Here is a 72,089-nt window from a genome sequence, read left to right on the forward strand (position 1 = left end):
TTCATACTATTGTATTAATAATGGATAGGTGTCATAATTGACGCCTCTCCATTATTAATCTGGCTTAATGTCACCTTACAATAGCAAGGTGACATTAACCCTTCATTACCCCATATCCCACCACTACACGGGAGTGGGAAGAGAGTGGCCAAGTGCCAGAATAGGCGCATCTTCCAGATGTGCCTTTTCTGGGGTGGCTGGGGGCAGATGTTTGTAATGTGCCTTTTCTGGGGTGGCTGGGGGCAGATGTTTGTAGCCAGGGGGGGGGGGGCAATAACCACGGACCCTCTCTAGGCTATTAATATCTTCCCTCAGTCACTGGCTTTACCACTCTGGCGGAGAAAATTGAGCGGGAGCCCACGCCAATTTTTTCCGCCATTTAACCCTTTATTTTACCAGCTACAGTGTCCAAATTTTGCACATACACACTACTAACATTAGTAGTGTGGAATATGCAAAAAAAAAAAAAGGGATATGAGGTGGTTTACTGTACGTAAACCATGTCTCATTTCCTGTCGGGTTTGTGAAGGAGAAGAGAGAGAGAGAGAGAGAGAGAGAGAGAGAGAGAGAGAGAGGGAGAGGGAGAGGGAGAGGGAGAGGGAGAGGGAGAGGGAGAGAGGGAGAGAGGGAGAGGGAGAGGGAGAGGAAAAAAAAAAAAAAAACCAACCAGCACCCCTAATGTGAACATGTGCAAAGCTGCAAGCTGCATCATATAGACAAAAAAACACAGCAGCACATGTACATGAATCTAGGCCATGTGAAAACACAGACAAATATTCAATATGAATTATACTTCAAAAATTTTTTTTCAAAAATTTTTTTTTCATAAAACTTACAGTAATGAAGATTCTTAGCGCATAAATTGGCCAATTCATGTGTGCCCATCAACCACGGCAAGGTGATCTCCCTCTGATGGGTCCTACTCTACCGTACATGCCACTCTTGGGCCACCAGCCTACAACCATGGACAAAACATGTCACTCTGGGCTAAACCTTCAATTTATGGGCAGGTAGAGCTGATTACCGCCACCTGCAAGGTCAATGGGAGGAGTGCAAGATCAGTATGGATGCAGCCACCGCAGGTGGCGGTAATCAGCTCTACCTGCCCATAAATTGTAGGTTTAGCCCAGAGTAACATGTTTTGTCCATAGTTGTAGGCTGGTGGCCCAAGAGTGGCATGTACGGTAGAGTAGGACCCATCAGAGGGAGATCACCTTGCCGTGGTTGATGGGCACATATGAATTGGCCAATTTATGTGCTAAGAATCTTCATTACTGTAAGTTTTATGAAAAAAAAATTTTTTGAAAAAAAATTTGTAAAAAAATATTCATATTGAATATTTGTCTGTGTTTTCACATGGCCTAGATTCATGTACATGTGCTGCTGTGTTTTTTTGTCTATATGATGCAGCTTGCAGCTTTGCACATGTTCACATTAGGGGTGCTGGTTGGTTTTTTTTCTCTATTTAGTTATTGGATGTGGCTGCATCCATACTGATCTTGCACTCCTCCCATTGACCTTGCAGGTGGCGGTAATCAGCTCTACCTGCCCATAAATTGTAGGTTTAGCCCAGAGTGACATGTTTTGTCCATAGTTGTAGGCTGGTGGCCCAAGAGTGGCATGTACGGTAGAGTAGGACCCATCAGAGGGAGATCACCTTGCCGTGGTTGATGGGCACACCTGAATTGGCCAATTTATGAGCTAAGAATCTTCATTACTGTAAGTTTTATGAAAGAAAATTTTTGAAAAAAAATGTGTAAAAAAATATTTTTGAAGTATAATTCATATTGAATATTTGTCTGTGTTTTCACATGGCCTAGATTAATGTACATGTGCTGCTGTGTTTTTTTGTCTATATATATATATATATATATATATATATATATATATATATGTGTGTGTATATATATATATATATATATATATATATATATATATATATATATATATATATATATATATATATATACTGTATATATGTTTTAACGAACATTTGAGCACATAAATCCATTAGATGTCGGTTTTGCAAGCCTGCGAGAAAATCTCGCAGTACGGATGCCATACGGATTACATACGGAGGATGCCATGCGCAAAATACGCTGACACACCCTGCCTACGGATGACATACGGATCACTATTTTTGGAACATTTCTGCGTATTACGGCCGTAAAAGACGGACCGTATTTTCATACGCTGAGTGTGACACCGGCGTAACAAATACCCAGAGGTCTTCCGAGCATGCTCGGGAAAACCCGAGCAACGAGTATATTCGCTCATCACTAATCATAAACTAAAAAGTAACATTTGGCCACATAATTTTTTTTTTTTTTTCACCCCCCAACATTCAGCTAACTGAAGGGGCTTTGGCAATTAGAGTCCCCTTCATTGTATACCAGGCACAGCTCTGTACATCTTATAGCACCTGTACCATGTAGTGCTGGTCAATTCTATATACAGCTGTGGCCAAAAGTATTGACACCCCTACAATTCTGTCAGATAATACTCAGTTTCTTCCTGAAAATGATTGCAAACACAAATTCTTTGTTATTATTATCTTCATTTAATTTGTCTTAAAGGGAACCTATCACCCCGTTTTTTAAAGATTAGATAAAAATAGTGTGAAATAGGGGCAGAGCTGGGCTTTACATTACTGCCTTTTTGGTGCCTTTACACCCCCGTTAGGCTGCCGAAATACCTTTGTGAAGTGGCCGTTTTCTGCTGTCACTCAAGTTGGTCAGGTCGGATGGGCGTGGTCACAGCGCTGTTTCTCCCCCAGATCAGGCTCATCATTACGTTGGTGGCGTAGTGGTGTGCGCATGTCCAAAGAGAAGATCCACTGCCCAGGAGATTCAAAACAGCGCGGTCTTCGCTATTCGCCGTTTACCGGTGGGCGCGGCCATCTTTCCTGTGGCCGCGCGTGCGCAGATGGAGCGCTCTGCTGCCCGGGGCTTCAGGAAAATGGCCGCTGCGACTTCCATCTGCGCACGCGCGGAATCCCGCGGCCATTTTCCTGAAGCCCCGGGCAGCAGAGCGCTCCATCTGCGCACGCGCGGCCACAGGAAAGATGGCCGCGCCCACCGGTAAACGGCGAATAGCGAAGACCGCGCTGTTTTGAATCTCCTGGGCAGTGGATCTTCTCTTTGGACATGCGCACACCACTACGCCACCAACGTAATGATGAGCCTGATCTGGGGGAGAAACAGCGCTGTGACCACACCCATCCGACCTGACCAACTTGAGTGACAGGACAAAACGGCCACTTCACAAAGGTATTTCGGCAGCCTAACGGGGGTGTAAAGGCACCAAAAAGGCAGTAATGTAAAGCCCAGCTCTGCCCCTATTTCACACTATTTTTATCTAATTTTTAAAAAACGGGGTGATAGGTTCCCTTTAAATGAAAACACACAAAGAATTGTCCTAAAGCCAAATTGGATATAATTCCACACCAAACATAAAGGGGTGGACAAAAGTATTGGCACCGTTCGAAAAATCATGTGATGCTTCTCTAATTTGTGTAATTAACAGCACCTGTAACTTACCTGTGGCACCTAACAGGTGTTGGCAATAACTAAATCACACTTGCAGCCAGTTGACATGGATTAAAGTTGACTCAACCTCTGTCCTGTGTCATTGTGTGTACCACATTGAGCATGGAGGAAAGAAAGAAGACCAAAGAACTGTCTGAGGACTTGAGAAACCAAATTGTGAGGAAGCATGAGCAATCTTAAGGCTACAAGTCCATCTCCAAAGACCTGAATGTTCCTGCGTCTACCATGCGCAGTGTCATCAAGAAGTTTAAAGCCCATGGCACTGTGGCTAACCTCCCTAGATGTGGACGGAAAATAAAAATTGACAAGAGATTTCAATGCAAGATTGTGCGGATGCTGGATAAAGAACCTCGACTAACATCCAAACATGTTCAAGCTGCCCTGCAGTCCGAGGGTACAACAGTGTCAACCCTTACTATCCGTCAGCGTCTGAATGAAAAGGGACTGTATGGTAGGAGACCCAGGAAGACCCTACTTCTTACCCCGAGACATAAAAAAAGCCAGGCTGGAGTTTGCCAAAACTTACCTGAAAAAGCTTAAAACGTTTTGGAAGAATATTCTCTGGTCAGATGAGACAAAAGTAGAGCTTTTTGGGCAAAGGCATCAACATAGAGTTTACAGGAGAAACAAAGAGACATTCAAAGAAAAGAACACGGTCCCTACAGTCAAACATGGCGGAGGTTCCCTGATGTTTTGGGGTTGCTTTGCTGCCTCTGGCACTGGACTGCTTGACCGTGTGCATGGCATTATGAAGTCTGAAGACTACCAACAAATTTTGCAGCATAATGTAGGGCCCAGTGTGAGAAAGCTGGGTCTCCCTCAGAGGTCATGGGTCTTCCAGCAGGACAATGACCCAAAACACACTTCAAAAAGCACTAGAAAATGGTTTGAGAGAAAGCACTGGAGACTTCTAAGGTGGCCAGCAATGAGTCCAGACCTGAATCCCATAGAACACCTGTGGAGAGATCTAAAAATGGCAGTTTGGAGAAGGCACCCTTCAAATATCAGGGACCTGGAGCAGTTTGCCAAAGAAGAATGGTCTAAAATTCCAGCAGAGCATTGTAAGAAACTCATTGATGGTTACCGGAAGTGGTTGGTCACATTTATTTTGGCTAAAGGTTGGGCAACCAAGTATTAGGCTGAGGGTGCCAATACTTTTGTCTGGCCCGAATTTTGGAGTTTTGTGTGAAATGATCAATGTTTTGCTTTTTGCTTCATTCTCTTTTGTGTTTTTTTCATTTAAGACAAATTAAATGAAGATAATAATACCAAAGAAGAAAATGAGTATTATCTGACAGAATTGCAGGGGTGTCAATACTTTTGGCCACAACTGTATGTGAATGGGACTGAGCTGTAATTCCAGGCACCGCCACTACACAATGTATGGTGCTGTGCTGGGTAAATAATGAATGCTGATGTGGCACTCAGGAGTAGCATTGCTGGTACCTGTCTGTGGCTGCTGGGAGTAGGATAGGACAAACAAAAAAATTCCATTCATTTCACTAAAAAAGAAAAAAAACAAATAGAGAACTTGATTCACCCTATGTATGGTAATGTTGGGAGGTCATCAAACAGGATTCTAAAGTGCTTCATTCATTTCTACTCTTTCCACAAGTGAAGGATGTATGAGAAAGTTTGTTGAGCAAAGTCCAATTCAGCCCAAAAAAAACAAGCAGCTTCCATACAGATTGTTCAAAAGAAATATTTTCCAATTCGGCATTTACAACTGAAATATAAAGTTGTGAAGGGGGCACCCGGATTTGAACCAGGGACCTCTCGATCTGCAGTCGAATGCTCTACCACTGAGCTATACCCCCTTGATGACCTAGCCACCTTTTTCCCTCATGAATTTTTTCAGGACATTGAAAAACTAAACTGTGTAGAACATTCCAGGGCACTCAGGCCGATCAGAGAGCAGAGGGGGCTCCCTTCCTTTGCTTTTCTGCTAAATAATGCGATCTAGATATATCACAGTATTTAGGGGGTAAAGTACAGGGAGCAGTGCAGTGCTGAGTGTCAACGACAGAATCAGCGGACACCTGATGCCTATTGCACGTGCAGTCTGACAAAATGGCAAAATCGCCATGACGTATCCATAAGTCATAAGTCGGTAAGTACTAGCCGACCATGACGTATGGATACGTCCAGTGTCAGGAAGGGGTTAAAGCACCACTCCAGTGTGTTTTTTTATTGCAGCTAGTGATGAGCGAATATACTCCTTGCTCAGGTTTCCCCCCAGCACCAGCACGCTGGGGTGATCTCCGAGTATTTATGACTGCTCAGAGATTTAGTTTTTGTTGATTCAGCTGCTTGATTTACAGCTAATAGCCAGCCTAAGTACATGTGGGGGTTGCCTGGTTGCTAAGGAATCCCCACATGTAATCAAGCTGTCTAGTAGTCGCAAATCATCTAGCTGTGGCAAGGAAAACTAAATCTCCGGACACTAACAAATACTCGGAGACCACCCGAGCATGCTCAGGAAAACATGAGCAACGAGTATACTCGCTCATCACTAATTGCAGCGCTTTAGAGGAGTTTCTAATCTAAGTTACCTGCCCCTACTTTCATACTGACCAGCCATGGTCTTCACCTTCTATCACCACCACTCCTGTCAGTCTCCAGCAGTTTGTGACCTGCCGGATCGCTGCAGTGTTTGCTGGGTGAGCCGCAAGTGACTTTTCAATGCTTGTAACTGTTACTTCCGGCTAGAAGTTGTGATCACTAGATAGATGGTCCCAATAAAAGGTGAAAATGCCAGCGGTTAAGTATACAACTATAGGCTGGTACCTTAGATTAAAAACACCATTCCAGCCCTGGAAAAAAAGTGCTGGAATGGTGCACACAGATTTAAGCAGAATAGAAAAAATACCCCTAGGAGACAAGGTATAAAGGCTTGACAACTTATGCAACATATCTCCTTGTGAATAACACATTTTCTTTTGTTGTTTTTCATACACACTTTTATAAATGTAATATTGAAGAAAAACAGGTGCTTCAAGGGGGCACCCGGATTTGAACCAGGGCAGTTGAGGACATTGAGAAACTAAAATGTGTAGAACGTTCCAGGTTACTCACTGCTGTGGGGGAATCTCTGGAAGACACAATCTTGGGGCCCACTGCAGCAGATACTACTGTTATAACTGTTGTAGTAAGGCTGATAATATTGTGGGGGCATCTGTATGTTGTGGGGGCATACGCAGCTAACAGTGCTGTGGTTAGGAATATCATTTTTATTTAGGGGGGCATCTGAAGCAGACACTGTTGTGGCAAAGCAGATAATATTGTGGGGGGCGTCTGTGCGCACACTGCTATGGTGGAACTGATAATACTGTGGGGGCATATGTGCACACACTGTTGTGGTGAGGTAGGTAGGATTGTTGGGGCGTATGTGCGCACACTGTTGTGGTGAGGCAGGTAGGATTGTTGGGGCGTATGTGCGCACTGTTGTGGTGAGGCAGGTAGGATTGTTGGGGCGTATGTGCGCACTGTTGTGGTGAGGCAGGTAGGATTGTTGGGGCGTATGTGCATACACTGTTGTGGTGAGGTAGGTAGGATTGTTGGGGAGTATGTGCGCACTGTTGTGGTGAGGCAGGTAGGATTGTTGGGGCGTATGTGCACACTGTTGTGGTGAGGCAGGTAGGATTGTTGGGGCGTATGTGCGCACTGTTGTGGTGAGGCAGGTAGGATTGTTGGGGCGTATGTGCACACTGTTGTGGTGAGGCAGGTAGGATTGTTGGGGAGTATGTGCGCACTGTTGTGGTGAGGCAGGTAGGATTGTTGGGGCGTATGTGCGCACTGTTGTGATGAGGCAGGTAGGATTGTTGGGGCGTATGTGCACACACTGTTGTGGTGAGGCAGGTAGGATTGTTGGGGAGTATGTGCGCACTGTTGTGGTGAGGCAGGTAGGATTGTTGGGGCGTATGTGCATACACTCTTGTTGTGAGGCAGGTAGGATTGTTGGGGTGTAGGTGCGCGCACTGTTGTGGTGAGGCAGGTAGGATTGTTGGGGCGTATGTGCGCACACTCTTGTTGTGAGGCAGGTAGGATTGTTGGGGCGTATGTGCGCACACTGCTGTAGTGAGGCAGGTAGGATTGTTGGGGTGTAGGTGCGCGCACTGTTGTAGTGAGGCAGGTAGGATTGTTGGGGCGTATGTGCATACACTCTTGTTGTGAGGCAGGTAGGATTGTTGGGGCGTATGTGCGCACATTGTTGTGGTGAGGCAGGTAGGATTGTTGGAGCGTATGTGCGCACACTGTTGTGGTGAGGCATGTAGGATTGTTGGGGCGTATGTGTGCACACTGTTGTGATGAGGCAGGTAGGATTGTTGGGGTGTATGTGTACACACTGTTGTGATGAAGCAAATAGGATTATTGGGGCGTATGTGCGCACACTGTTGTGGTGAGGCAGGTAGGGTTGTTGGGGCGTATGTGCGCACACTGTTGTGGGGAGACAGGTAGGATTGTGGTGGATGTCTGAGGCAGACTGTTAGGCCGGGTTCACACTTGCCAGTGCAATGTGAGAAACTTGCATCAATTCCTGGCACTGCCGCTGGGGGTTCGGACCGGAGCATTTAGCTGCATAGAAATACATGCAGCCACACACACTCCGGTGCTGAGTGCCGCGGCAGTGCTGGGTATTAAAGCAAGTTTCACGCATTACACTCGCAAGTGTGAACCCGGCCTTATTATGAGTCAAATAATGTGTTCTATGCATCTGCAGCAGTCACTGTTGAGGTGGGGCAGATAAGATTTTGGGGTGCATGTTAACTGCATATTTTAAAATACTGCATTACCTAATTAGCAAAAAAAGTAAAAGAATGCAGCAAAGATACTACAAAATGTGATCACTAGTGATGAGCGAGTATACTCGTTGCTCGGGTTTTCCCGAGCACGCGCTCAGGTGGTCTCCGAGTATTTATGACTGCTCGGAGATTTAGTTTTCATTGCAACAGCTGAATGATTTACAGCTACTAGCCTGCTTGATTACATGTGGGGATTCCCTAGCAACCAGGCAACCCCCACATGTACTCAGCCTGGCTACTAGCTGTAAATCATTCAGCTGAGATGAAAACTATATCTCCGAACAGTCATAAATACTCGGAGGTCACCCAAGCAACGAGTACACTCGCTCATCACTAGTGATCACCAGCAAGAAAAATAGTCCCAAAACAAAACAGTTACTCACCCTCCTCGGGTCCAGCGCTGTCTCTCTGTTTCTGCTCCTGTGTCCACCACCCAACCTTAGGCCAGTCTCACACGTCCAGATAATTCTGGTACCGGAAAAATCGGTACCAGAGTTATCCGTGTCCGTGTGCTCACGTGGCACATCAGTGTGGCACACGTGCGGCAGCCGTGTGCCGACTGAGGACCACACGGACCGTGCAGGAGACAGCGCTAGAGTTAAGCGCTGTCCCCTGCTTTTGATGCTGAAGCCGGCATTCATTCCTTCTCCCCAGCAGCGTTCGCTGGAGAGAAGGAATGAAAAATCAAGGTTTTTTTTTGTGTGTGTGTTTAAAATAAAGTTTGTGGTCACCTCCCGCCTCCTGTGCGCCCGCTTGCATTAAAATACTCACCCAGCTCCCGCGATGCCTCCTCTCAGAGCCGGCAGCTAGTCCTGTGTGAGCGGTCACGTGGTACCGCTCATTACAGTGATGAATATGCGGCTCCACCCCTATGGGAGGTGGAGCCGCATATTAATCACTGTAATGAGCGGTACCACGTGACCGCTCACACAGGACAAGCTGCCGGCGCTGAGAGGAGGCATCGCGGGAGCTGGGTGAGTATTTTAATGCAAGCGGGCGGGCGGGCGCACAGGGGGTGGGAGGCGGGAGGTGACCACGAACTTTATTTTAAACACAAAAAAAACCCCAAAAAAACCTTGAATTTTCATTCCTTCTCTCCAGCGAACGCTGCTGGGGAGAAGGAATGAATGCCGGCTTCAGCACCAAAAGCAGGGGACAGCGCTTAACTCTAGCGCTGTTTCTCCAGCGGCGGTACGTGCACACGGAGGAGAGTGCACACTGTTCTCCGGCGGACCGTGCTGCCGGAGAAACGTAGACATGTCTCCGTGTTTTGCACATGGACACACGGTCTGCAAAAAATCACTGACATGTGCAGAGACACATTGATTTTAATGTGTCTACGTGTGTCAGTGTCTCCGGTACGTGAGGAAACTGACACCACACGTACCGGAGCCACTGACGTGTGAAACAGGCCTTATGGGGCATGACTACGTACAAATTTCTTGTAAAGGAGGTTGTCTCAACGACCGTTAAAATATTCACTAAAATTTCTAAGTGAGTAAAAGTGTATTATTGTATCAAACATTACAATTATTCCAGGGAATAAACAAGTCACTACTGCAAGTGAACAAACTCTATTCAGAGATAACATTCAGCGTGGACACTCCTTTAATTAATCATACCACAATAGCAGTAACCAACCTAATGAAAAGAGAAAGGGCTGATTTCACCAAAACAAGATGATTTGCTGCGGAGTGTAGGAGTATTCCTCCGATATCCAAATCGTCCATTGTAACCAACTGGAGGGCGGACACTAGAAAGAGAGCTGCTGTGACCGCTGATCAATGACCGGCAGTGTCCTGACAGTACAAATGGAGATCAGAAAGAGAAGTGAAGAAACAGGTAATCACAAGTTCGTCGTGTAATTTACAGATGTTCATATAAAGGGTGAGAAAAAAAATGAACTAAACAACATTGTATATTGCCATATATGAAACAGACCAGAGCTATTCATTACCCCTACAAAAGTATTATTTAGTAACTGCCTTTACTTTCACAAACTGTCTTAAAAATTTAACTTCACTCATCAGCAAATAAGGATCTGTTCATACTGTGATTTTTTGCAGCATTTTTTTTCCTCAGGAAAAATGCAGCGTTGGTAAGTAAAATGCTTCATACATTGTGCGTTTTTTATGCAGTTTTTTTCAAGTGTTTTTACTACAATCAATTGAATGCAGCATGAAGTGTGGAAAGAGCTCACTTGTAGCGTTTAAAAAAAAACACAGGAAAAATAATGCACAGTAAGAATGAGATTTTAGAAATCTCATCTATTTTATAGGTGTAAAATATTGAGCTTTACAGCATGGAATTGCCATCTTTTTACCATTTCATCCAATTAGGATTTTTTTTAGCCATTTCTCAATACATCATATAGTAAAATGAATGGTGTCAATCAAAACTACAATTTGTCCCTGCAGCCTTCACACTTCTGTCAGGTGTAACTGTGAAGGTTGCAGGCCATTTGTGGCCACTGATAGCCAGCAATATTTCTTTTCCTTCTGAACATGCACACCTATAGAAAGCCTGTCATTACATATATGGCATATAGTATGTATTAGTATAGTATTATATTGAATGGTAATAAGATTTGTTTTAAATGTCACTGTCTGAAATGTCCATTGCATCATAAAGAAAAAAAAAATAGAATTATAAAATAGTGCACAATACTTGCATTCATGTGGGCAGTCCCGTCTGAGGGGTACTGCAGTCCCACCTGGCTTGATTGATGCCCCTCTGGTGAGAGTATGTCATTACAAATCAGCTGTAGCCACATCTGACAGATGTCCAGTGCACAGGTAAAGCCAAGGCACTACATATGCACATAACATAAAATAGGTGCAACCTGTGCAGTCTCACAAGGGCCCAAGATTTAAGCGGGCCCAGGTTGCAATATGATGGGATATTGGACTGCAAAGAGCCCACATTTTGTTCTTGCACAGGGGCCCTCTGCTGTCTGTGTCCACTACTGCACCCGATGCTGCTGAAGCTGGCTTGTAATGATGCACCCTGGCCTGGATGTATATCAAGTCAGGAGGGGCATGGGGCTACACGACTCCTCAAGGACAGAGACTGCCTACATAACTATTGACAAGTAGTTTGCAACACTTTTTTTCTTTACATGAGAAATGAAATTTAAGAAAAAGATTTTATCTAGCTTTCGATACCTTCCTGTATAGTGAAATAGCAGCAATTTAGAGGCAAGTATATGTGATGACAGGTTCTCTTTAGGGCGCAGTCAGGCGGACATATAACACTGACGACGACGACAGCATCACAGTGCACGGACTGACCGGCAGCTGTCCTGATTGCAGCATGACAGCTGCATAGAAATATAAGCGGTCACGCTCAGCTCAGGAAAGCAGACGGCCAGTCCAAGCATTGCGATGTGATCGTCATCCGTGTTATAAGGCCGTCTGACTGAGCACTTAAAGTGATCAAATACACTAGAAGGTTGTCCAAGATAACAAATTTCAGCAGGAGCAGCTGACTATTGTGCATGTAGATGTTCTGGCTCTCACCTAACAGCAGATATTATGGGGGCAAAGAAAGTGGGCATTGGTTTTCAGCATGTACAATCTTGTTCTTACTGGGGAAGAGGGGAGTAGCCACCAGAGGTACTTGACATGGTCTTTTCCCCTCGCCCGATTAACAATACATTTGTATGGGGAGGTCAGAAGGAATAGCTCCTGGGCAAACGAGCCATCAGCAGTATGCATCATGCACTAAACACCCTTATCTAACTTATGGCTCTTTTCTTGTAGCCCTAGAGCTGGAGGTCCCTTTTGGATGCCCTACTGATCAATCTCATCATCTCTGGAAAGTTGTGACCCTACTGAGTGATATTTTTTTCTGAGCCCCCCTCCTAAAAAACACTATCATATTCACCTGCTCCACTCCAGTTCCTCTTATTTAAGTAAATCTTCTCTTTTCCCCAGATGCTGTTATAGTCCACAATCCAACCTTCTGCTGAGGTTCCTCCATTATCCTGTTTTTTAAGATAAAGATATAAGAAAAAAATTCAGTTTTATCACCAGGATATGCTATCAGTTTATGATCAGTGTGGCCGACTTCTGGGAACCCTATTGATCAGAAAACTGAAGTTGCCACATTGCTGATTTAGCACTGCATCACCTTCCGAGTTTTCCATGCACAGCCAGAGCCTGAATCCTTACAGGAAAACCTAAGTGCGGACGCAGTGCTTTCCATTCGATGGTGCTGTGATTCGTTTTCCTGCTTATGAGATGGTGGGGGCGCTGCGGTGTTGGGAAAACACTAAGGACAAGTTCACAACAGCGCATAAAAAATATCGTCTGTTTTTCATCCAGAAAAAAATATATAATTTTTTCCTCCGTATGGTGGAGCGTGTGTCTTCCTTATGTCCGTTTTGACATCCATTTCCTACATTTCTAAAGAAATAAAGGCCCAATACAGTTTTTTATATAATCATGGCAATGAATTTGTTAAAAACCGATGTCACACAGATGGTGCCCATATTGCATCAGGTTCTTTTTCACATCCATTAAAATCTACGGGCTGATGAGACTGGCGCTTGCTGTGTTTTTTTTCCACACCGACTACTGGTCCATATGAAAAACACGATTGGTTAAAGGGAGTCTGTCACCCCAAAAATCGCATATGAGATAAGGCCACCGGCATCAGGGGCTTATCTACAGCATTCTGTAATGCTGTAGATAAGCCCCCGATGTAACCTGAAAGGTAAGAAAAACAGGTTATATTATACTCACCCAGGGGCGGTCCGGTCCGCGTTGTGGTCCGGGTCCAGCGCCTCCCATCTTCATACAATCACATTCTTTTCTTATCTTCCTGCCGCGGCTCCAGGGCAGGCGTACTTTATCTGCAAAGTACTGCAGTGCACAGGTGCCAGGCCTCTCTGACCTTTCCATGTGGCATTGGCATAATAAGGGGTTAATGTCACCTTTCTATTGTAAGGTGACATTAAGTACTTATGCTGGCTATCAGATGTAAATCATTCAGCTGCGGCAATAAAAGCTAAATCTCTGAGCACTAAAAAGTACGTTGAGGTCACCCGAGCGTCCTCGGGAAATCTCGAGTAACGAGTATATTCACTCATCACTACAGGTTACATGTTAACATAGGACTCATTCTTTGATGTCACCTTCACAATTCTTGCATCCATTGAACTTGTGAGTTTTTGGAGAGTTTCTGCTTGTATTTCTTTGCATGAAGTCAGAATAGCCTCCCAGAGCTGCTGTTTTGATGTGAACTGCCTCCCACCCTCATAGATCTTTTGCTTGATGATACTCCAAAGGTTCTCTATAGGGTTGAGGTCAGGGGAAGATGGTGGCCACACCATGAGTTTATCTCCTTTTATGCCCATAGCAGCCAATGACTCAGAAATATTCTTTGCAGCATGAGATGGTGCATTGTCATGCATGAAGATAATTTTGCTCCTGAAGGCACGTTTCTGCTTTTTATACCATGGAAGAAAGTTGTCAGCCAGAAAGTCTATATACTTTGCAGAGGTCATTTTCACACCTTCAGGAACCTTAAAGGGCCCTACCAGTTCCCCATGATTCTGTCCCAAAAGATGACTCCTCCACCTCCTGGCTGACATTGCAGCCTTGTTGGGACATGGTGGCCATCCACTACTCTATCTGGACCATCCAGGGTTGCTCTACACTCATCAGTAAACAAGACTGTTTGAACATTAGTCCTCATGTATGTCTGGGCCCACTGCAACCATTTCTGCTTGTGAACACTGTTTAGGGGTGGCCGAATAGTAGGTTTATGAACCAAAGCAAGCCTTTGAAGGATCCTACACCTTGAGGTTCAAGGGACTCCAGAGGCACCAGCAGCTTTAAATATCTGTTTGCTGGTTTGTAATGGATTTTTAGCAGCTGCTCTCTTAATCTGAAGAACTTACCTGGCAGAAACCTTCCTCATTATGCCTTTATCAGCAAGAACATGTGCTCAGATTCAGCCACAAATCTCTTAACAGTACGATGATCACGCTTAAGTTTTCGGGAAATATCTAATGTTTTCATCCCCTGACCAAGGCACTGCACTATTTAATGCTTTTCAGCAGCAGAGAGATCCTTTTTCTTTCCCATGTTACTTGAAAACTGTGGCCTGCTTAATAATGTGGAACCAGGGCTGTGGAGTCGGTAAGCCACAGTTGCGACTACGACTCCTGGATTTTATCAGGTTCCGACTCTGACTCCGGCTCCTTCATAAATGGCCAATTCGTAACAATAAATTTACTGTTGTAAAATATTAACATCGTGCTTATTCAGTTTCTCACCATCATATAAGTAATCAGACCACTTAGAGCAAAAACTATATTTATTAGAATACAATTAGAATATAGCAAATAACTTTTATAAACTCTTGTAAGTAAATATGCAATAAACACTGTTATGCAGTTAATAAGAAGAAATCTCTAAATTTGTCCTCAGAAAAAGTATTGCCTCTGTCAGATCCTCCTTCATGGATGCCCTCAAATCTGATCTAATTATTTTGAGAGCAGAGAACAACCTCTCTACACTAACTTGGGTTGGTGGCAAAGCAGTAACCACTAGGGCAACATCTCTGACAATGTCAGGATACAGAGGAATCCCTTGTTGCACTGTTATTTTTGATAAACGGTCAAATTTCTCAATTTCTTTTAGTGCACATGAAAACTTCTGCTGAAATGTACTGGCTGTGTTCTTTGATGGGGATGACTCTTCTTCTATGCGGAGCTGCTTTGCACGGTCCTTGTGATCCAAATATTTTTCGAAATTAAATTCTTCATCAGTTGATGAGGGTGAAGATGTGGCAGAACGACCAAATTCTTCATGTTCCTCCTTGACTGTTCTGCAACCCTTTCATCCTTACTGCTATTTCAAACAGAGCTTCTTTTCCTTTAGTTAGCTGTTGATTATCTAGAAGAATCCGATGCACTGGGTCTACATAAACAGCTGCTAAAAGAATGTTATTTTGTAATAGTAGCTCCTCTCTCCGTTTCATTGATGTAGCAATGCCACTTGCAATTAACCCTCCTCTTTGGGACAGGCGAAACATCAGGTCCTTCCACTCCTTTAAGAAAATACCTGGAGTTAAGTCCTCTGCTTGTAATTTTTTAGTCACTGTAAATGGGTGTTCTAGCAATTTTTCCAGCTCAGTCACCTGATTCCACTGACTTTCATTTAGAGTCAGTTGAGGGTTAGCCATGTCTACAAGAAAGGTTTTCAGTTCAACCAAGCGCTGAATCATTAAGTAAGTACTGCCCGATCGTGTGGCTTGATCAATAATTGCCCCTTTTCCAGCACGTCTCTTCAAAATTGAGTCAACTTTAGGGGTTCTGGCAACAGTAGCCAATTTTCTCACCTTGCCAATCAGTGCAGCAGCATGTCCTTCTTGCAGACTGTCTTATAGCCAGCTGTAGCGTATGCACAGCACCGCGCATGTGATGAATGAAAGAACGTATTGACACAGTTTCAACAAGATCATCTAAACTATCATGTTGCTGTTCATCTGAAGCAACTTCAGTTTGCTCCTCAGTTACAATCCTGTGTTCCTCTATTTCAAACATTTCTGTGTCTGTGGACCCAGAATGTTCTTCTAGCTGCTGGTCACCATCATTACTCTCATTCATTAGCTTAATAGTACTTATCATATTTGAAGCATTGTCAGTTATGACAGAAAGAACTTGCTCTTTTTTAAGTTCATAGTCTTGCAGAACCTTTTCCACCAAGACCTGGAGAAACTCACTGGTGTGATGAGCTTTGGTGTCTTTTACTGCCGATGTCTTGGTAACTATTTCATTTTTGTCACAAACAAATCGGACATTGATGGCAAAATAGTTCACTCTGTGACGTGTGCAGGCATCCATTTTAAGAAACAGAAAGTGTCCCTTGAGAGTTTTTTTAAGTTCTTCCTTTTGTTTAAAAGCTTCTTCGATTACTAATTTTCGAATACTCTCTCTCTCCAGAGAAACACCAAGCTTGCGGGCCATTTCCCCATTCAGACACATAAAAGCTGGTCGTGAAAATAATGAAATAGGCACACTATCCTTTACAACAAGCTCTATGATGTTTTTTAAATGTATCTACTGTCATTGTCACAGTAACTTTGTCACTGACAAAATATCTTGCAACTGATGGCTGCAAAGTTCTCTGCTCCTTTGTTTGGCTGGAAGAGCTGGGCACTGGTTCACTGGTTTAGATGCAGTCTTTCTCATCCACTGCTTTCAGTACTTCTGGTTGAAAGCGCTGTAAATGTCTCTTTAGATTAGAAGCTCTGGTAGGAGCATTTTTATCTTTGCCTGAATATGCACTGATCTTGGTTTCACAGCATTTGTTTTCGTCTGGATCATTTGTCATACACTGACAGACATAATGTTTTCTATCTTGAGTGATGGTGAAATGTTCAAATACAGCTGGTTTAATGTGACGCTTCTTTGACATTCTCAGGTTTTTAATTCTGCATTCACAATCCAAATGTCAATTATTTTTCCTAAAAACAATTGTACAAAATTATTGCCAGGCCGCCCTGCTCACAGTCAGTGCGGGAAGCAGACGGCCAGGGACCTGACAGACATCAGAAGGTGAATATGTACTGGGTTTTTTTTACATTTACAATGGTACAATTGTACAATGGTAACCAGGGTAAATATCGGGTTACTAAGCGCGGCCCTGCGCTTAGTAACCCGATATTTACCCTGGTTACCATTGTAAAACATTGCTGGCATTGTTGCTTTTGCTGTCAAACACGACGATACATGCCGATCTGACGACCAAATAAAGTTCTAGACTTTCAGTAACGACCAGCGATATCACAGCGGGATCCAGATCGCTGCTGCGTGTCAAACACAACGATATCGCTATCCAGGACGCTGCAACATCACGGATCGCTATCGTTGCAAAGTCGTTTAGTGTGAAGGTACCTTAAGATACTAACCCTGACATACAAGGCCGTCCATACATCCCCCATACATCTTTGACCTAATCTCCCAATGCCTACCTACACATAATCTCCGATCCTCACAAGATCTTCTGTTTCCTCTGGTGTTGCATGTTCCTCACACAACTGTCTCCAAGATTTCTCCCAGGCATCCCCCAGCCTTTTGAACTCACTACCTCAGCACATCTCCACATCTGAAAAAATCGGTTTGATTATGCTGATCAGATTCTGATCCGAATTTCTCGGAGGTGGAGAGAAAAAAAATAAATAAAAACCTTCTCCACCTCCTATATAATGACAGTCAGTGAAAATTGCATGCCGTCCGAGTGCGATCCAATTTTTTTCCCATGGACCAATGTAGTTGAATGGGCAAGTGTGCCATTCGATTCTCTAAGGCAAATCTTGCATGCTGCAAATTTTTAATTTTCCCTCGGCCCACCTTGGCTTGAAGAAAAAAATTGGACTTGTGCACAGTCCCATAGAATAACAGGGGGACAAGTACTATTCCTCAAAACAAAGGAGAGCACATGTCCAAGGTATACGGTCGCCTGGCCGAGACATTAGTTTATCATACTTGCTTGCATTTTACATAGGTATTACATGTATCTAAACCCTCTTCACGAGAACCCAACCCTGGAATTAATGGTGATTTAACCCATTGATGACTGCTACTATGCCTTTTTACAGAAGTCACTGAGTTTTATTACCAAGCTACAACTTGTGTATTTTTGGACACAACATACGAATTGAGCAATCAGTGAAGGACATCATGGTGCAAAGAATTGAAGGAACAAGACGAAGAGGAAGACCAGCCATCCAATTGCTTGATACAATCAAAATAACAGGAGAAGACCCTGTTGGACCTATCTAGGCTTGCACAAGCTCTATTTTCTTACAGAGCATTCATTCAAGTCGCCATGGCTCGAGATCGAGCCGAAGGCCAATAAATAATATTAATCGTTTTTCAGCAATGCCTTTTTAACGGGACTAATATTTAAGTAAATAGTGTCCCCTGCTGGATAAAAATATAAAAGGGTGTAAGCTGTATATTAAAGCTAATACCATGCTGCATCGGACACTATTGGTTTTAGCACCGATCATGGTCAATAAACTCTCTAGATGCATCTGTCAATTACGACCACAGAATGCAGATGGCTAGCAAAGGGAGAGGGCTCCCGCTTTAACAATATCATCACCCCGCAATCGCAGGTCATGATAGTTGGCATGGCAGCTGGAGGCTCAGTCATGACTTTGGAGTATGGCGCCGTTAAGCTCCACCATAAGCATGGTATAACTGACCTACCTAAAAAGACAGTACACCGCACAGATACTGTACCAGACGGAGTCTAAAGTGACTCCTCCTGTCACATTAGGGTTAAGTTTCATTATAGAGAAGGGCTCCATCAGGGGGGTTCATCTGAATCACATTTTGGGGGGGGATTTAATTATAGACAGAAACCTCAATGTAAGTGCTCAGTGTAGAGCACAGGATAAATGTGATCCAAGCTTTAAAACAAATCAAAAAATATTATGTACCATAAAATGCTACCAATAAAAACGTCAACTCATCCTGCAGAACAAATCAGTGTCCAAATATTAGTTTTCGACCACAGGTAGGGTATCACTGTATTGGGGAGAAATTACGTATCAAATTGCAATGTTCCAGTTTCTCCAATTACTCATTGGGAAAATAGCAAATTTCGGACTAATGCAAAATTTTATATCCAATTATTAAGTTTTGTGAAGCACCTGTGGGTTCAAAATATTCAACACATCCCCAGATTCTTTGAAGTATACAGTTTTCAAAATGTGGTCACTTGTGGGGGCTTCTGCACTTTTAGCACACTTTTGCAAATGCGACATGGTGTCTGTAATGTGTTCCAGCAAAAGTTGAGCTTTAAAGGGAACCTATCACCCCCAAAATCGAAGATGAGCTAAGCCCACCGGCATCAAGGGCTTATCTACAGCATTCTGTAATGCTGTAGATAAGCCCCCGGATGTAACCTGAAAGATAAGAAAAAGAGGTTATATTATACTCACCCAGGGGCGTTCCCGCTGCGGTCTGATCCGAAGGGTGACGCGGTCCGGGGCCTCCCATCTTCATAGGATGACGTCCTTTTCTTGTCTTCACACTGCAGCTCCAGCGCAGGCGTACTTTGTCTGCCCTGTTGAGGGTAGAGCAAAGTACTGCAGTGTGCAGGGCCTCTCTGACCTTTCCCGGCGCCTGCGCACTGCAGTACTTTGCTCTGCCCTCAACAGGACAAAGTACGCCTGCGCCGGAGTGTGAAGACAAGAAAAGGTCGTCATCGTAAGATGGGAGGCCCCGGACCGGACAGCGACGCCCATCGGATCTGACCGCCCGCCCAGGTGAGTACAATCTAACCTCTTTTTCTCATCTTTCAGGATACATCGGAGGCTTATCTACAGCATTACAGAATGCTGTAGATAAACCCCTGATGCCGGTGGGCTTAGCTCATCTTCGATTTTAAGGGTGACAGGTTCCCTTTAAGGCTACGTTCACACATTGTTTTTTTAAATGCAAATTTAAATCTGCATTTTATAGTACCAGCAAAGGCTATGAGGCTATGTGCACACGGTGTGGATTTGCCTGCGGATCCGCAGCAGTTTTCCATCAGGTTTACAGTGCCATGTAAACCTATGGAAAACCAAATCCGCTGTGCCCATGGTGCGGAAAATACCACGCAGAAGCACAGCGTTGTTTATTCCGCAGCATGTCAATTCTTTGTGCGGATTCCTCAGCGTTTTACACCTGCTCCTCAATAGGAATCCGTAGGTGTAAAACTGCAGGTGAGATCCGCAGGTAAAACGCAGTGCGTTTTACCTGCGGATTTTTCAAAAGCGGTGCGGAAAAATCCTCACATGAATTCGCAACGTGAGCACATAGCCTGAGAGTTCAGAAATCTCATGTACACATTGTTTTTTTTCCTGACTGACTGGAAAAACTGCTGCGTTTTTGAAAATTGCAGCATGTCAATTCTTTCAGCGTCTTTTCACCCATAAAAAGTAATTAAAAAAAGTAGCAAAATAAGCACGTATCAGGTTTTGCTGCGTTTTTTATGTAAAACCTTAAGAATGTTGCATCATGATTTTTTTTTTTTGGGGGGGGGGCAATAAGCTTAATCAGCATGCACAAGGGACAACAAAAACACGGCAAAAGTTGCTTTTTTTGCAGCGCGCCTTTGAGCAGGTTTTACCTGCAGACAAAAAAAAAACACCGCAAAAACGCAATGTGTGAACATAGCCTAAGAATCAAATCTCCCCTTCCAAGATTGGCCATGTGCTCCGACAGTTTTTAACCAAATATGAGATATTAGATACTCGGGAGAAACTAAATAAGTTGGGGGGTCCATTCTCCTGTTACCCCCTGTGAAAATTAAACATTTGGGGCTAAAACAATATTTTAGTGGAAAAAAATTGTAATTCTTCATTTTTTTTTCATTCCACTTTGTGCTTTTTTCACCAGGAGTGTTATCACATTTCCTAACAGCAGTTTTGAAACATTTGAAGGGTGCGGTTTTTGAACTGTGATTGTTGGGGGGTGTTCTACTATATAGGCCCCTCAAAGACACTTCAAAATGAAATGGGTCAGTAAAACAAATAGGGTTTGTCATTTTCCTTAAAAAATAAAAACAACAAACAAAAATGGGTGTTAACAAAATGATGCTCTGGCACAGTAGACGGATAATGTTCTTAACTAGTTTCTCTGGTCTGAGTACCAGTACGTAACATGGAGGCTCCCTGACTTTAATGCAGGCTCGCACGCTGAGCCCGCACATGATAGCTGGAGGGGGCTCAGGCTTCGGAGAGGGTCCTGCCAATCGTTTTGCTCAACGTTAGTAAGAGCCATGGATGAGGGACCTCCTCTGAGGATCACAGCTGCAGACCGTCTCCTCACCATAGGGGGTGGAGGTGGAGTTACACTTTAAGGCCTCCTCCCAAATGTAGATGTCAGGGTCCCTATAATTGCCACATGCTCTGTAATGTGCAGTGTGCTGCTGCTCTCTGGTATCTGCCAGTACAGCTAGCATCTACAGATCTCTGCACACGAGCAGAGAGGGGAGCTCCATCTCACACAGAGCTGCCGAATTATCCTTTCTACCTGTCCGGTCTTCTTCAGCAGTGCTTGGACTGAGGGGCTCCAGAAATACGACAGGGTGTTGGGGTCCAGCTGGGCGTTATATGGAGGGATAGCCCCCCACAGACGGGGCAGTCTTCTGCCACGCGCCAGGCTGGCCACTGCATTGCCGTCCAGTATGAACCCCTTCTCGCGGCTTTCCCGCCATTGCTTCTCAGGGGTCGGAAACTGGCTCCAGTTTATCAGCCCCGACGGCGGGAGCGCCATTGCGTCTGCAGCAGGAGAAGAGCGCAGAGTGACGTCACAGTGGCGCGTTCTACACAGCGCGAGCGGCGGCCGGCTCCGCGCAAATCTTCCTAGTGCCAGACCGTAAGTAGCCAATCAGATTGCAGCTGGAAGTGAAAGCGACCATCTGATTGGATGTGTAGTACAGTGCTGGGCGACGTATTGCTACGTCATGTACATTTGCATGCTGGGGGTTATAGTTCCACAGGTGAAACCCAGTACAGTCAACATTCAAATGTAGACAGACTCCCTGTGACTTATAGTAATATAACACAGAGAGTGAATAAGGTGCCACAGATTATAGCCAACCCCTCAGTGTGCGCGAGAGAGTTATCACACAATTTACTGTGCCAAAGTTGGACGGTGAGTGCCAAAATCTGTCTCTCGTGTGCGGAGAGTGCTGGTTTTTACCATTTTCACCTCAGATATTTGGATTTCTTCATGGTGTAAAGGTGGATCTTTGTGAAGCCATCCTAAGGATTTGTGAACACGGCCTCGTAGGCAGGCGGATTCCACCTAAAAATGGCATAGTAACGACCGTAGGCACAGCAACGGAAAAGGACGTCTTTTCTCACTTATTTAAACCACTTCAGGCTTCCAAATCAATGCAGCGGCTAAAAGCTGTGAGCGCGGCATTCTACTGCCACACGAGGCTGAGCTTGGTGTCTTATTTCAGTTTCTTATTCGGAGCTGGAGCTCGTTTCTTATTCGCCAATTTTTTATTTTCTACTTTTTATAGGTTTAACAAAAAAAAAAAGCATTACAATAATAACATACAATGCAGCGAGGTGCCCTGATGTGAATACACTACAAAAACAGCTACAAAAACTATAAAACTGGCACAACAATGGGAATCAAAGTGGGCACCGAAGGGCGTTAATGAAAGGGTTAAATGACTTTGGGCCACTGATCTCACAGTGCAGACATATAGAACAGGAAGCCCCACATCAAAGCCAGGTCCCTCCAGTCTGGCCCAAATGCGTTCTGGGCATCAGAACTGGCATCAAAGTGGGCAGACAGCTGATTTTGGCCATTTGAATAAGTAACTGGTGTTTTTAAGGGGTGAAATTACTTTGTTCCACTGATCTCACTAAGAATACACAGACAGTGATGCCCTGCATCAAACCCAGGTCCCTTTAGCCTGGCCCAAATGGCTTCTGGGCATCAGAACTGGCATCAAAGTGGACAAACAGCCCATTTTCACAGATTTGAAAACGTAACTGATGTTTTTAAGGGGTTAAATGACTTTGGGCCACTTTGATGCCAATTCTGATGCCCAGAACACATTTGGGCCAGGCTATAGGGACCTGGGTTTGATGCAGGGCATTACTATCTATGTATTCTTAGGGTGAGACTAGACGTTTCCAGCCAGCTAACACTCGGCACGCTCATTGCTATCTAATTAAAGGGAACCTGTCACCACGTTTTTGGAAGATGGGATAAAAATAGCGTTAAATAGGGGCAGAGGTGGGCATTACATTAGTGTGTTTGTTATGCGTTTATTACCCACCTAAGTTGCCGAAATACCTTTGCAAAGTCTCCGTTTTCGCCTGTCAATCAGGCTGGTCTGGTCAAAAGGGCGTCTTGTCTTCCCCCAGATTTTGCGTAGTTTTCCGTTGGTGGCGTAGTGGTGTGCGCATGCCCAAGGTCCCGAATCCTCTGCCAGGGGATTTAAAAAAGCGCGCTGTTCGTGATTTCATTGGTGATCGGTGGGCGCGGCCATCTTCCTTTGGCCGCGCGTGCGCAGAAGCGGCGCTCTGCTGGCCGCGGCTTCAGGAAAATGGCTGCGGGATGCCGCGCGTGCGCAGATGGAGATCGCGGTGGCCATTTGCCTGAAGCCCCGGGAAGCAGAGCGCTCCATCTGGTGCTGGTGATTAAACTAAAGTAATCTGGTGCTGCTGGTGATTAAACTAAAGTAAATAATGACAACATTCAATAGCCATTTGCCTGAAGCCCCGGGAAGCAGAGCGCTCCATCTGGTGCTGGTGATTAAACTAAAGTAATCTGGTGCTGCTGGTGATTAAACTAAAGTAAATAATGACAACATTCAATAGCCATTTGCCTGAAGCCCCGGGAAGCAGAGCGCTCCATCTGGTGCTGGTGATTAAACTAAAGTAAATAATGACAACATTCAATAGCGCTTACGCAGGTGGTAAATTAGCTTAAAATGAAGTTAATAACAATAGTGTGGTGATGTGTTGGGGGCGGGATTATGTGTGGTGATGTGGGGGGGCGGGATTAAGTGTGGTGATGTGGGGGGGCGGGATTATGTGTGGTAATGGGGTGGGGGTGGGATTATGTGTGGTGATGTGGTGGGGGGCGGGATTATGTGTGGTGATGCGGGGGGGCGGGATTATGTGTGGTAATGGGGTGGGGGTGGGATTAAGTGTGGTGATGTGGTGGGAGGGCGGGATTATCTGTGGTAATGTGGGGGGCAGGATTATGTGTGGTAATGTGTTGGGGGACGGGATTATGTGTGGTGATGTGGGGGGCAGGATTATGTGTGGTGATGTGGTGGGGCGAAATTATGTGTGGTGATCTGGTGGGGGCGGGATTATGTGTGGTAATGTGGTGAGGGGGCGAGATTATGTGGTAATGTGGTGGGGGCAGGATTATGTGTGGTAATGTGGTGAGGGGGCATGATTATGTGTGGTAATGTGGTGGGGAACGGGATTATCTGTGGTAATGGGGAGGGAGGGCGGGATTATGTGTGGTAATGTGGTGGGGGGTGGGATTATGTGTGGTGATGTGGTGGGGGCGGGATTATGTGTGGTAATGTGGGGAACGGGATTATCTGTGGTAATGGGGAGAGGCGGGATTATGTGTGGTGATGTGGTGGGGGGGCGGGATTATGTGTGGTGATGTGGGGGGTGGGATTATGTGTATTAATGTGGTAGGGGGGCGGGATTATGTGTGGTAATGGGGTGGGGGGTGGGATTATGTGTGGTAATGTGTTGGGGGGGGCGGGATTATGTGTGGTGATGTGTTGGGGGGGCGGGATTATTTGTGGTGATGTGTTGGGGGCAGGATTATTTGTGGTGATGTGGGGGGGCGGGATTATGTGTGGTAATGTGAGGGGGCGGGATTATGTGTGGTAATATGGTGGGGGCAGGATTATCTGTGGTAATGGGGAGGGGGCGGGATTATGTGTGGTAATGTGGTGGGGGGCGGGATTATGTGTGGTGGGGGGGCGGGATTATGTGTGGTGATGTGGTGGGGGCAGGATTATGTGTGGTGATGTGGGGGGGCGGGATTATGTGTGGTGATGTGGGGGGGCGGGATTATGTGTGGTGATGTGGTGGGTACGGGATTATCTGGTAATGGGGAGGGGGCGGGATTATGTGTGGTAATGTGGTGGGGGCGGGATTATGTGTGGTGATGTGGTGGGGGGGCGGGATTGTGTATTAACCCCTTCATGACCCAGCCTATTTTGGCCTTAATGACCTTGCCGTTTTTTGCAATTCTGACCAGTGTCCCTTTATGAGGTAATAACTCAGGAACGCTTCAACGGATCCTAGCGATTCTGATATTGTTTTTTCGTGACATATTGGGCTTCATGTTAGTGGTAAATTTAGGTCGATAATTTCTGAGTTTATTTGTGAAAAAAACGGAAATTTGGCAAAAATTTTGAAAATTTCGCAATTTTCACATTTTGAATTTTTATTCTGTTAAACCAGAGAGTTGTGTGACACAAAATAGTTAATAAATAACATTTCCCACATGTCTACTTTACATCAGCACAATTTTGGAAATATTTTTTTTTTTTTGCTAGGAAGTTATAAGGGTTAAAATTTGACCAGTGATTTCTCATTTTTACAACAAAATTTACAAAACCATTTTTTTTAGGGACCACCTCACATTTGAAGTCAGTTTGAGGGTTCTATATGGCTGAAAATACCCAAAAGTGACACCATTCTAAAAACTGCACCCCTCAAGGTGCTCAAAACCACATTCAAGAAGTTTATTAACCCTTCAGGTGTTTCACAGCAGCAGAAGCAACATGGAAGTAAAAAATGAACATTTAACTTTTTAGTCACAAAAATGATCTTTTAGCAACAATTTTTTTATTTTCCCAACGGTAAAAGGAGAAACTGGACCACGAACGTTGTTGTCCAATTTGTCCTGAGTACGCTGATACCTCATATGTGGGGGTAAACCACTGTTTGGGCGCCCGGCAGGGCTCGGAAGGGAAGGAGCGCCATTTGACTTTTTGAATGAAAAATTGGCTCCAATCTTTAGCGGACACCATGTCGCGTTTGGAGAGCCCCCGTGTGCCTAAACATTGGAGCTCCCCCACAAGTGACCCCATTTTGGAAACTAGACCACACAAGGAACTTATCTAGAAGCATAGTGAGCACTTAAAACCCCAAGGTGCTTCACAAATTGATCCGTAAAAATGAAAAAGTACTTTTTTTTCACACAAAATTTCTTTTAGCCTCAATTTTTTCATTTTCACATGGGCAACAGGATAAAATGGATCCTAAAATATGTTGGGCAATTTCTCCTGAGTACGCCGATACCTCATATGTGGGGGTAAACCACTGTTTGGGTGCACGGCAAGGCTCGGAAGGGGAGGCGTGCCATTTGACTTTTTGAATGGAAAATTAGCTCCAATCGTTAGCGGACACCATGTCGCATTTGGAGATTCCCTGTGTGCCTAAACATTGGAGCTCCCCTACAAGTGACCCCATTTTGGAAACTAGACCCCCCAAGGAACTTATCTAGATGCATAGTGAGCACTTATAACCCCCAGGTGCTTCACAGAAGTTTATAACGCAGAGCCGTGAAAATAAAAAATAATTTTTCTTTCCTCAAAAATGAATTTTAGCCCAGAATTTTTTATTTTCCCAAGGGTAATAGGAGAAATTGGACCCCAAATGTTGTTGTCCAGTTTTTCCTGAGTACGATGATACCCCATATGTGGGGGTAAACCACTGTTTGGGCGCACGGCAGGGCTCGGAAGAGAAGGCATGCCATTTGGCTTTTTGAATGGAAAATTAGCTCCAATCATTAGCGGACACCGTGTCACGTTTGAAGAGCCCCTGTGTGCCTAAACATTGGAGCTCCCGCACAAGTGACCCCATTTTGGAAACTAGACCTCCCAAGGAACTAATCTAGATGTGTGGTGAGCACTTTGAACCCCCAAGTGCTTCACAGAAGTTTATAACGCAGAGCCATGAAAATAAAAAATAATTTTTCTTTTCTCAAAAATGATTTTTTAGCCCACAATTTTTTATTTTCCCAAGGGTAACAGGAGAAATTGGACCCCAAAAGTTGTTGTCCAGTTTCTCCTGAGTACGCTGATACCCCATATGTGGGGGTAAACCACTGTTTGGGCACATGCCGGGGTTCGGAAGGGAAGTAGTGACATTTTGAAATGCAGACTTTGATGGAATGCTCTGCGGGCGTCAGGTTGCGTTTGCAGAGCCCCTGATGTGCCTAAACAGTAGGAACTCCCCACAAGTGACTCCATTTTGGAAACTAGACCCCCAAGGGAACTTATCTAGATGTGTGATGAGCACTGTGAACCCCCAAGTGCTTCACAGAAGTTTATAACGCAGAGCCGTGAAAATAATAAATGTGTTTCCTTTCCTCAAAAATATTTTTTTAGTCCAGAATTTTTTATTTTTGCAAGGGTAACAGGATAAATTTGACCCCAAAAGTTGTTGTCCAGTTTCTCCTGAGTACGCTGATACCCCATATGTGAGGGTAAACCCCTGTTTGGGCACATGCCGGGGCTCGGAAGGGAAGTAGTGACGTTTTGGAATGCAGACTTTGATAGAATGGTCTGCGGGCATCATGTTACGTTTGCAGAGCCCCTGATATGCCTAAACAGTAGAAACCCCCTACAAGTGACCCCATTTTGGAAACTAGACCCCCCAAGGAACTTATCTAGATGTGTGGTGAGCACGTTCAACCCCCAAGTGCTTCACAGAAGTTTACAACGCAGAGCCGTGAAAATAAAAAATCATTTTTCTTTTCTCAAAAATGATTTTTTATTTTCACAAGGGTAACAGGAGAAATTGGGCCCCAATATTTGTTGCCCAGTTTGTTGTGAGTATGATGGTACCCCATATGTGGGGGTAAACCACTGTTTGGGCGCACGTCAGGGCTCGGAAGGGAAGTAGTGAAATTTGAAATGCAGACTTTGATGGAATGGTCTGCGGGCATCACGTTGCATTTGCAGAGCCCCTGATGTGCCTAAACAGTAGAAACACCCCACAAGTGACTCCATTTTGGAAACTAGACCCCCCAAGGAACTTATCTGGATGTGTGGTGAGCACTTTCAACCCCCAAGTGCTTCACAGAAGTTTATAACGCAGAGCCGTGAAAATAAAAAATAATTGTTCTTTCCTCAAAAAATTATGTTTTAGCAAGTAATTTTTTATTTTTGCAAGAGTAACTGGAGAAATTGGACCCCAACAGTTGTTGCCCAGTTTGTCCTGAGTACGCTGGTACCCCATATGTGGGGGTAAACCACTGTTTGGGCGCACGTCGGGGCTTGGAAGGGAGGGAGCACCATTTGACTTTTTGAACGCAAGATTGGCTGGAATCAATGGTGGCGCCATGTTGCGTTTGGAGACCCCTGATGTGCCTAAACAGTGGAAACCCCTCAATTCTAACTTCAACACTAACCCCAACACACCCCTAATCCTAATCCCAACTGTAGCCATAACCCTAATCACAACCCTAACCCCAACACACCCCTAACCACAACCCTAACCCCAACTGTTGTGAATTCCGTTCTTGGACTCCCTCCTGTGGTCATGAATGGTACTTTGGTTAGTTCTGCTCTTGGACTCCCTCTGGTGGCTTCGGGCGGAACTGCTGGTCACTGAGGTTGGCTTTATCAGCTGCCCTCGTTTATTGCTATGTTGGCTTCCCTATTTAACTCCACTCAGATCATTACTTCATGCCAGCTGTCAATGTTTCAGTATTGGTTCAGATCTCTCTTGGACTTCTCTGAGGACCTGTCTACTGCAGCAGAAGCTAAGTCTTTGCTAGTTCATTTGTTGTTACTGCTTCCTGAATATATTTCTTAGTACTGCTATATTCTAGTCCAGCTTGCTATCATGATATTCCCTTGCTAGCTGGAAGCTCATTCTCCCTTGCGCCAGGAGATCCTGCATTGCTTAATGTAGATGCGTTTTTTCTGGCGCTTGGATTGCTTTATGACGAACCTAATTCAGTGAATCAGGCAGAGAAAGCCTTGCTGGCTTTGTGTCAGGGTCAGGGTGAAGCTGAGGTATATTGTCAGAAGTTTAGAAAGTGGTCTGTGCTTACTCAATGGAATGAGTGTGCCCTGGCAGCAATTTTTAGAAAGGGTCTCTCTGAGGCCCTTAAGGATGTTATGGTGGGCTTCCCCACGCCTGCTGGTCTGAATGAATCAATGTCCTTGGCCATTCAAATTGATCGGGGTTTGCGTGAGCGCAAAATTGTGCACCATTTGGCGGTGTCCTCTGAGCAGAGGCCTGAGCTTATGCAATGTGATAGAACTTTGACCAGAACTGAATGGCAAGAACACAGACATCAGAATCGGCTGTGTTTTTACTGTGGTGACCCTACTCATGCTATCTCTGATTGTCCTAAGCGCACTAAGCGGTTCGCTAGGTCTGTCACCATTGCTACTGTACAGCCTAATTTTCTTTTGTCTGTTACTTTGATTTGCTCTCTGTCGTCCTACTCGGTTATGGCATTTGTGGATTCGGGCGCTGCCCTGAATTTGATGGACTTGGAGTTTGCCAGGCGCTGTGGTTTTTTCTTGGAGCCCTTACAGTGTCCTATTCCATTGAGAGGAATTGATGCTACACCTTTGGCCAAGAATAAGCCTCAGTACTGGACTCAATTGACCATGTGCATGGCTCCTGCACATCAGGAGGATATTCGCTTTTTGGTGTTGCATAATCTGCATGATGTGGTCGTTTTGGGTTTGCCATGGCTACAGCTCCATAATCCAGTATTGGATTGGAAATCAATGTCTGTAACCAGTTGGGGTTGTCAAGGGGTACATGGGGATGTCCCATTGTTGTCTATTTCGTCTTCCCATCCTTCTGAAGTCCCTGAGTTCTTGTCAGATTACCGGGATGTATTTGATGAGCCCAAATCCAGTGCCCTACCTCCTCATAGGGATTGTGATTGTGCTATTAATTTGATTCCTGGTAGTAAGTTTCCGAAGGGCCGACTGTTCAATTTATCTGTGCCAGAACACACCGCAATGCGGAGTTATATAAAGGAGTCCTTGGAGAAAGGGCATATTCGCCCGTCGTCGTCACCGTTGGGAGCAGGGTTCTTTTTTGTGGCCAAGAAGGATGGTTCTCTGAGACCTTGTATAGATTACCGCCTTCTCAATAAAATCACCGTCAAATTTCAGTACCCTTTGCCGCTACTGTCTGATTTGTTTGCTCGGATTAAGGGGGCTAGTTGGTTCACCAAGATAGATCTTCGAGGGGCGTATAACCTTGTGCGTACTAAACAGGGCGATGAATGGAAAACAGCATTTAATACGCCCAAGGGCCATTTTGAGTACTTGGTAATGCCATTCGGGCTTTCAAATGCTCCATCTGTGTTTCAGTCCTTTATGCATGACATCTTCCGAAAGTATCTGGATAGATTCATGATTGTATATTTGGATGATATTTTGGTCTTTTCGGATGATTGGGAGTCTCATGTGAAACAGGTCAGAATGGTATTCCAGGTCCTTCGTGCTAATTCCTTGTTTGTGAAGGGGTCTAAATGTCTCTTCGAAGTTCAAAAGGTTTCCTTTTTGGGCTTCATTTTTTCCCCTTCTACTATCGAGATGGATCCTGTCAAAGTTCAGGCCATTTATGATTGGACTCAACCTACATCTGTGAAGAGCCTCCAGAAATTCCTGGGCTTTGCTAATTTTTACCGTCGCTTCATCGCTAATTTTTCTAGTGTGGTTAAACCTTTGACTGATATGACAAAGAAAGGTGCTGATGTGGTGAATTGGTCTTCTGCGGCCGTTGAGGCTTTTCAGGAGCTGAAACGTCGTTTTTCTTCGGCCCCTGTGTTGCGTCAGCCAGATGTTTCGCTCCCTTTTCAGGTCGAGGTTGATGCTTCTGAGATTGGAGCAGGGGCTGTTTTGTCTCAAAGAAGTTCTGATGGCTCTGTGATGAAGCCATGTGCCTGCTTTTCTAGAAAGTTTTCGCCTGCTGAGCGTAATTATGATGTTGGCAATCGGGAGCTGCTAGCTATGAAGTGGGCATTCGAGGAGTGGCGACATTGGCTTGAGGGAGCCAAGCACCGCGTGGTGGTCTTGACGGATCACAAAAATCTGACTTATGTCGAGTCTGCCAAGCGGTTGAATCCTAGACAGGCTCGATGGTCGCTGTTTTTCTCCCGTTTCGATTTTGTGGTCTCATACCTTCCAGGTTCTAAAAATGTGAAGGCTGATGCCCTTTCTAGGAGTTTTGTGCCTGATTCTCCAGGAGTCCCAGGGCCGGCTGGTATTCTCAAAGAGGGTGTAATTCTGTCTGCCATCTCCCCTGATTTGCGGCGGGTGCTGCAGGAGTTTCAGGCTGATAGACCTGACCGTTGTCCAGCGGAGAAAATGTTTGTCCCTGATAGGTGGACTAGCAGAGTTATTTCTGAGGTTCATTGCTCGGTGTTGGCCGGTCATCCTGGGATTTTTGGTACCAGAGATTTGGTGGCTAGGTCCTTTTGGTGGTCTTCCTTGTCACGGGATGTGCGTTCTTTTGTGCAGTCCTGTGGGACTTGTGCCCGGGCTAAGCCCTGCTGTTCTCATGCCAGTGGGTTGCTTTTGCCCTTGCCAGTCCCGAAAAGTCCTTGGACGCATGTTTCCATGGATTTTATTTCAGATCTTCCTGTCTCTCAAAGGATGTCTGTCATCTGGGTGGTTTGTGATCGCTTTTCTAAGATGGTCCATTTGGTACCCTTGCCTAAATTACCTTCCTCCTCTGATTTGGTGCCATTATTTTTTGAACATGTGGTTCGTTTGCATGGCATTCCGGAGAACATTGTGTCGGACAGAGGTTCCCAGTTTGTCTCTAGGTTTTGGTGGTCCTTTTGTGCTAAGATGGGCATTGATTTGTCTTTTTCTTCGGCTTTCCATCCTCAAACAAATGGCCAAACCGAACGAACCAACCAGACTTTGGAAACCTATCTGAGATGCTTTGTTTCTGCTGATCAGGATGATTGGGTGACCTTCTTGCCATTGGCTGAGTTCGCCCTTAATAATCGGGCTAGTTCTGCTACTTTGGTTTCGCCTTTTTTTTTGCAATTCTGGTTTTCATCCTCGTTTTTCTTCGGGGCAGGTTGAGCCTTCTTACTGTCCTGGTGTGGATTCTGTGGTGGACAGGTTGCAGCAAATTTGGACTCACGTAGTGGACAATCTGACGTTGTCCCAGGAGAAGGCTCAACGTTTCGCTAACCGCCGTCGTCGTGTTGGTCCCCGACTTCGTGTTGGGGATTTGGTTTGGTTGTCTTCTCGTTATGTTCCTATGAAGGTTTCTTCTCCTAAGTTTAAGCCTCGTTTCATTGGTCCTTATAAGATTTCTGAAATTCTCAACCCTGTGTCATTTCGTTTGGTCCTTCCAGCTTCTTTTGCCATCCATAATGTGTTCCATAGGTCGTTGTTGCGGAGGTACGTGGCGCCTATGGTTCCCTCCGTTGATCCTCCGGCTCCGGTGTTGGTTGAGGGGGAGTTGGAGTATGTGGTGGAAAAAATTTTGGATTCTCGTATTTCGAGACGGAAGCTTCAGTACCTGGTTAAGTGGAAGGGCTATGGTCAGGAGGATAATTCCTGGGTTGTTGCCTCCGATGTCCATGCTGCCTATTTAGTTCGTGCCTTTCATTTGGCTCGTCCTGATCGGCCTGGGGGCCTTGGTGAGGGTTCGGTGACCCCTCCTCAAGGGGGGGTACTGTTGTGAATTCTGTTCTTGGACTCCCTCCTGTGGTCATGAATGGTACTTTGGTTAGTTCTGCTCTTGGACTCCCTCTGGTGGCTGGTCACTGAGGTTGGCTTTATCAGCTGTCCTCGTTTATTGCTATGTTGGCTTCCCTATTTAACTCCACTCAGATCGTTACTTCATGCCAGCTGTCAATGTTTCAGTATTGGTTCAGATCTCTCTTGGACTTCTCTGAGGATCTGTCTACTCCAGCAGAAGCTGTCTTTGCTAGTTCATTTGTTGTTACTGCTTCCTGAATATATTTCTTAGTACTGCTATATTCTAGTCCAGCTTGCTATCATGATATTCCCTTGCTAGCTGGAAGCTCTGGGGGTGCAGAGTGGCACCTCCACACCGTGAGTCGGTGTGGGGAGACTTTTTGCTTACTCTGCGTGGCTTTTTGTAGTTTTTTGTGCTGACCGCATAGATCCCTTTTCTTTCCTCTGACTAGTTAAATCTGGCCTCCTTTGCTAAAACCTGTTTCATTCCTGTGTTTGTGACTTTCCTCTTAACTCACAGTCAATATATGTGGGGGGCTGCCTTTACCTTTGGGGAATTTCTCTGAGGCAAGGTAAGGCTTCTATTTCTATCTTTAGGGGTAGTTAGCTCTTAGGCTGTGAAGAGGCGTCTAGGGAGAGTTAGGTACGCTCCACGGCTATTTCTAGTGTGTGTGATAGGAGTAGGTCAGCAGAGTTCCCACTTCCCCAGAGCTAGTTCCGATTTTGAGTTTACTCATCAGGTCATTTCGGGTGCTCCTAACCACCAGGTCCATAACACCCAACACACCCGTAACCCTAATTCTAACCCTAATCCTAACCCTAACCCTAATCCCAACCCTAACCACAACTGTAACCCCAACACACCCCTAACCCTATCCGTAACCCTAATCACAAGCCTAATCTTAACACTATTTCCAACCCTAGCCCTAATTCCAACCCTAACTCTAATTCCAACCCTAACCCTAAGGCTATGTGCCCACGTTGCGGATTCGTGTGAGATTTTTCCGCACGATTTTTGAAAAATCTGCAGGTAAAAGGCACTGCGTTTTACCTGCGGATTTACAGCGGATTTCCAGTGTTTTTTTGTGCGGATTTCACCTGCGGATTCCTATTGAGGAACAGGTGTAAAACGCTGCGGAATCCGCACAAAGAATTGACATGCTGCGGAAAATACAACGCAGCGTTTCTGCACAGAATTTTCCGCACCATGGGCACAGCGGATTTGGTTTTCCATAGGTGTACATGGTACTGTAAACCTGATGGAAAACTGCTACGAATTCGCAGCGGCCAATCCGCTGCGGATCCGCGGCCAATCCGCTGCGGATCCGCGGCCAATCCGCAGCCAAATCCGCACTGTGTGCACATGCCATAACCCTAACCCTACCCCTAACCCTACCCCTAGTTCTAACCCTAGTTCTAACCCTAACCCTAGTGGAAAAAGAAAAAAAATATATTTTCTTTATTTTATTATTGTCCCTACCTATAAGGGTGATAAAGGGGGGGGTTATTTATTATTTTTTTTATTTCGATCGCTGTGGTAGAACCTATCACAGCGATCAAAATGTACTTGCAACGAATCGGCCGGCAGATTCGGCGGGCGCACTGCGCATGCGCCCGCCATTTTGGAAGATGGCGGCGCCCATGGAGAAGACGGATGCACACCGGGAGCCTCGGTAAGTATAAGGGGGGGGAGCGTCGGAGCACGGGGGGTGGCATAGGTGCACGGGGGGAGCGGACAGGAGGACGTGGGAGCGGAGCACAAGACGGAGGGGAGCTGAGCACAGATCGGTGGCTTGGGGGGGCGGTCACATAAGTGTTTCCAGCCATGGCCGATGATATTGCAGCACCAGCCATGGCTGGATTGTAATATTTCACCAGTTTTTTAGGTGAAATATTACAAATCGCTCCGATTGGCTATTTCACTTTCAACAGCCAATCAGAGCGATCGTAGCCACGGGGGGGTGAAGCCACCCCCCCCTGGGCTGAAGTACCACTCCACCTGTCCCTGCAGATCGGGTGAAATTGGAGTTAACCCTTTCACCCGCTCTGCAGGGACGCGATCATTCCATGACGCCACATAGGCGTCATGGGTCGGATTGGCACCGACTTTCATGACGCCTACGTGGCGTCAAAGGTCGGGAAGGGGTTAATGTGGTGGGGTGGCGGGATTATGTGTGGTAATATGATGGGGGGGTGGGATTATGTGTGGTGATGTGGTGGGGGGGCGGAATTATGTGTGATGTGGTGGGGGGGCGGGATTAAGTGTGGTGATGTGGTGGGGGGGTGGGATTATGTGTGGTAATGGGGTGGGATTATGTGGTAATGTGTTGGGGTTGCGGGATTATGTGTGGTGATGTGGGGGGCGGGATTATGTGTGGTGATGTGTTGGGGCGGGATTATGTGTGGTGATGTGGTGGGGGGCGGGATTATGTGTGGTGGGGGGGCCGGATTAAGTGTGATGATGTGGTGGGTGGCGGGATTATGTGTGGTAATGGGGTGGGGGCGGGATTATGTGTGGTAATGTGTTGGGGTTGCGGGATTATGTGTGGTGATGTGGTGGGGGGCGGGATTATGTGTGGTGATGTGTTGGGGGCGGGATTATGTGTGGTGATGTGGTGGGGGGCGGGATTATGTGTGGTGATGTGGTGGGGGGCGGGATTATGTGTGGTGATGTGGTGGGGGGGCGGGATTATGTGTGGTAATGGGGTGGGGGTGGGATTATGTGTGGTAATGTGTTGGGGTTGCGGGATTATGTGTGGTAATGTGTTGGGGGGGCGGCATTATGTGTGGTGATGTGGGGGGCAGGATTATGTGTGGTGATGTGGGGGGCAGGATTATGTGTGGTGATGTGGTGGGGGGCGGAATTATGTGGTGATGTGGTGGGGGCGGGATTATGTGTGGTAATGTGGGAGGGGGCGAGATTATGTGTGGTAATGTGGTGGGGGCGGGATTATGTGTGGTAATGTGGTGAGGGGGCAGGATTATGTGTGGTAATGTGGTGGGGGTCGGGATTATCTGTGGTAACAGGGAGGGGGGGCGGGATTATGTGTGGTAATGTGGTGGGGGGTGGGATTATGCGTGGTGATGTGGTGGGGGGCGGGATTATGTGTGGTGATGTGGGGGGTGGGATTATGTGTATTAATGTGGTGGGGTGGCGGGATTATGTGTGGTAATATGATGGGGGGTGGGATTATGTGTGGTGATGTGGTGGGGGGCGGGATTATGTGTGGTGATGTGGTGGGGGGGCGGGATTATGTGGTAATGTGTTGGGGGCGGGATTATGTGTGGTGATGTGTTGGGGTGGGATTATGTGTGGTGATGTGGGGGGCAGGATTATGTGTGATGTGGGGGGCGGGATTATGTGTGGTAATGTGAGGGGGCGGGATTATGTGTGGTAATGTGAGGGGGCGGGATTATGTGTGGTAATGTGGTGGGGACGGGATTATCTGTGGTAATGGGGAAGGGGGCAGGATTATGTGTGGTAATGTGGGGGGCAGGATTATGTGTGGTGATGTGGTGGGGGGGCGGGATTATGTGTGGTGATGTGGTGGGGCGGGATTATGTGTGGTGATGTGTTGGGGGGCGGGATTATGTGGTGATGTGATGGTGGGGCGGGATTATGTGTGGTAATGTGGTGGTGGGGCGGGATTATGTGTGGTAATGTGGTGTGGGGCGGAATTATCTGTGGTAATGTGGGGGCGGGATTATGTGTGGCAATGTGGTGGGGGGCGGGATTATGTGAGGTAATGTGGTGGGTGCGGGATTATGTGTGGTAATGTGGGGGGTGGGATTATCTGTAGTAATTTGGTGGGGGGCGAGATTATGTGGTAATGTGGTGGGGGGCGGGATTATGTGTGGGCGGGATTGTGTGGTAATGTGGTGTGGGGCGGGATTATGTGTGGTAATGTGGTGGGGGGCGGGATTATGTGTGGTAATGTGGTGGGGGGGCGGGATTATGTGTGGTAATGGGGTGGGGGAGCGGGATTATGTGTGGTGATGTGGTGGGGGCGGGATTATGTGTGGTGATGTGTTGGGGGTGGGATTATGTGTGGTAATGTGGGGGCGGGATTATGTGTGGTGATGTGGTGGGGGCGGGATTATGTGGTAATGGGATGTGGGGGCGGGATTATGTGTGGTGATGTGTTGGGGGTGGGATTATGTGGTAATGGGATGGGGGGGCGGGATTATGTGTGGTGATGTGTTGGGGGTGGGATTATGTGTGGTGATGTGTTGAAGGGGCGGGATTATGTGTGGTGGGGGGCGGGATTATGTGTGGTGATGTGGGGGGCAGGATTATGTGTGGTGATGTGGGGGGTGGGATTATGTGTGGTAATGTGAAGGGGCGGGATTATGTGTGGTGATTTTGTGGGGGGCGGGATTGTGTGTGGTGATGTGGTGGGGGCGGGATTGTGTGGTAATGGGGTGGGGGGCAGGAGTATGTATGGTGATGTGGTGGGGGCAGAGCTACTGTGCAGGGGGCGGGATTAGCAAGTAATCACGATGCCTCTTCTATATATAGATTAGTGGCCCAAAGTCATTTAACCCCTTAAAAGCACCAGCTGCTTATTCAAATGGCCAAAATCGACTGTGCCCACTTTGATGCCAATTCTGATGCTCAGAAACCATTTGGGCCAGGCTGGAGAGACCTGGTTTTGATGTGGGGCTTCCTGTTTTATATGTCTGCACTGTGATATCAGTGGCCCAAATTCATTTAACCCCATAAAAACATCACTTATTCAAATCTGTGAAAATGGGCTGTTTGCACAGTTTGATGTCAATTCTGATGCCCAGAAGTCATTTGGGCCAGGCTGGAGGGACCTGGGTTTGATGCAGGGCATCACTATCTATGTATTCTTAGCGTGAGATCTGTGGCCCAAAGTCATTTAACCCCTTAAAAACACCAGTTACATATTCAAATGGCCAAAATCGACTGCCCACTTTCATGCCAGTTATGATGCCCAGAACGCATTTGGGCCAGGCTGAAGAGACCTGGTTTTGATTTGGGGCTCCCTGTTCTATATGTCTGCAGTGTCATATTAGTGGCCAAAGTAATTTAACCCTTTTATTAACGCCCTTCGGTGCCCACTTTGTTGCCAGTTTGATGATTTTTGTAGCTGTTTTTAAGTGTATTCACATCAGGGCACCTCACTGCATTGTATGTTATTGTTGTGATGATTATCTTTTGTTATTAACCCCTTAGTGACAGAGCCAATTTGGTACTTAATGACCGAGCCAATTTTTACAATTCTGACCAGTGTCACTTTATGAGGTTATAACTCTGGAACGCTTTATCGGATCCCGCTGATTCTGAGATTGTTTTTTCGTGACATGTTGTACTTCAAGTTAGTGGTAACATTTCTTCGATATTACTTGCGATTATTTATGAAAAAAATGGAAATATGGCGAAAATTTTTAAAATTTAGCAATTTTCAAACTTTGTATTTTTATGCCCTTAAATCAGAGAGATATGTCACAAAAAATAGTTAATAAATAACATTTCTCACATGTCTACTTTACATCAGCACAATTTTGGAAACAATTTTTTTTTTTGTTAGGGAGTTATAAGGGTTAAAAGTTGACCAGCAATTTCTCATTTTTACAACACCATGTTTTTTTTAGGGACCACATCACCTTTGAAGTGATTTTGAGGGGTCTATATGATAGAAAATAACCAAGTGTGACACCATTCTAAAAACTGCACCCCTCAAGCTGCTCAAAACCACATTCAAGAAGTTTATTAACCCTTTACGTACTTCACAGGAACTAAAACAATGTGGAAGAAAAAAATGAACATTTTACTTTTTTTTGCAAACATTTTACTTCAGAACCATTTTTTTTAATTTTCACAAGTGTAAAAACAGAAATTTAACCACAAATTTTGTTGTGCAATTTTTCCTGAGTACGCCGATACCCCATATGTGGAGGTAAACCACTGTTTGGGCGCACCGCAGAGCTTGGAAGTGAAGGAGCACCGTTTGACTTTTTCAATGCAGAATTGGCTGGAATTGAGATCGGACGCCATGTCGCGTTTGGAGAGCCCCTAATGTGCCTAAACAGTGGAAACCCCCCACAAGTGACACCATTTTGGAAACTAGACCCCCCCAAGGAACTTATCTAGATGTGTGGTGAGCACTTTGAACCCCCAAGTGCTTCATAGAAGTTTATAACGTAGAGCCGTGAAAATAAAAAATCGCATTTGTTTTCACAAAAATGATTTTTTCGCCCACAAATTCTTATTTTCACAAGGGTAACAGGAGAAATTAGACCACAAAAGTTGTTGTGCAATTTCTCCTGAGTACGTCGATACCCCATATATGGGGGTAAACCACTGTTTGGGCGCACCGCAGAGCTTGGAAGAGAAGGAGTGTCGTTTTACTTTTTCAATGTAGAATTGGCTGGAATTGAGATCGGACGCCATGTCACGTTTGGAGAGCCGCTGATGTGCCTAAACAGTAGAGACCCCCCACATATGACACCATTTTGGAAACTAGACCCCTTAAGGAACTTATCTAGATGTGTGGTGAGCACTTTAAACCCCCAGGTGCTTCACAGAAGTTTATAATGCAGAGTCGTGAAAATAAAAAATATATATTTTTTAACAATAAAGTTTTTTTAGCCCCCAAGTTTTTATTTTCACAAGGGTAACAAGAGAAATTGGACCCCAAAAGTTGTTGTCCAATTTGTCCTGAGTATGCTGGTACCCCATATGTGGGGGTAAACCACTGTTTGGGCGCACGGCAGAGCTCGGAAGGGAAGGAGTGCCATTTTGGAATGCAGACTTTGATAGAATTGTCTGCGGGCGTTATGTTGCGTTTGCAGACCCCTAATGTACCTAAACAGTAGAAACCCCCAACAAGTGACCCCATTTTGGAAAATAGACCCCCCAAGGAACTTATCTAGATATGTGGTGAGAACTTTGAATGCCCAAGTGCTTCACAGAAGTTTATAATGCAGAGTAGTGAAAATAAAAAATATTTTTTTTCCCACAAAAAAGATTTTTTTAGCCCCCAAATTTTTATTTTCACAAGGGTAACAAGAGAAATTGGACCCCAAAAGTTGTTGTCCAATTTGTCCTGAGTATGCTGGTACCCCATATGTGGGGGTAAACCACTGTTTGGGCGCACGGCAGAGCTCGGAAGGGAAGGAGCGCCATTTTGGAATGCAGACTTTGATAGAATTGTCTGCGGGCGTTATGTTGCGTTTGCAGACCCCTAATGTACCTAAACAGTAGAAACCCCCAACAAGTGACCCCATTTTGGAAAATAGACCCCCCAAGGAACTTATATAGATATGTGGTGAGAACTTTGAATGCCCAAGTGCTTCACAGAAATTTATAATGCAGAGTAGTGAAAATAAAAAAATATATTTTTTTCCAACAAAAAAGATTTTTAGCCCCCAAGTTTTTATTTCCACAAGGGTAACAGGAGAAATTGGACCCCAAAAGTTGTTGTCCAATTTATCCCGAGTACGCTGATGCCCCATATGTGGGGGTAAACCACTGTTTGGGCGCACGGCAGAGCTCAGAAGGGAGGGAGTACCATTTGACTTTTTTAGCGCAAAATTGGCTGTCGTGTTTGGAGACCCCCTGATGTACCTAAACAGTGGAAACCCCCCAATTCTAACTCCAACCCTAACCCCAACACAGCCCTAACCCTAATCTCAACCCGATCCATAATCCTAATCACAACCCTAACGATAATCACAACCCTAACCCCAAAACAGCCCTAATCTCAACCCTAACCATAACCCTAATCAAAACCCTAAATCCAACACACCCCTAACCCTAATCCCAACCCTAACCCTAATCCCAAACGTAACACTAATCCCAACCCTAATCCAAACGCTAACCCTAATCCCAACGCTAACCCTAACTTTAGCCCCAACCCTAACTTTAGCCCCAACCCTAACCATAACTTTAGCCCCCGTCGTCACAAAAAAAGTTCAATGTAACCTTTTTTTTGTACGTCGCGTCCGCCATTTCCGCGGATGCGTGGCCGTAACTCTGCCCCCTCCTCCCCAGGACATAGACTGGGCAGCGGATGCGTTGAAAAACTGCATCCGCTGCCCACGTTGTGCACAATTTTCACAACGTGCGTCGGTACATCGGGCCGACGCATTGCGACCGCCCCGTACCGACGCAAGTGTGAAAGAAGCCTAAGGCTACTTTCACACTAGCGTCGTACTCGGCCCATCGCAGTGTGTCGGGCCGACGTACCGACGCTAGCGTTGTAAGCGCCCGACAACGGGTGCAGCGGATGCTGTTTTTTCAACGCATCCGCTGCCCCATTGTGAGGTGCGGGGAGGCGGGGGCGGAGTTCCGGCCATGCATGCGCGGTCGGAAATGGCGGACACGTCGCACAAAAAAGTTACATGTAGTTTTTTTTGTGTCGACGGTCCGCCGAAGCACGACGCATCCGTCGCACGACGGATGCGACATGTGGCAATCCGTCGCAATGCGTCGCTAATGCAAGCCAATGGAGAAAAAACGCATCCTGCAAGCACTTTTGCAGGATGCGTTTTTTCTCCAACGACGCATTGCGACGGAAGCCAAAAAACGCTAGTGTGAAAGTAGCCTAACTCTAACCCTAGCCCTAACCCTAAATTTAGCCCCAACCCTAACTCTAACCCTAACCCTAACTCTAACCCTAACTCTAACCCTAACCCTAACTCTAACCCTAACCCTAACTCTAACCCTAACTCTAACCCTAACTCTAACCCTAACCCTAACCCTAATTTTAGCCCCAACTTGTCTTCTCCTGCCGGCCGGCAGATGGCAGCAGATGGCGGGCGCACTGCGCATGCGCCCGCCATGATGAAAAAGCCGGCTGGCAGGAGAAGACAGAAGAGGACCCAGGGACCCCGGGTGAGTATGATAGGGTCCCCGAATCCCCCTATTTCTCTGTCCTCTGATGTGCGATCACATCAGAGGACAGAGAAATAACTGATCCCTTTTTTTTTTTTTTTTTGCGGTCGCCGGTAAACTGTTAATTACCGGCGATCGCAAAGCAGGGGTCGGTGCAAACCGACCCCGATCATGTTCTTTGGGGTCTCGGCTACCCCCGGCAGCCGAGACCCCAAAGAACATCCGGGTGCCGGGCGGCGGGCGCACTGCGCGTGCGCCCGCCATTTTTTCCCGGAAAAAAGATGGCGGCGCCCATGGGGAGACACGAGGAGCACCGGGGGAGGTAGGTAAGTATTGGGGGGCTATTGGGGGCCATCGGGGACCACACTTCTCTGTCCTCCGATGTGCGATCACATCGGAGGACAGAGAAATTAAACGGCAAATCGCGTTTTTTTTTTTTTGTTGCGACCGCCGGTAAACGGTTAATTACCGGCGATCGCAACTCGGGGGTCGGTAAAAAACCCCCGAATCATGTTCTCTGGGGTCTCGGCTACCCTCGGCAACCGAGACCCCAGAGAAAATCCGACTCTGGGGGGCGCTATTCACTTTTTCCACAGCGCCGTTAATTAACGGCGCTGTGGATTAAGTACCCTTAGCGGCCGCCGTTAAAAGGCGTATCGGCGGTCGTTAAGGGGTTAAACCTATAAAAAACAGAAAAGAAAAAATTGCCAAATAAGAAACCAGCTTGAGCTCCGAATAAGGGTATGTTTCCACGTTCAGGAAACGCTGCGTTTTTGATGCTGCGTTGAGCCACAGCGTCAAAAACGCAGCGTCCAGATGTTACAGCATAGTGGAGGGGATTTCATGAAATCCCGTCTCCACTATGCATTAAAAGACGCATGCGGCAGACCCGCGGAAACGGACATGCGGCGCGTCTTTTCAGAACGCAGCATGTCCTTACATTGCTGAAACAACGCAAGGACAACGCATGTGACCTGACAGTGACCTCAGGTGCAGATTTGGTCAGGATTTTACCTGCATAAGATCCTGACCAAATCCTGAGGCAATCCTGAACGTGGACACATACCCTAAGAAACCAACTTCAACCCCGTTTCTGCCAGTGTTATATATGGATGCAAAATGGCATGCTGGAGGCAAAATAAGTCAAAAAAGACACTTCAGGGAAATCACCACCGGCGCTTTTATGAAGATTATTCAACTTCAAAACAATGTGACTCCTCTGGGGTGTAAAGCCGTCGTGTGCACATGCCCCAGGAACCCATTGTACAATCCTAATGCTTGCTTTGGCTTAAAGGAAACCTGTCACCCCCAAAATTGCAGATGAGCTAAGCCCACTGTCATCAGGGGCTTATCTACAGCATTCTGTAATGCTGTAGATAAGCCCCCGATGTATCCTGAAAGATAAGAAAAAGAGGTTAGATTATACTCACCCAGGGGAGGTCCCGCTGCGGTCCGGGTCCGATGGGCGTCGCGGTCCGGGGCCTCCCATCTTTTTACGATGATGTCTTCTTTTCTTGCCGCAGCTCCTGCAACGGCGTACTTTATCTGCCCTGTTGAGGGCAGATCAAAGTACTGCAGTGCGCAGACGCCAGGCCTCTCTGACCTTTCCCGGCGCCTGAGCACTGCAGTACTTTGCTCTGCCCTCAACAGGGCAAAGTACGCCTGTGCCGGAGCCGCAGCGTGAAGACAAGAGGACGTCATCGTAAGAAGATGGGAGGCCCCAGACCGGACCACGACGCCCATCGAACCCGGACGGCAGCGGGACTGCGCCTGGGTGAGTATAATCTACCCTCTTTTTCTCATCTTTCAGGATACATCGGGGGCTTATGTACAGCATTACAGAACTGTAGATAAGCCCCTGATGCCGGTGGGCTTAGCTCATCTGCGATTTAGGGGGTGACAGGTTCCCTTTAATGGGGGTTTTCTGGATTACAGTATGTGCACACGACATCTCCTTCATGCAGGAAAACATTTCTAGAAGCGCAGGTGTTTTATTTATTTTTTCTTCTGTTTCCTTAGTGTTTCTTGTTTTTGACCAACGACAAGTGATGAGCGAATATACTCGTTACTCGAGATTTCTCGAGCACGCTCGGGGGTCCTCCGAGTATTTTTTAGTGCTCGGACATTTAGATTTTATTGCCGCACTGAATGATTTACATCTGTTAGCCAGCATAAGTATATGTGGGGGTTGCCTGGTTGCTAGAGAATCCCCATATGTACTTATGCTGGCTAACAGATGTAAATCATTCAGCTGCAGCAAGAAAAACTAAATCTCCGAGCACTAAAAAAAACTCGGAGGACCGCCGAGCGTGCTTGAGAAATCTCGAGTAACGAGTATATTCGCTCATCACTACCGACATTTTTTTTTTTTTAGCTTTTTACCATCGTTTTTGGGCCACTTTGCTGCACTTTTTTTTAGTCCATTTAACAATGAATAAATCTCTCAGGGTTTTATTTTTACCCCTCCCCCCAGGGCTGTGGAGTCGGTAAGCCACAGTTCCGACTCCGGCTCCTACTCCTTCATAAATGGCCAATTCGTAACAATAAATTTACTGTTGTAAAATATTAACATCGTGCTTATTCAGTTTCTCACCATCATATACAGTTAGGTCCATATATATTTGGACAGAGACAACATTTTTCTAGTTTTGGTTATAGACAATACCACAATGAATTTTAAACAAAACAATTCCGATGCAGTTGAAGTTCATACTTTCAGCTTTCATTTGAGGGTATCCACATTAAAATTGGATGAAGGGTTTAGGAGTTTCAGCTCCTTAACATGTGCCACCCTGTTTTTAAAAAGACCAAAAGTAATTGGACAGATTCAATAATTTTAAATAAAATGTTCATTTTTAGTACTTGGTTGAAAACCCTTGGCTGGCAATGACTGCCTGAAGTCTTGAACTCATGGACATCACCGGACGCTGTGTTCTCTCCTTTTTGATGCTCTGTCAGGCCTTCACTGCGGTGGTTTTCAGTTGCTGTTTGTTTGTGGGCCTTTCTGTCTGAAGTTTAGTCTATAACAAGTGAAATGCATGCTCAATTTGGTTGAGATCAGGTGACTGACTTGGCCATTCAAGAATATTCCACTTCTTTGCTTTAATAAACTCCTGGGTTGCTTTGGCTTTATGTTTTGAGTCGTTGTCCATCTGTAGGATGAAACGACGACCAACCAGTTTGGCTGCATTTGGCTGGATCTGAGCACACAGTATGGCTCTGAATACCTCAGAATTCATTCGGCTGCTTCTGTCCTGTGTCACATCATCAATAAACACTAGTGACCCAGTGCCACTGGCAGCCATGCATGCCCAAGCCATCACACTGCCTCCGCCGTGTTTTACAGATGATGTGGTATGGTTTGGGTCATGAGCTGTACCACGCCTTCGCCATACATTTCTCTTTCCATCATTCTGGTAGAGGTTGATCTTGGTTTCATCTGTCCAAAGAATGTTCTTCCAGAACTGTGCTGGCTTTTTTAGATGTTTTATAGCAAAGTCCAGTCCAGCCTTTTTATTCTTGGTTCTTATGAGTGGCTTGCACCGTGCAGTGAACCCTCTGTATTTACTTTCATGCAGTCTTCTCTTTATGGTAGATTTGGATATTGATACCCCTACCTCCTGGAGAGTGTTCTTCACTTGGTTGGCTGTTGTGAAGGGGTTTCTCTTCACCATGGAGATTATTCTTCTATCCTCCACCACTGTTGTCTTCCGTGGACTCCCAGGTCTTTTTTGCATTGATGAGTTCACCAGTGCTTTCTTTCTCAGGATGTACCAAACTGTATATTTTGCCACTCCTAATATTGTAGCAATTTCTCGGATGGGTTTTTTCTGTTTTCACAGCTTAAGGATGGCTTGTTTCACTTGCATGGAGAGCTCCTTTGACCGCATGTTTACTTCACAGCAAAACCTTCCAAATGCAAGCACCACACCTCAAATCAACTCCAGGCCTTTTATCTGCTTAATTGAGAATGACCTAACGAAGGGATTGCCCACACCTGTTCATGAAATAGCCTTGGAGTCAATTGTCCAATTACTTTTGGTCCCTTTAAAAACAGGGTCGCACATGTTAAGGAGCTGAAACTCCTAAACCCTTCATCCAATTTTATTGTGGATACCCTCAAATGAAAGCTGAAAGTCTGAACTTCAACTGCATCTGAATTGTTTTGTTTAAAATTCATTGTGGTAATGTCTATAACCAAAATTAGAAAAATGTTGTCTCTGTCCAAATATATATGGACCTAACTGTAAGAATCAGACTACTTAGAGCAAAAACTATATTTATTAGAATACAATTAGAATATAGCAAATAACTTTTCTAAACTCTTGTAAGTAAATATGCAATAAACACTGTTATGCAGTTAATAAGAAGAAATCTATAAATTTGTCCTCAGAAAAAGTATTGCCTCTGTCAGATCCTCCTTCATGGATGCCCTCAAATCTGATCTAATTATTTTGAGCGTTGAAAACAACCTTTCTACACTAACTTGGGTTGGTGGCAAAGCAGTAACCACTCGGGCAACATCTCTGACAATGTCAGGATACAGAGGAATCGCTTGTTGGACTGTTATTTTTGATGAACGGTCAAATTTCTCAATTTCTTTTAGTGCACATGAAAAATTCTGCTGAAATGTACTGGCTGTGTTCTTTGATGGGGATGACTTTTCTTCTATGCGGGAACGCTTTGCACGGTCCTTGTGATATAAAAATATTTTTCGAAATTAAATTCTTCATCAGTTGATGAGGGTGAAGATGTGGCAGGACAACCAAATTCTTCTTGTTCCTCCTGACTGTTCTGCAACCCTTTCATCCTTACTGCTATTTCAAACAGAGCTTCTTTTCCTTTAGTTAGCTGTTGATCATCTAGAAGAATCCGATGCATTGGGTCTACATAAACAGCTGCCGAAAGAATGTTATTTTGTAATAGTAGCTCCTCTCTCCGTTTCATTGATGTAGCAATGCCACTTGCAATTAACCCTCCTCTTTGGGACAGGCGAAACATCAGGTTCTTCCACTCCTTTAAGAAAATACCTGGAGTTAAGTCCTCTGCTTGTAATTTTTTAGTCACTGTAAATGGGTGCTCTAGCAATTTTTCCAGCTCAGTCACCTGATTCCACTGACTTTCATTTAGCGTCAGTTGAAGGTTAGCCATGTCTACAAGAAAGGTTTTCAGTTCAACCAAGCGCAGAATCATTAAGTACTGCCCCATCGTGTCTTGATCAATAATTGCCCCTTTTCCAGCACGTCTCTTCAAAATTGAGTCAACTTTAGGGGTTCTGGCAACAGTAGCCAATTTTCTCACCTTGCCAATCAGTGCAGCAGCATGTCCTTCTTGCAGACTGTCTTATAGCCAGCTGTAGCGTATGCACAACACAGCGCATGTGATGAATGAAAGAACGTATTGACAGTTTCAACAAGATCATCTAAACTATCATGTTGCTGTTCATCTGAAGCAACTTCAGTTTGCTCCTCAGTTACAATACTGTGTTCCTCTATTTCAAACATTTCTGTCTGTGGACCCAGAATGTTCTTCTAGCTGCTGGTCACCATCATTACTCTCATTCATTAGCTTAATAGTACTTATCATATTTAAAGCATTGTCAGTTACGACAGAAAGAACTTGCTCTTTTTTAAGTTCATAGTCTTGCAGAACCTTTTCCACCAAGACCTGGAGAAACTCACTGGTGTGATGAGCTTTGGTGTCTTTTACTGCCAATGTCTTGGTAACTATTTCATTTTTGTCACAAACAAATCGGACGTTGATGGCAAAATAGTTCACTCTGTGACGTGTGCAGGCATCCATTTTAAGAAACAGAAAGCGTCCTTTGAGAGTTTTTTAAGTTCTTCCTTTTGTTTAAAAGCTTCTTCGATTACTAATTTTCTAATACTCTCTCTCTCCAGAGAAACACCAAGCTTGCGGGCCATTTCCCCATTCAGACACATAAAAGCTGGTCGTGAAAATAATGAAATAGGCACACTATCCTTTACAACAAGCTCTATGATCTGTTTTTTAAATGTATCTACTGTCATTGTCACAGTAACTTTGTCACTGACAAAATATCTTGCAACTGATGGCTGCAAAGTTCTCTGCTCCTTTGTTTGGCTGGAAGAGCTGGGCACTGGTTCATTGGTTTGGATGCAGTCTTTCTCATCCACTGCTTTCAGTACTTCTGGATGAAAGTGCTGTAAATGTCTCTTTAGATTAGAAGCTCTGGTAGGAGCATTTTTATCTTTGCCTGAATATGCACTGATCTTGGCTTCACAGCATTTGTTTTCGTCTGGATCATTTGTCATACATTGACAGACATGTTTTCTATCTTGAGTGATGGTGAAATGTTCAAATACAGCTGATTTAATGTGACGCTTCTTTGACATTCTCAGGTTTTTAATTCTGCATTCACAATCCAAATGACAATTGTTTTTCCTAAAAACAATTGTACATAATTATTGCCAGGTCGTACAACTGATATAGTGGTCAGTAATACTGTTATTCCTCATGTACTCACAGTTAAGGCTACGTTCACATTTGCGTTGTGCGCCGCAGCGTCGGCGCCGCAACGCACAACGCAAATAAAAACGCAGCAAAACGCATGCACAACGCTGCGTTTTGCGCCGCATGCGTCGTTTTTTTCATTGAATTTGGACGCAGCAAAAATGCAACTTGCTGCGTCCTCTGCGCACCGACGCGGGCGCCGCAGCGACGCAAAACGCAAGTGCGCCGCATGTCCATGCGCCCCCATGTTAAATATAGGGGCGCATGACGCATGCGGCGCCGCTGCGGCGCCCGACGCTGCGGCGCTGGCCGCAAATGTGAACGTAGCCTATCTGATGCAAAGTTTGTTGAAAGGATAATACTTCTTACAGTCTTCCTCTTCTGAGTAGCAGCTGTGAGATGCTTGGAAGACGCACACCTAGTAAACATCTAGTCTAGAGGAGGAGCTTTACTACTAAGAGTTTGCAACACATTTTCACTTTCAGTTTTATACATTGTAAGTAGGGGGGTTGGGGCAGCATGAGGTTAACCAAGTATAAGATTAGATAAGGGCAGTGGAGAACAGTGAGGGTATGTGCACACGTCCGGATTTCTTGCAGAAATTTCCTGAAGAAAACCGGAAATTTTCTGCAAGAAATCCGCTTTTTTTTTTTTGCGGTTTTTTTTTGCGGTTTTTTTAGCATTCTGCAAGCGTAATTAGCTTGCAGAATGCTAAAGTTTTCCAAGCGATCTGTAGCATCGCTTGGAAAACTGACTGACAGGTTGGTCACACTTGTCAAACATACTGTTTGACAAGTGTGACCAACTTTTTACTATAGATGCTGCTTATGCAGCATCTATAGTAAAAGATAGAATGTTTAAAAATAATAAAAAAAATTAAAAAATGGTTATACTCACCCTCTGCAGCCTCCGTTCCTATAGATGCCCGTGTGGTTCAGGACCTTCGGTGATGTCACGGCTTGTGATTGGTCGCGAGCGGTCACATGAGCGGTCACGCGACCAATCACAAGACAGTGACGTCATCGCAGGTCCTGAACCACACCATCTATAGAAACAGAAGCGGCAGCATGCAGCGGTGAGAGGCGGGAACACTCCGGGGACATCGAAGGTGAGTATATGACTATTTTTTATTTTAATTCTTTTTTTTTTACCAATTATATGGTGCCCAGTCCGTGGAGAGTCTCCTCTCCTCCACCCTGGGTACCAACCGCACATAATCTGCTTACTTCCCGCATGGTGTGCACAGCCCCGTGCGGGAAGTAAGCAGATCAATGCACTCCTAGGTGTGCGGAATCCCCGAAATTCCGCATTTTTAATGAACATGTTGCTTTTTTTTCCGTGATGCGATTTTTTTGCGGAAAAAATCGCAACATTTGCACAAAAAATGCGGAATACACTGTAAATAATAGGAGGCATAGGTTAGCGTTTTTTTAGCGAAAAAAACGCAAAAAAACGCGAAAAATTCTGAACGTGTGCACATGGCCTGACACACAAGAAATAAGAAATGTCTCTATCTCCAGCAGAACTGCTTATCACTGTTGTTCATAGTTTGATAGAACACATATATTTGAGTAACATTTATAAAATTCATATGAAAGTTCAATTATGAAATATTAATACATTTTTTTTAAAGCTGGAGTCGGAGTCGGTACATTTCTACTGACTCCGACTCCAACCAAAACTAACTCCGACTCCACAGCCCTGCTCCCCCCATGACCAAACCAAATTTTACGATTCTGACCAGTGTCACTTTATGAGGTAATAACTCTGGAACGCCTCAACAGATCACACTGATTCTGAGACTGTTTATTTGTGACATAGTGTACTTCATGACAGAGGTAAAATTTGTTCGATATGAATTGTGTTTATTTGTGAAAATATTGGCAATTTGGGGGAAATGTCACGATTTTCAAACTTGTAATTCTTATGCTCTTAAACCAGAGTTAGGTCACACAAAATAGTTAATAAATAACATTTCCCACGTGTCTACTTTACATCTTCATCATTTTTTAAACATAATTTTTTGTTTTGTTAAGAAGTTAGAAGGGTTAAAAATTGACCAGCAATTTCTCAATTTTAAAATAAAATTGACAAAATCATTTTTTTAGGGACCGCCTCATATTTGAGGTGACTTTGAGGGGCCTATATGACAGAAAATACCCAAAAGTTACACTATCCTAAAAACTGCACCCCCCTCAAGGTGCTCAAAACCACATTCAAGAAGTTTATTAACCGTTCAGGTGCTTCACAGGAACTGAAGCAATGTGGAAGGAAATAATGAACATTTCATGTTTTTCACAAAATGTTTATTTAGCACCAATTTTTTTTTATCTTCACAAAGTTAACAGGAGAAAGTGGACCCTGAAATGTGTTGTGCAATTTCCCCAAAGTACACCGATACCCCATATGTGGGGGAAAACCACTGTTTGGGCACATGACAGGGCTCGGAAGGGAAGTAGAACAGTTTACCTTTTTTAACGCAAAAATGGCTGGAATCGAGAGCGTATGCCATGTTGCTTTTGAAGAGCCCCTGATGTGCTTAAACATTGGAAACCCACCACTAGTGACCCTATTTTGGAAACTAGACAGCTCAAATAAATTTATCTACGTGTGTGGTGAGTAGAGTTGAGCGAATTTGTTCGGATTCCCTCTTATTCGGTAAGCTATAGCGCTTACCAAATAAGCCGCAGAGGGAACTCGGATACATGGAGCGCGCCGGCTGATCAGCACCACAGCTGCATGTGTCATGGCTGTGTCACAATCACAGCACATGCATGAAGAGCCCAACAAACAGGCTCTTCTTGCAAGTGCTGTGACTGTCACACAGGCGCAACACATGCAGCTGCAGCGTCAATCAGCTGATCATCTGGCGCGATCCAGGAAGCTGGGTTCCCTCTGCAGCTTATTCGGTAAGCGCTATAGTTTGCCAAATAAGAGGGAACCCCAACAAATTCGCTCAAATCTAGTGGTGAGCACCTTAAACCCGCAGGTACTTCACAGAAGTTTATAACGTAGAGCTGTGAAAATAAAAAAAAACAATGCTTGACTCTAAGAATGGAAAAATGGCTGGAATTGAGAGCGGACGCCGTGTCGCATTTGCAGAGTCCTTGATGCGCAGAAATAATGGAAACCCCCCCACAAGTGACCCCATTTTTGAAACTACACCCCTCAAGCATTTTTAACCTACAGGTACTACACAGAATTTGATAACATTAGATTGTCATATTGAAAATGTTCATTTTTTTAACGAAAATGTTGTTTTAGCCAAAAATTTGTAATTTTCACAATGGATTGTAGAAAACAGAACCCATAATTTGCCATGCAATTGCTCCTAAATGCGATGATACCCTATATGTGGTCAAAACTTCTGTTTGGTCACATAGCAGGGCTAGGAAAGAGAGGGCTGGAGTAAATTGTGAATGCCATGTCGCATTTGGAGAGCCCCTGACATGCGAAAACATCAGAAACCCCTCTCTAGTGACCCCATTTTGGAAACTAGACCCCTCAAGGAATTTATCTAGGGGTGTACTGAGCATTTCTAACCTACAGGTGATTCACAAAACGTAACATTTAGATATGGAAAAAAAAAATTATTTTTTTTCCACTAAAATACTGTTTTAGTACCAAAATTATTGGTACAGTGGGGCAATGGAAGAAATTGGACTCCACAATTTATGGAATTTCTCCCGAATGTAGCAGTACCCCATATGTGCTTGCACACTACTGTTTTGAGCACACGCCAGGGATCGGATGGGAAGGAGCGCTACTTGGGTTTTAGAGCGCAGCTTTCGTTTTAATAGATTGTGGGCTGAATTAGCTGAGCCCCTGAGGTGCCAGGACGGCAAAACCTCCACCAGGTGACCACATATTGGAAACTTCACTGCCTAAGGAATTCATCTAGGGGTGTAGTTAGTATTTTGAACCCACAGGTGCCTCACAGAATTTTTTAACACCAAGACGTGAAAATAAGACATTTTAGTGGTAAAAATGTAATTTTTGTGTTTGCTGCAAATTTGTCAGGTACACAAGGATTAATAGGTGAAATATGTATAAAAATGTGTGCAGTGAATTATGTATAGGTTTATTGTGTGACTAGTAATAATTGAACATCTGTCCTGAAGACTGCAGCTCTCACCAAGGTGTTAATACGTATTTTCCTTAGACAGCAGACTTCTGTCTCCAATGTCACCAGGGGGTTGTGCTGGGAACCAAGAAGGGAAAATTTGACACCTCCTAGTTCTTTGAAGAGAGATGTCAATTACAGCCTGACACTATCTGTGGGAAGCTTTACACAAAGAATCTAAGAGAAAATAATATATTCATTGGGGCGTGGCCGTGGTCCAATCAAAAACAAGCAATTAGAATATCAACTTGAGGGGCTGGTCTAGAAATATGACCTCCAGGGTGACTCTATAAATTTGGCTTGTATACATTCAAAATTGTTCACATGTGAGGGCAGCCTGGGAAGCTGATGTGATCTAGTCTATATTCATCTTACCCTCATGGGGCAGAAGCAGACTACAAGTTAGCTATTTGTTAGTTTTCTCCTGTTTATTTTATACTGTTTTGCATACCTGTCTTTTTATTACCATATTTTTGTATATTTTCTTTACTGTAAGCACTGTACTTTTTGTATTAAAGCATAAACTTTAACAGTTGAACCTTGTATGTTCTAAAGAATCTATAGCCTAAGGTGTGTGAGCCTTATGAGTGGTAGACAGTGTTAGTATTTCCGGGACTCATCGCCCGTATTTCGATGAGTGGTGGCGTGTATGGGCGCGTGTGTGGCCTGGGTCAGCGTGTGATTTATGCTCCCATTATAGCATAGAACAGAAGTTGAATGCTGGACTGAGAGAGGGGAGATAGATTAATCCTTGCAGGCACAACCCCAAGTCACGTGCTGAGAGCGGTCACATGATGAATTAGCGGCAGCGCGGAGAGAGGGATCCGCAAGTCAGAAATTACCGTTTGGCCACACGTCAGGGCAGAGAAGGAAGGAGCGCTATTTGAAAAACAGAAAACTCCAAAAGTGACCCCATTGTAGAAATTGTACCTCTGAATGAATTAATCTACAGCTGCAGTGACCATTTGGTATCATCCAGGCTTTTTTCTGAATTCTAAATATGCCAGTTTAATGCCCATACATTGTGCCCCTATAGGATAGAGCCCCAATATATTGTAGCGCCCCCATACATTGTGCCCAGATTATGGTTTTGGCGATACGCATCCCGTAAATTGCTCTCTCCTGCTACAGTAATGCCAAACATGTGGCGGCTTACTGCGGTTTAGGAACAGTGGGGCTCAGAAGGAAGGGAGCATTTGGATTTGGGAGTGCAGATTTCACAGGATTGCCTGTGAGGGGGTGGGAGCTGTGTCGCTTTTCCAGAGTCTTTGTTCGGTAATATGGGACCTGCCAATAGTCCCAGTGACAAATGATGGACCTGAGTGGGGGCTGGTTTTGTGTGGGCTAAATTAGGGGTTTTATTGGTAACATTCTGGGTTACATGATATTTTTTGATTGCTTCCAGAATAAGTTTGGCTCACAATCTTGTGTTCTACGCTGACCACTTTGGATTCCATTTGGCATGTTTTGGTGGCATCTACCTTGTGTGCTAAAAAAAACACCTAAATTGATGGGAAACCGCCAGCACACAGACCAATCCAAAATGACTCCATCTGCCTTACAAGTGAGTGGTTCCGTCAGGTGTTTTGTCTGAATCGGTTTTCAGGCATTTACACGGAAACTCCGACGTAAGAACTCAGCGGAGAGCGCAGGATAGATGTGAGCCGAGCCTTATTCTGATTTTTGGAAGGCAGAATGAACAAATAGACAGCAATAATAATCTTTTATTTATATAGTGCCAACATATTCTGCAGCGCTTTATTTAGTTTGCACACATTAGCACTGCTGTCCCTGATGGGGCTCACAATCTAAATTCTCTATCAGTATATCTTTGGAACGTGGGAGGAAACCCACGCAAACACAGGGAGACCATACAAACTCCTTGCAGATGTTTTGTCCCTGGTGGGATTTGAATCCAGGACTCCAGCGCTGCAAGGCTCCAGTGCTAACCACAATATTTTTTATTTTTGTACTGTTCACCGTGCGGTACTAAAGATAAGGCTAGGTTCACATTGCGTTAATGTGTGCACGCTAACGGACAGCGTTGCACGACGAAAATGTCGCAATTAACGCCGTGCAACGGGTCCGTTAGCGCACCCATTGACAGCAATGTGAAGTTTCCCTGTAGCGCATCGCTAGCGCGTGCCTTTTTTCGGCTCGCGCTAGGGATGTGCCGTTCTTTTGTAGCGCCCGAGGTCCGTTTCCCGCTCTCGCAGATCGGGGATCTGCGAGAGCGGGGACGTTAACGCGACCTCTAAATAAACATTGCGTTAGCGCAATCCGCTAGCGCTAAACGGATTGCCCTAACGCAATGTGAACCTAGCCTAAGACAGCTTTATTCTTCGGGTAGGTTTAATTACGGCAATACCAGATTTATATTGTTTTTTTTATGCTTTCCACAGCATGCTTTTTTTTTTTTAATAAAAAGTATTATTTTTGTCGCCATATTCTGAGAGCTGTAATTGTTTTATTTTTTGGCAAACAGAGCTGTAGGAGGGCTTAATTTTTGCAGGACGAGTTGCAGATATTTTGGGGTGCATAATATTTTTTGATTGCTTTCTATTCAGATTTTTCAGACAGTGAATGAATAAACACCAGCAATTCAGTTTTTTTTTTTCTTTTAGTTGTTCACTGTGCAGTAAAAGTGTTAAGAATTGTCCGTCAGGATGGTACAAACAGTATTTTACAAAAATTAATTTGTTTTTGCATCGTCATATTCTGAGAGCTGTAACTTTTTCATTCTTTTGCCAAATGAGACATATTAGGGCTCGGTTTTTTGCAGGAGTTTGGCGTTTTCATTCATACCATTTTTTTTTTTTCATATGACTTTATCTATTCTTATTCACTTTCTTGTATGACGAAAAGGCAACATTTTTGGCACGTTTCTTATGGAATAAATAACATGACAAGTTTATAGATTTGGTCGTTCCAGACGCGGCGATACCAATTATGTGTATTTTTTTGTGCACTCCCTCCACAATACATACCTTTTCCTCCCTTACCTGGGCACTGCATTCAGCAATCTTCTGTGCAGGTGACTTCCGTTCCAGTGACCTCTGGCGAACGTGAAGATAAGGTGGTCTCCCCACTTCCTCACTGCATAGGCATCATTATGTACACATGGTTCCTAGCGATGACTATTAGTCCATGAGCCGGGCCAGATATCGGTACCACCCGGAGTGACTAATTTTCTTTGGTATTTTTAGGTAGATGCATGTCTGTAGTTTATTTTTTGATATGATAGCCCTTACATATACGTAGCTTATTAACCCCTTCAGCCCTAGGCCTATTTGTACCCAAGTGCCTAAGCCAATCTGACCTGTGCCACTTCATGGGCTAATAACTTTGGAACGCTTTCACCTATCCAAGCCATTCTGAGATTGTTTTCTCGTGACATATTGTACTTCACGTCAGTGCTAAATGGGAGTCAATATATTTTACCTTTCTATATAAAAAAATGCTAAATATTCGGAAATTTTGGAAAAATCGGCAATTTTTTAACTTTGAAATTCTCTGCTTTTTACAAAAATACTGATACCCCCCATAATAGTTATTAATTTACACTCCCCACATGTTTACTTCATATTGGCATCATTTTGAAAATGAAACCTTATTGTTTTACGACGTAATAGGGCTTATAGTTTTATGCGCAATTTTTCACATTTACAGCAAAACCCACTTTTCAAAGGACCAAGTCACTTCTGAAGTCACTTTAAGGGGCTTACATAACAGAAACCACCCATAAATTACCCCATTTTGCAAACTACACCCCTCAAGCTGTTCAAAACTCATTTTTAAAAACTGTTAACCCTTTAGGTGTTCCACAGGAATTTTAGCAGAATGAAGGCGAAATTTCAAAATTTCATTTTTTTTCCAGATATTACATTGTAATCCAATTTTACCTGCAACCTAGCAAGGGTTAACGGCAAACCCAAACTTGGTTACCCTAATTCTGCAGTTTATAGAAACACCCCACATGTACTCGTAAACTAAAGTATGGGCACACAGCACAGCTCAACACGGAAGGAGCGCTATGTGGTTTTTGGGTGTCTTCCACACAATCTGTAATCTCCTCTCTATCATAGGGAACAGATTTCAGGATGCAGGCCTTAGAGATCTGTGTGTTGAATCCGGTGTAATCGCTGAAGGATCAGTGTCTGGAGTGATGGACGGCCGGAGGTACAACAGAGCAGTGAGACTACACAAGCTGGTCTATGAAGCACTTATGAGGCTTGCATGGAAAAACTTCCTTCCATGGCTAGAAGAAAACCATGCAAGGGACCTTCACCATCTGGATGAAACACTGAAGAACATCACAAACTTTCGCATCAGTGTGTCGCAGGGATCCTTCGAAAAGCTCTTGGATAATGAATCTTGCACACTTACCCTGAAGCTCTTTCAAGTTTATCTTGAGACCCTCAGAAATGAACAACTCTCAGCATTCTGGATGTCATACTTGGACATGGTCGAGACCATGCTGGCCCTGGTTCGAGCTTCAAGAGAAGGCAACTGGATGCTTCACCTAGGAGCAATCCGACAGATGATACCATGGTGTTTTGCCTATGACAAGGTCAACTATGCCCGATACCTAACCTATTACTATGCCACAATGTCTCGGCTGCCCATAGAACACCCAGAGGTCCATGAATACTTCATGCAAGGTGGCTTTTCGGTCCAGATCGGTAGCAAGAATCCTTTTGGACGAATTCCTGTGGACCAGACCATTGAAGAGACAATCAACAAAGACACCCAGACACCAGGGGGCACAAAAGGCTTCAGCCTCAAAGTTGGAGCTGTTTCCAGGTTCTACCTGACATCAGAGTACCGCAGTATGTACTTGAGGCAGCTGAGGGCCCTGGTAGGCCAACAATATACTGACTTCAGCCATTCAGACCTACAGGTGTCTAGGATTAGAAGAGATGAAGCCGATGTCCAATCTTTCGTTCAACTGCTGGAGACAGGTTGGGTGAACCCCTTCAACAAAGAGCATAATGGTGAACTTATCAGTTTGTCAACAGCGACTGTAGCACCACCAGATGTAGCCAAAGACCTTCAAGGGGCATACAGTATAGGAGAGGATGCATATCAAACATTCAAGGATGAGCGTTTGGGTACCGATAAGCCAACTACATTGTTTCATGACAAGATGACGAAGAACAAACTTAAAACGTTCTCTAACATCCAAATGAAGACACGCAGACAAGGTCTTGGCAAGGAGGTAATTTTGAAGGCTGACAGAAACCTATTTGGCCAGATGATACTTGTAGCTGAGAACAGAAAGCTACAAATGAGTGATGTCTTGACTCATCCCCTGGGTCCATTGCCATGGGCACTTGCCAATGGTGATGGGTCTATCCGCAAGACCAACAAGGCTGCCCTCGCAAGGGAGTTGGAGAGGAATGCTCGTCCTGCAGAAGTGATCCCCGAGCCCTCTGCAACCATCATTGATGGGATGAGCCTGGTTCAGAAACTGAAGGGAAACAATGCAACATTTGGCCAGCTAGCAGGCACAGCAATGAGTCGCGCTATCCATGAGGGTGCTAAGAGCAAGCGCATTGATATTGTCTTTGACGTCTACAAGGAGACATCCATCAAAGATACAGAAAGAGTCAACAGATATGAAGGCACAGGGATCCATTTCAAGAACATTCAACATGGGCACAACATCCAGCAGTGGAAAAAGCTTCTAAGTAGTTCCTCCAACAAGGCAAGTCTCATAAAGTTTCTGGTAGAAGAATGGAAGGCGAAACACCACAGGGAGAAGCTTGAGGAGAAGGAGCTGTATGTCACATGTGAGCAGCTCTGCTTTAAGATCACCAAAGAACAGTGGGAAGAGGCTGCTGACCTTAAGTCAAATCAAGAAGAAGCAGACACACGCCTCCTTCTCCATGCTCTTCATGCAGCAGAATCTGGTTACAAGTCGGTCATCATCACTTCGGAGGATACTGATGTCATGGTCCTGTGTCTGGGCATGTGCCACAAAATCCCATCCCACCTGTTCCAGAAATGCGGTACACAGAACCGGACAAGATTCCTGGATATCACCACTCTGAGCCGAACATTGGGAGGCAGCGTATGTGATTCATTGATTGGTATGCATGCATTTACAGGCTGTGACACCGTCAGTGCATTCGCTGGCCGTGGGAAGATGACGACACTCAAGCAGTTGAAGATGAACAAGACATACCAGGATGCCTTTCAGGAAGTTGGTCGTTCATGGGAAGTGTCTACCGAACTTTTTGAGAAGTTACAGGAAATCACCTGCCACATGTACCTGCCAACTACCCAAACAACTGAGGTAAACAGGCTCCGTTATCAGCTGTTCTGTGCCAGACGTGGAGTGGTAGAGTCAAGTCAACTCCCTCCTTGCCAGGACTGCCTTTTCATGCATGCACTGCGTGCAAACTACCAGGCTGCGATCTGGAGGAGAAGTCTGCAGAGCCAGCCATGGGTTGCAAACCCAACAGACTGCGGTTGGATGATAGATAACGACGGAAAGCTTGTTGTCAAGTGGATGCAAGGGGCACCAGCACCAGAAGCTATTATACAGCTACTGTCCTGCAAGTGTGTGCGGTCATGTGAACTTCCTCAGTGTACTTGCCTCAGCAATGGCCTGAAGTGCACAGACATGTGCAGATTACAGACATGCCAGAACAAGGGTACTGAAGACGAGCCAGTAGAACAACAGTCAGATTCAGAGTCCGATGTTGAAGATATTATGGAGTAACATACATATATATATATATATATATATATATATATATATATATATATATGCACATGACATGTTCAGTGTGTATTTACATAACTTGGATTAAATTTTGTTACAAATACTACATCTAGTCACTCCGGGTGGTACCGATATCGTCATATTTGGTTCTTGGCTCATGCTAAAATTCCTGTGGAACACCTAAAGGGTTAACAGTTTTTAAAAATGAGTTTTGAACAGCTTGAGGGGTGTAGTTTGCAAAATGGGGTAATTTATGGGTGGTTTCTGTTATGTAAGCCCCTTAAAGTGACTTCAGAAGTGACTTGGTCCTTTGAAAAGTGGGTTTTGCTGTAAATGTGAAAAATTGCGCATAAAACTATAAGCCCTATTACGTCGTAAAACAATAAGGTTTCATTTTCAAAATGATGCCAATATGAAGTAAACATGTGGGGAGTGTAAATTAATAACTATTATGGGGGGTATCAGTATTTTTGTAAAAAGCAGAGAATTTCAAAGTTAAAAAATTGCCGATTTTTCCAAAATTTCCGAATATTTAGCATTTTTTTATATAGAAAGGTAAAATATATTGACTCCCATTTAGCACTGACGTGAAGTACAATATGTCACGAGAAAACAATCTCAGAATGGCTTGGATAGGTGAAAGCGTTCCAAAGTTATTAGCCCATGAAGTGGCACAGGTCAGATTGGCTTAGGCACTTGGGTACAAATAGGCCTAGGGCTGAAGGGGTTAATAAGCTACGTATATGTAAGGGCTATCATATCAAAAAATAAACTACAGACATGCATCTACCTAAAAATACCAAAGAGAATTAGTCACTCCGCTTGGTACCGATATCGTCAAATTTGGTTCTTGGCTCATGGACTATATGTAGGGAGGAAGTGGGGAGAGCACTTTACAATCATGCATGCCAGAGGTTACAGTGACTCGTCTACACCTGCACAGATCCCTAAATGCAGAGCCAATAGAAGGGAGGAAAAGGTACTTATTGTGAAGGGAGTGCACAACAGACATGTATTGGAGGGGGGTAGTATTATAATGGGGACAGGGATTTCTTCCAGGCGCTGCGCGCCCGGATCCTGGAAGAAATCATTAGTATAAGGGCTCATTTCCACATGCGAGGCACACGTCCGTACCTCGCATGTGGAAACCAAGCTGTGGCGCCGGCACTCCAGAGCGGAGCGTGCGGCCGCATAGGAACACATGGAGCTGCACAGCTCCGCTCCAAAGTGCCGGCGCCAGAGCTTGGTTTCCACATGCGAGATACGGATGTGTGGCTCGCACGTGGAAATGAGCCCTTAGGAATCAAGAAGTATAGTTTCTCCTTGGAGAATGACATGCTAAGCATGCAGAGAGGAGACTTAAGCCGCAGTGCTCCTCAAAGAAATATGCTAATTATCTCTTCAGAGAACTACAACTTTAGTGCCACCTATTGGAAGGTAGCAATCCTACAAGTCAATGTCGACCCTTTAACGAGCCTTGTCACATAACTTGGGATAATAGCCAAACCAAGGAGAAACGATACTTCTTGGATATCGATGGGAGGCCTCTCACACAGCCAAACCAGATCTCCACTTTGCACTGATGAGGGGCAGTACCACGAAACAGTGTCTGCGAAGTGAGATTCTGGTTTGGCTATTATCCTTAGTCATGTGACAAGGCTGGTTAAAGGGTCGATATTGACTTGTAGGATTGCTACCTTCCAATAAGTGGCACTAGAGTTCTAGTTTTCTTCCTCTCTGAAGAGACAATTTGCATAATTAATATAAGGAAAGAATGTAAGATTTCTCAAAGACCGCTAAATATGAGGTATACAGGTAGGACTAGTGTAACATTTGTCACCTGCATGCCCATATTAATAGGTCATATATATTACAGGGGGTGACAGATTCCCTTTAAGTCCAAAAGCTTCACTTTTAGCTCCTGCACTCCTCCCTAGGGCTTAGATTATGATGAACAGGTGTCCCACCCACCTCTTCATAATAGACTTAGCAGGGTCATGGCTGATTAACCCCTCTCAGCATATGACATGCTGGAGCAAAACTTGCAGGTTTATAACACTGAAGCAAATAACCACAGTGAAACATACTTCCCCTCCAGCGCATTACCAGTGGTGGTTAATCTTACTTGAGGAAGAGGAGGAAAAATAAAGGAAGGTGGCATCCTCTCCCTACCAGGCTATGTACCCACGTTTTGCAAGTGTTTTTAGCTTGCAGAATGCTTGCGTTTTCCAAGCATCGCTTGGAAAAAAGATTGACAGGTTGGTCACACTTGTCAAGCATAGTGCTTGACAAGTGTGACCAAGTATATTCCTATTTTTTTATTTTCTTTTTTTTACAGAAGTGTGGTTCCCAAGGTCCTGGAGGGCAGTCACCTCTCCTCCCGACCCAGGTACCATCCACACATGAAGAGCTCACTTTACGCATGGTGGGCATAGCCATATGCTTAAAGTGAGAGTTTCAATGCAATCCTATGGCTGCAGAATTGCCGCAATTCTGCAGAAATAATGAACATTCTGCGGATTTTACCATTACGCAATTCCGCAGAGGGAAAATCCGCAGCATGGGCACAGCAACTGCGGAATCCCATAGGATTGCATGGGAATGCGTTTTTTTTTAAGTTTCCGGTACGGCAGAAACGCATAAAAAACGCAACTAAGTGCACACAGCCTCAGTGTCTCGGGCAAGGAAGGCGCGCGTATGCCTCCTCTGCCAAATAATGTGAGTGGGTCATTTTTTCATGTAAAGCTATTTTCACATTAGCATCGTGCACTGCACGTCGCAATGCGTCGTGAAGAAAAAAACGCATCCTGGAAAGTTGCCCGCAGGATGCGTTTTTTCTCCATAGACTTTTATTAGCTACGCATTGCGATGCAGTGCCACACGTCGCAACCGTCGTGCGACGGTTGCGCTGTGTTTTGGCGCACCGCCGGCACAAAAAGTTACATGTAACTTTTTTTGTGCATCGGGACAGCCATTTTCAACCACGCATGCGCGGCCGAAACTCTGCCCCCTCCTCCCCGGACCTTGCAATGGGGCAGCGGAAGCGTCTTAAGACTGCTTCTGCTGCAAAAGTCAAGGCATTTTTGTCACAGTATGCGTCGGTACGTCGGACCGACGCTAGTGTGAAAGCAGCCTAAGGCCTCTTTCACACTTCAGTCTTTTTCCGTCACAATGCGTCATTTTGTGAAAAAAAAAAAAAGGATGTTTTTTTTCTCATAGACTTGTATTAGCGACGGATTACCTTCCATTTCGTCCGTCGTGCGCTGGATCAGTTGTAAATTTGCTGTGCGTCGGAGACAACAGAGTAACATTTTTTTCTGTACGTCGGAAAATCGCCCAGCGACGGATCCTGTGCTGTCCATCGTTAGTTATAATGGAAGCCTATGGACGCAGGATCCGTCGCTGTCAAAAGCAGGAATCCAGCGAAGGATGCAGTCTTGAAACTGAGCATGCGCGAAAGAATTTCCCATCAGGGAAATTCTCTCTCGCTCGCTCTCCCTTTTTACTATTGATGCTGCCAATGCAGCATCAATAGTAAAAAGATATGTTAAAAATAATAATAAAAATCGTGATATTCTTACCTTCCGGCGTCCCTTGCAGCCTTCCCGATGCTGCCGGCAGCTCCCGTTCCCAGTGATGCCTTGCGAGACAATGACCTGATGCGATGACGTGCGGTCTCACGAGACCGCTACGTCATCACAGGTCATTGTCTCGCAAGGCATTACTGGGAACGGGAGCTGCCGGCAGCATCGGGAAGGCTGCGAGGGATGCTGGAATTTAAGAATATCACGATTTATTTATTTTTTTAACATGGGTTGTGTTGTGTATGCGTTTTCGCAGCGGAAAAACGCGGCGAAGACGCATACATGTGTGCTCATAGCCTCGACAGATCCGTAAAAAAAGAAAACAAAACAAAAAAAAAAGGACCCGTTTTTTACAATCTGCACAGGATCCATCTTTTCAACATTTTGACGGATTGTGACTGATTGCAAAAAATCAAGAGGCCTAAGGCTACTTTCACACTAGCGTTGTTTGCTGTACGTCGCAATGTGTCCTTTAGGAGAAAAAACGCATCCTGCAAAGTTGTCCGCAGGATGCGTTTTTTTCCCCATAGATTTACGTTGGCGACGCATGGCAACACGTCGCAACCATCGTGCGACGGATGTGTCGTGTTTTGGCGGACCGTCGGCACAAAAAAAAAGTTACATGTAACTTTTTTTGCGCGTCGTGTCCGCCATTTTCGCATGTGCAGCCGAAACTCCGCCCCCTCCTCCCCAGACCTTACAATGGGGCAGCGGAAGCGTCGTAACACTGCTTCCGCTGCCCACGTCGGGCATCACTTTCACAACGCGCGTCGGGCCGATGAATAGCGACGGCCCTGTGCCGACGCTAGTGTGAAAGAAGCCTAAGCTGTGTTTGTGTGTACCAATTTGTATTCAGGTGTGTGAGTGATTGGCGTAAACTTTTATTAAAAAAAAAAAAAAACCTCTAGAAAAAAAAAAGGATAATACAATAAAAATTTAGTAAAATAAAAAAACATACTAAATGGACGATAAAAAAAAAAAAAAAAAAATACTGAGCGCCTGTAACTCACACTAACCCCATGATCAGTAAAAGTACTGTATTAATCCCATCAAGTAATCTAAATTGTTGTTTTTTTTCTGTGTGAAAAAAAAAAAAATCAGTTAATCAGTGACTGGGCATCACTGATCAACGCTCAATAGCTGTAAGATGCACACAAATGTAATTTGTTTTTTTACCCTTTGCTATCAGACACTAACCCTGACTAAATTCAGTTAAAATTACTGTAGTAGACGCTGTCTTATCAACTAATCTACCATATTTTTCAGATAAGACGCACTTTTATTTCTCCAAATTTGGGAGGAAACTGGGGGGGGGGGGGGGTGTTTTATAATCTGAAATGAGCTTACGGGAGTGTGGTGGGCCAGCGATGGGTCACAGGAGGAAGGGTTGCTGCTTCAGGCCAGTGGCAGGAGTGGGGCAATGCTGTGAGACCTAGGTTCTCCTAAGAGGTCGGCACCGGTGAGCAGAGTTCCCTTGCCAGTAGATTTTCCTGTGGTGGGCTTCGGGGAAAATGGCCACTTCAGGGAAATCAACTGGAAAGGGTACGCTAATAATAACCGGCATGGTAATGCATTAAAGCTAGAACAGATTCATATGTTCCAGATTGGTAAGTCTTCATGGATGTATGGATACGTCCAAGGTTGGGAAGGGGTTAAATAAAAATGTTCGTCTGGATGTTAAGTTTTTGTCCCGTAGTAGGGGTGGTCAGGGTAAGCCATCGTGGAGCGGGGGTGGCCTTTACGTATTGTGGACGGTGCAAACTAAAGTTGAGCAAATTTGCTCGGCTTCCCTCTTATTCAGCAAGCTACAGCATTTAATGGATAAGCTGTAGAGGGAACCCAGCTTCCTGGTTTGCGCCGGCTGATCAGGTGATTGGCGCCGCAGCTGCATTTGTCGCAGCTGTGTGACAGCACATGCATGGAGAACCCAACACAGGCTCTCCGTGCATGTGCTGTGACACATGCAGCTGCGACACCAATCAGCTGGCGTGATCCAGGAAGCCGGGTTCCCTCTGCAGCTTAGGCCAGTCTCACACGTCCAGATAATTCCGGTACCGAGAAAAAAAAAAAAAAAAAAAAAAAAAAAAAATCGGTACTGGAGTTATCCGTGTCCTCACGTGGCACACGTGTACCGATGAGTACCACACGGACCGTGCAGGAGAGAGCGCTACAGTAAGCGCTGTCCCCAGCGTGGTGCTGAAGCCGCCATTCATCCCTTCTCTCCAGCAGCGTTCGCTGGAGAGAAGGAATGAAAAATCAATGTTTAAATTTTTTTTGTGGTTAAAATAAACTTCCCGTCAACCTCCCCCCTCCCACCCCGTGCGCCCGCCTGCTGGAAGTAAAATACTCACCCAGCTCACTCGATGCTTCCTCTCAGCGCCGCAGCTTGTCCTGTATGAGCGGTCACGCGTTCCTAGTAATACATTGCGATGTCAACTTCTCGCGAGATTTCGCAATGTATTACTAGGAACACTAGCTACCGCGAGCATCGCTGCGCGGGACGCCGGTAGGTGAGAATACTGCGATTTTTTTTTTTTTTTAACCTGGTTTGTGTTGTGTATGCGTTTTCGCAATGGAAAACCGCTGCGAAGACGCATACACAACAGGTGCACATAGCCTCGACGGGTCCTTCAGAAAGATGGGCCCAGTGCACACGTTTTCCACAATCTGCACAGGATTCAACGTCTTGACGGATCCTGTGCAGATTTGGAATACGGAAGTGTGAAAGCCTTACTGTAGTTTTTTTTTTTTTTTTTGAGGTTGTAATAAAAGTGATGTTTTATCATGACCATTTGAATACAGTTTATTTGATGCACTTGAATTATTTGTCTAGTACTTTTTGAATCTATATACTCTGATCTCTGAGTGAATGTAGCAACAATGGCATTTGAGCACAGATATGGACCCCATGTAGTCCCAACATGTGTGCTATGCAGATCCTCAGTTACTGGCATTAACACAACTGGGCATTTGTAAGATACAAGTCATTCGTACAAGGCAAAGAGTGTAACATCACGGATTGAAGTAGTACAGCACATGCAGCTGCCCCTTCACCCAAACGTAATGTATTCATCTCCTCTTCCACGACAACTCATTATGCCACTGTGAAGACACAACAAGTGCTTTAAGAAGAGGCCACAGAAATTGGGCATTTCCCTTCTAATAGGTGATTAGTCCCCCAGGTAACAAGCGAGGTTCTCATTCATTGTTTGTAAGTACATATTTTCCTAGCAGTATGCTAACAATACAAAGAAAATTACAGACCTGCATCATTGGATACTTCTAGAAGAACAACACCAATTGTGACATAGGAGGCCTATTGTACAAAGGCTAGGTTACCCAAACAAGACCATTTGTCTGACAGCTACTTGTGGACCTCTCTTCCTGGATCCAGTAATATACTTAACCCCTTTCCGACATGGCCAAGTTCCGTTTTTGGTTCCTTGTTATTTCCTCCCCTTGTAAAACCCATCCAATTTTTTTTTCTTTTGTCCACAAACTTGAGGACTTGTACTTTTGAATGACACCATTAATTTTACCACAGAGACAACAAACTTGTCTTTTATTTTCATGGTGGGGGTGTAGCTATTTTCCTACATATATATATTAGTATGCAAACCCCTTTCGCATGTCCAGCACCATGGAATCAATGGTGCCCTAAAAATAGTAATTTAGCCTAACAACTCAGTGCCTAATAGTTCTTACAATCACCACAAAAGGCCCATTACCCACCGCATTTCATAAATTCCTCCCTTTTCAAATAAAAGCAATTTGGTACAACCAGATTTTGATATTTTATTGTACAAAGGTATTGGTTATGCAATGCTTCCTGCGTTGGAGGCGATCCTGGGCCACAGGTCAGCACACTCCTTTGCTACTGGGCCTGTGATAGCTGAACCTAAAAGAAAGAAAACCACAGCATGAAGAACCTGAAAACTACCACATCTGACCTTCCATACAGCAAATTTAAAAAAAAAAAAAAAAATCTAACACACAAGGCATGTCAAGTTTTGTTCAATCTATAGCACACACACAAAAAAAAAAAATCTATGTATTGTACTATGACACTGGCACCTACACAACTGGGCATTTGTAAGATGCGAGTCACTTGTACAAGGCAAAGAGTGTAACATCACGGATTGAAGTAGTACAGCACATGCAGCTGCCCCTTCACCCAAAAGTAATGTATTCATCTCCTCTTCCACGACAACTCATTATGCCACTGTGAGGACACAACAAGTGCTTTAAGGAGAGGGAACAGAAATTGTGCATTTCCCTTCTAATATGCGATTAGCCCCCAGGTAACACGTGTAGGTGCACCATTAACAGCTAGATGAAAATGGTGGCTGCTGCTATTTAAGAATTGTACAAGACAAATGCTAAAAAGGAAATGGAAGGATGGGGAGAATAATAATAATTGCAGTTGTTGGATGGCAAAAGGGACCTACCAACTATTTTGTGGCCTCAGTTGTGTTCATAATACATTTTGACATATCTCAAGCTTTGGTCTGGAGTAAGACTACTACCAATCAAAAATCATGAGGGCAGGAACTCAGGTACAGCTCTCCTACGACCCCAACGACTGGCTCTACAAACTTTCCGTACTGCCCTTCTTCAGGGTTAGAGGAGAGCAGCAGTAGTCTAAGCTTTTCTATTCCTTCCATTAAAAGAATTGTCTCACTTTTCATCTTTAGAAACGTACAAATGCCCTTCCTCCTGACTTCTTGATGGCTGGGGGAAAATGACGACATCAGTGCACCTCTATCACAAACTGTGCTCCTCCAATTCTGCTAGCAGTGACAGCTTGACCTCTGCAGCAGCAGAGAAGCACAGGGGTACTACAGCTAGAACAGCTTCACATCAGCACTTGCAAGCTCCTAGCAAAGAGTTTACAAGCATGCGCTCCTCGCCTATAAAAAGCATCTCCTCAGACTGCAGTGGTGACCAGTAACTTTGGCAACAAGCATCACACAAAAGAATAAAAAACCCTCTGTTTATGTGAGCAGAGAATGTTTAATACGAGGAAATAGTAAAATTACTCATTTTGAAGAGCATGTTTCAAATTTTACCTGTTTAAAATGAAGAAATCCCTTCACGGTGCAGTCAGACGGTGGTATTGCACGCATCTCAATCCTCGGACTGGTCGTTGGTTCTCCTGACCAAAGCGTGACAGCAAGTATTTCTATGCAGCTGTAATGCTCAGGTCAGGAGAACAGACGGCCAGTCTGAGGATTGCGATGTGATCCTCACGCGAGCAATACGGTCGTCTGACTGCACCCTTATGCGAAGACACGCAGACCCTATAGGTAAGGGTTTTTTTAATTGACAAGTTATGTTAAGGTACCGTCACACTCAGCGACGCTGCGGCGATAGACAACGAGCCGACCTAAACTAGATCGCTGGAGCGTCGCTGTAGAGACGTCAAACACAGCAACTCCAGAACGATGCAGGAGCGATCCAGTGACTTAACGGCGACTCACTTCTCGTTCTCGCTGGTTGTTCGCTCCATGTCAAACAGCCGGAGTGTACCGACTGCCTAGAAGGAGACGCTGCGACGCCCCCTATGCTCGTTGCTGGGGTCGTTGCTTTTGATGTCAAACATGACGATACACGCCGACAAAATAAAGTTCTGGACTTCAAGCTCCGACCAGCGATGGCACAGCGGGATCCAGATCGCTGCTGCGTGTCAAACACAACGAGATCGCTATCCAGGACGCTGCAACGTCACGGATTGTTGTCGTTCTCTTTGCAAAGTTGCTGAGTGTGACGGTACCTTTAAGCAATGGTCACCACAGGATTGAGTAGTCATCTGAATCCACTATCAGGTAATGGGGCTGTGGAACAATGTTCCTGTCAATGTAATCACTTTAATCTCAGAATCAGTTTATTTAGGAATAATGGGAACTGGACTATGCAAATAGTTTTACATCCCGGGTGCTATCTTTTCTGGTGGTCATACCCAGAAGATAAAGTCCAAGAGAAAGAGGAACTACTATACTGACCACGGAAACAGAAATCTTCATTTATTCACCTCCATTTTGCATACACTGAATTTCATTCCAAACTATCTACTTGAAGCACAATAAAAAGCTCCTTATCAATGCAATATTTCACCTTATGCAAAGTGTGGGCAAATGTCCCCCTTTTACATTTAAATGTGCTGTTCTTTTTAATATTGTAAACGTACAATGCAATGTCAGGAACATATAATACTATAAGCGAAGGCATGCATAAACCAGTAGGTAATATCCTATTGACAAGTTACAGATAAATTATGTGGTTGCACTGCCTTCAGTAGTCTTTTAGCAAATTTGTAAGTAGTTAGGTTATCTGGAGCTAGACAATACACTAGGCACTGAATTCATACAATGCATGGCTATAAGTAGCTTATTGCGTGACAAATGGTTGCATGTAAAAGGTTTAAGGATGTAACTTATCGTAGACTCCATGGTCGAATTTAGACATCAGTGAAATAGTCCATGCTGAAACTGGCTACGAGCCCAAGACCGAAGCACAAAAGCCTCATATATGTCTATTAAGCTGTTAAGTTCAGGAGAACCGTGGCCAGTCCGTACACAGTGTTTTGCGAATGTTTTAACAACACTTATAGCCCAATTTTCAAATTTCTAACCATGCTTAATAATGACAGTATTATTAGAGACCTTCTTTTAATTCAGAGAGCTTGCAAGACAGAGGTTAGGGACCCCCAATCAATGCATGGGTTCAGAATCTTGTAAACACGGCATAAAATTCCAATATGGGGATAACCCTTTGGAGTGGTCAAAGGAGATATTTCCCTGTGTAGCTACTTTTACACTGTGTTGCCAGTAAGCAAAGGATATAAAAGATAGCTAAAGTTGTGTTTCATAGAACTGCAAAGTTTAGTGCAGGTTGATTGCTTAGTGCTCTAATGGCTGAGAAAATAGGATACTACTATCTAAAAGCCTATCACCTTGATCAAACATTTCCTACAGGAGGTCACTAAATCGTGTATCAAATATACTGATTGACCTAAATCTACAGATTCCAAGTAAACTCCGTATCAGAAAGGGACCCACTACCAATTGTCAAGAGCACTCTGCAATACTATCAGGTGGCACATTATTGGCAAGCCTGACTTTTCCAACATACCTTTCATTTCCCCCTTATTATTCACTATCACCCCCGCATTGTCTTCAAAATACAGGAACACCCCGTCTTTTCTCCGGTATGATTTTCGTTGTCGTATTACCACTGCTGGATGCACTATAATGGGAAAAATTACAGTTATTAGCAACAGAGTGAATTTATCTAATGCTTTGATATTTAGGCTTCTTTTATACATACCGTTGTTTTGCGGCCCCAATAGATTTCTATGGGGCCGCAAAAACAGGTAGCAATAATTCCATGATGCGCCGTATTTAAGGCCATGAAAAAACGATCGAGCCTGCTCGATCTTTTTCACAGCTTACAGACACGGCCCCCATTGAAAAGCAATGGGGCCTCAAAAACAACGGAAGGACCGTGAAAATTACGGCAATACGGCCCGCAAAAAAACCCGATAAGTGTAAAAGAAGCCTTACACAGATACCCTGAATGTGAGGCAATATGAGAAGTCTACTCCGAGCATATACATAAAATGTGTCCAGGAGGTATAATGTAGCAAGAGCAAATCAACCGACCATTTTTTTGTCCATAAGCAGCTTTATTGTTATTTATTACTTCATTTCAATTGGGGGAAGGGGGTTGAACCACAATGACATGGGTGACATGTGCAACTATGTAGAATAAAGTTTCGGATCAGGGATATAGTGATTTATATGTACAATTAGGTAGGAAAAGCTGTAGGCCATGAATGTAAATCAAAACTGTAGCCATCAGCTCTTCAGTAGCGGGTCTTATATGGACTAGGTTTTCTGATAAGATAGCAATTAGCCCAGGAAAAAGTAGTCACTTTGGACTAAACTGGCAAAGCATCTCATGGAGCCTTTGGCCACTCCTGTTGTTCCCCAGATTAGGGAGAGTACAACCATTGGAAATCCGTACAATCTTAAGACTAATGCCGTTCCATGGGCATCCGGGATCAGGCATGATGTCATACCAAATTATCAATAAGAATATACAGCGTATGCAACTCCGGTCTCAAAGAGCATTTTGGAACAGCATGGCAAAGTCACAGTGATCACTACAAAATATTACTGAATGAAAACCTTGTTCTATTCATGTTGTGCAGCAACAACAACAAAATGCAAACAACTTGACCCTAGCTAGGCAGCTCACCCTTTTTCCTTAGTTCAGGCTTTCCTTTTTTAACTGTGGCCATCACCATGTCACCAACACCAGCAGCTGGTAGTCTGTTCAAGCGACCCTTGATTCCCTTGACGGAGATGATGTACAGGTTCTTGGCACCTAGCAAATATGGACAGATAGATATCAAAATTACATAAAGGCTAATCCCTGAAAATACTATATTCATGATTACACACAGGGAAACAGTGGTAACATAGCGCCACCCCCCATCAATCTTAAACCTGACTGCCAATAAAAGAAAAATGTCACATTACTGATTGAAGTAGTACAGCACACGTGGCTGCCCCTTCACCCAAAAATAATGTATTCATCTCCTCTTCCACGACAACTCATTATGCCACTGTGAGGACACAACAAGTGCTTTGAGAAGAGGCAACAGTGTGCATGCCCATTCTAACATGCGGATAGCCCTTGGGTATAACGGAAACTTCTTATTACATAATTACCTGTATTATCAGCACAGTTAATGACTGCACCCACGGGGAGACCGAGGGAGATGCGAAACTTCGCACCAGAAGAACCTCCACGTCCTAAAGAAAGAAAAGTTTACATTTAATCATCCATACCATAGTACATCTTTATTTTTATTACTCTATAGTGGCCGACCTTACAGGGGTTGTTTCACTATGAATCTTGAGAACGCATCGCCCCTCTGCATCGGTTTACCAATCTGCCAGGGGCAGTGCAATCCTGCTAAATAACAGCTCGGACCAGCGGTATGGTTGTGCTGTTGGTCCAAACTGAGCGCTCTCCTAACTCACAAGCAGATGCAGCTTTGCCTCTGCAGCATAGGACAAGCTTAGGGGGATGGATGATGGTCAGATACAGCAAGCTCCAGATCGGCACAAACAGGCTGGGAAGATTAGGGCATGCTTGTGCTTCGCACTCCTCCACGTACACTTTAAGATCCCTCCATTCTTGAGAACAGATTAGTTTTTATTTAAAGAGGTAAATTGCAGAGTTGCTTGGTTTTACAAGCTCTTTGATATTTCACACATTTAGGAATCTGAGACAACCCCTTTAAGGTTACACAGAACTTAAAACTAATTTAAATGGGGGTGAATAGATGGTCATTCCCAAGACAGCAAGTTATCACCTATCCCTAGGATAGGGAAAATAACTTAGTGATTGCTTGTGCTTCCATGACCCCCAATGATCTAGACAAGTATGGGGCTCCCTGAACACAGGCTCTGAAAACAAAGTGAAGGTGCACACGCTCGCCCATCGTTCCATTCATTGTCGAACCAACTTCTGGAGGTAATGGAGTACAGCGCACATCCAAGTCATGGCCCTCATCTTGGGATCAAGCCAATAAGTTATCATCTACCCTGTAATGGATGGAGGGGTAGGAAGCAGAGGGTAAGTAGGCCCTGCTCAGTAGCAGTAGGTCGCTCTCCCAGCACCACAGACACTACACATTACATT

General features: G+C 44.7%; 2 protein-coding genes and 3 non-coding genes across 5 annotated transcripts in view; all 5 read right to left on the reverse strand.

The window, feature by feature from the left end:
• Positions 1 to 5,293: 5,293 nt before the first annotated feature.
• Positions 5,294 to 5,365, reverse strand: TRNAC-GCA (transfer RNA cysteine (anticodon GCA)). The gene has a single exon. It is a non-coding gene; the product is annotated as a tRNA-Cys (tRNA).
• Positions 5,366 to 9,908: 4,543 nt separating this feature from the next.
• On the reverse strand, positions 9,909 to 21,692 carry SPMAP1 (sperm microtubule associated protein 1). The gene is made up of 3 exons (XM_077257688.1): positions 21,396 to 21,692; positions 12,236 to 12,335; positions 9,909 to 10,149 (listed from the first exon to the last, which is right to left on the reverse strand). The coding sequence occupies exons 1-3, from the start codon at positions 21,636 to 21,638 to the stop codon at positions 9,992 to 9,994; spliced, it is 501 nt and encodes a 166-aa protein (XP_077113803.1). The 5' UTR covers positions 21,639 to 21,692; the 3' UTR covers positions 9,909 to 9,991.
• Positions 21,693 to 65,377: 43,685 nt separating this feature from the next.
• LOC143770862 (small nucleolar RNA SNORA21) lies at positions 65,378 to 65,510 on the reverse strand. Its single transcript, XR_013214770.1, has one exon. It is a non-coding gene; the product is annotated as a small nucleolar RNA SNORA21 (small nucleolar RNA).
• A 635-nt stretch (positions 65,511 to 66,145) lies between these two features.
• Positions 66,146 to 72,089, reverse strand: part of RPL23 (ribosomal protein L23) — a 6,369-nt gene continuing 425 nt past the window's right edge. The window contains exons 2-5 of the mRNA XM_077252310.1: positions 71,111 to 71,194; positions 70,635 to 70,763; positions 69,507 to 69,620; positions 66,146 to 66,273 (exon numbers count right to left, since the gene is read on the reverse strand). Coding sequence (XP_077108425.1) covers positions 66,191 to 66,273; positions 69,507 to 69,620; positions 70,635 to 70,763; positions 71,111 to 71,194 — 410 coding nt within the window. The 3' untranslated portion in view covers positions 66,146 to 66,190. The remainder of the gene's footprint in view (positions 66,274 to 69,506; positions 69,621 to 70,634; positions 70,764 to 71,110; positions 71,195 to 72,089) is intronic.
• Positions 70,905 to 71,037, reverse strand: LOC143770863 (small nucleolar RNA SNORA21). Its single transcript, XR_013214771.1, has one exon. It is a non-coding gene; the product is annotated as a small nucleolar RNA SNORA21 (small nucleolar RNA).

This window comes from Ranitomeya variabilis, chromosome 4 (genome assembly GCF_051348905.1).
Source record: "Ranitomeya variabilis isolate aRanVar5 chromosome 4, aRanVar5.hap1, whole genome shotgun sequence".
NCBI classification, from domain to species: Eukaryota; Metazoa; Chordata; class Amphibia; order Anura; family Dendrobatidae; genus Ranitomeya; species Ranitomeya variabilis.

Coding starts and splice junctions, on each gene's coding strand:
- SPMAP1 (XM_077257688.1), bottom strand. CDS start 21,638: ATGGCGCTCCCGCCGTCGGGGCTGATAAACTGGAGCCAGTTTCCGACC. Junction 12,336..21,395: donor TGCTGAAGAAGACCGGACAG/GTAGAAAGGATA, acceptor CTTAAAAAACAG/GATAATGGAGGAACCTCAGC. Junction 10,150..12,235: donor GAGGAACTGGAGTGGAGCAG/GTGAATATGATA, acceptor TTGTACTGTCAG/GACACTGCCGGTCATTGATC.